At 40.0% G+C, this 72,089-nt stretch overlaps 1 protein-coding gene across 1 annotated transcript; it reads left to right on the top strand.

The window, feature by feature from the left end:
* The first annotated feature begins 28,689 nt into the window (after positions 1-28,689).
* ZMAT3 (zinc finger matrin-type 3) lies at positions 28,690-65,581 on the top strand. Its single transcript, XM_044667771.1, has 6 exons — positions 28,690-28,854; positions 35,428-35,757; positions 53,477-53,596; positions 59,125-59,291; positions 59,417-59,517; positions 64,459-65,581. The coding sequence occupies exons 2-6, from the start codon at positions 35,482-35,484 to the stop codon at positions 64,665-64,667; spliced, it is 873 nt and encodes a 290-aa protein (XP_044523706.1). The 5' UTR covers positions 28,690-28,854; positions 35,428-35,481; the 3' UTR covers positions 64,668-65,581.
* The last annotated feature ends 6,508 nt before the right edge of the window (positions 65,582-72,089 follow it).

The following is a 72,089-nucleotide window of genomic DNA, read 5'->3' as shown; positions in this document are numbered from 1 at the left end:
CTTTGCTGCCACAAAAAGAGAAACTATAAATATTTTTGTGCAAGTAGGTCCTTTCCCATTTAAAAAAAATTTCTTTGGAGACCCAACATTAAATTGGGGCTGCTAGGTAGTGAAGTATAGAGTGTTAGACTTGGATGCAGGAAGCCCCAAGTCCACATTGGACCTCAGATACTTACTAGCTAGCTGTGTGACTCTAGGCAAATCACTGAACTTCTGTTTGTTTCAGTTTCCTCATCATTAAAATGAGGGCAATGATAGCACCTACCCTCCCCCCAAGCTATTGTGAGAATAAAATGAGATAATAGACAAACCCCCTTTTTAAACTTTAATTAAGGCCTTATAGTATGTAAATATTAGCTATTATTCAATGACTTGCCTGACATTACACAGGTAATAAGAATCAGAGCCAGGATTTGAAACAAGGGAGGTTCCAGAGTCAATGTTTTTTTTCCTGCTGTATCACACTTATCTCCAGCTTTCTCCAGTATATTGTTCTGCTTCACTGTAGTATTCCTACTTCCTTCAACTAAAATCCTAGTATGTTTGGTTTCCAACCCTCTCTGTGTCCTAGTCATGTTCTGAACTGGCTCTAGCTTTTAAATATACTTGTGAAAGCATGACAACTTGAAACTAATACAATGCACAAGTATGGTCTAACCAGGGCAAAGTACACTGGGTTATAATCTTGTTTAGGATACCATGTTTCTATTCAGGGTCCTAAGATCTTATTATGTTTTGTTTTTGTTTTTTTACTTTTATATCATACCATTAACGAAAGTTTACTAAAACTGGCATTTTCTCCATGAACTATATTATTTTTGCCTCTGAACCTCTATCCTGTATTTGTGAATCATTGGCATAGGATCTGCCTTAAAGTACAGTGTCATAGGTCACAGAATCCATTCTTCTCCCTCTGGCCAGGATTCTATATAGAGGCAAATTATATCTATCTATCTATCTATCTATCTATCTATCTATCTGTCTGTCTGTCTTTTTTTTTTTTTTTTTTTTTTGAGACTAGATCTCCCTCTCTTGTTCCCTCTCTCAGTTCTGGAAGTTCTGCATGGGGTCAGAGATCAGAGCAGATCTCCACAGAAACCTTGACTTGTTCCTTTTCCAACCTAAGCTGGTTCATTCCTCTTAGGCAGCCTGATACCACTGGTCTATATTGGTCTCAGACTTAGTGAGGAAACTCAGTGAAGTTTAGCTTTATTGTAATTCAAAATTCCTGAGCTCAACAATTCATCGGTCTTAATACATCTAATATGAGGAATTATAGATTTGTCATTCCTAGAGTAAGTTTTCCCAAGACTTTTAATCTATCTCATAGACTCTCTTATAAACCTATACAAGTTTAAAATAATCTTTTTAAACAAATCTCAATGTCAGGAAATTTTCTTGTATCTAAGTTTCTCATGCTACAGTTCAAGGCATTTCCTCTGATTCTCTCTTTACTGGCTGTAGAAAAGAGCTGGTCGCCATCTTCTGAATACAAATGTTCAAAGAATGTTGTAAAATGTTGTGGGTTCTGCAGATTTTTGTTCAAGGTTTGCAACAGACAGTTGCCCTTATAAGCTATATCCTTTCTTAAAAATCAAGACAATTCTGTCACCCAGAAAAATGGCAGGCATATTTGTAAAAGAATATTTGAAAGAAATATATCTAGCAATTCCTGTGCTAGATAGATAAAGAGGAAAATGGTTATCTAGATACCATCAACCTCTATCTTCCAAAGCTTCATCTTGGTGTGGATGTAACTCTGGGTTCCCAAAGACAGTACCAATGAAAATCAGGTCTGACTGCTCCTAGTGAGGTGTTGTTATTTGTCCTTCATTTCAAAGAGGACAAATGACATCACAAGGGTAATGTCTTGACTTGTTAGTGAGTTGGATTAAAAAGAGACAGAGTCGAAACAAGTCTTCTACCTTATTCTCTCTTCCTGAGACAATGAAGTCCAGTGACAGGACAAAAGTTAGGCTGAGTGGCAATGGCTTGGGATGCAGTGGATGACCTTGGCATCTTCCATGTCTGACTAAATTCTAAGTGTCCCACAAAGCCTGCCTCACCTGCCTTTATGGTTGTTGAACATATTGTTTTCATATGTTCATTCTTTTGGAGGAAGTCTTCACATCCTTGGGGTAGACATCCTCCCTAACTCACCAACAGGTCTGAAGTCTGTTTGTTATCCTCAACCTGGTTGAGCCTACCTGCTGAGATGTCTTTTTCTGAGGTATAGCTGCTGCACAAGCTACAGCTTCTTGGAGACACCATAGAGAGTTGGCTCACCAAAGGTCTACGATGAGCAGCCCTGAAAAGGGCTCACACCAGAGGTGCTGATCCTCCCTGAACATCCCATAGAAGCTAGAAAGGATTCAAGTATGAGCTCAGCAATTGACCAGCTTAGCTAAATCTGGAGGCCCATTCCCAAGTTTGCTGTGGGGATAACACTTGATTAATCCTCAGGCAATAAGACCATTGAGATTTACACTGATGGAATTGTAGATCTTATTAGAGGAATATCGATCTGACAAGTTTTCTTTCTTTGGAGGGATAATTTAATGAATTTCTGCTTTTGTTCTCTATGACTAGAAGGACAAGAAAAGTGCTAACTCGGGAGTCAGGGGACTTCTAGGTTTGATCAATCAGTCAATAAACATCTATTAAACATTTGCTACATGGTAGGCACTGGGTTAAATTTGGGGATACCAAAAGCAGCAAAAGATAATACCTTCCCTCAAGGAGTTCACTTTCTAATGGGGGGGGGGGAGGAAAACAAAACAAACACATATGTCTAAATAAGCTATATCCAAGATAAATAGGAAATAATTAAAAGCGGGTAGACCCTAGTTAAGAAGGCTTTATAAAGGCTTCCTATAGAAGATGAGATTTCAGTTGGGATTTGAAAAAAGCCAAGGAAGCCAGGAGGAAGAATTAAAAAATAAGAGCATTCCAAGCTTGAAGGAGAGCTAGAGAAAATGTGCGGACATCAAGAGGTAGAATGTCCTATTTGTGGAGGATCCAGGAGGCCAGTGTTACAGGACTGAAAAGCTCATAGTGGGGAATAAAGTGTAAGAAGACCAGAAAGAAGGTGAGGACTGGTTATGAAAGGTTTTGGATACCAAAAAGAGGATTTTATATTTGATCTTGGAAGCAACAGGGAATCGCTGAAGTTTACTATTCAAATCCAACTTCTACTGCTTGTGAGTGACCTTGGGTAGGTCCCTTAACCTCACTGGTCCTCGTTTACTTCAATTTTAAAATGAGGGAGTTAAAATAGAGAGCCTCTTGGGGGTCCTCTAGTTCTAATTATATATTCCAATGATCCTAGGAAAATCAGGATAATATGAGGTTCTGTTTTAATTGGCATAAGTGAATAAAGAGTTAGATTTGGAGAAAGGAAGATCTGAGTTTTAATTCTTTCTCATACTTACTAGTTGTGTGATTCTGGGCAAATAATTCAACTTCTGTCTACTTCAGGTTCCTCATCTATAAAATGGAGATAATAACAGGACCTGCAATGACAGCAACAACAAATTTTCCAAGAGTTACTTTTTAGCAGTCAGAAGCATCCCTAATTTGGTCAACTGTGTACATACATTCCTTCTGCCCTATATAATCTGACTCCACCCTTTCCTCCTGGGTTTATTATATATTACTCCCCCTCCTAAGCCAATGTTCTGGTCAAACTGGCTCCCTCAGTATTTGCTGCTGACAGTGTTCCATCTCCTGCCTCCAGGCTTTTGCCTAGTCTGGTCCTCCTTGCTGGAATCTCTTTCTTCCTCATCTCAGGCTCTTGGAATCTCTTCCCTTCAAGAATCAGCTCAAATGTCATCTCCTACAGGGAGTCTTTCCAGATATCTGAGGTTATTAGAGTGCCCTCTGGTCCTTGAATAACTGTATAGAAGTTGCATTTACTTATGTAAAAAAATTTTCTCCCCTGCTCCCAGTTGAACATACCCTTAAGGACAGAAAGTCTTTAGAGTGGCAGCTAGGTGATATGGTAGATTGAACACTGGATTTGAAGTCAAAGGAAGACCTGAGTTTAAATGATGCTTTACTTTGTAAACCACTTAAATGTTTCCAACCCTCTGTTTCCTCATTTGTAAAATAGATGAGAATAACAATATTTATCTGGCCAAATTGTTACAAGGATCAAATGAGATAATATGTAAAGTGTTTTGCCAACCTTGAAGTGTTATATAAAGCTATTATTATTGCCAGATATTAGCACAGTGCTTGACCAGAGAATAGATATTCTAAAAATGTTTTTTGAATTCAGTTGAATATGTTGTTGACTATAGTATGATGAGAGCAAATGGGACTACATCACTATTCCTGGAAAGAGTGAATCAATTATCTGAATGTGGTACATTCAATGAAACTGCACCAATGACTGTGATCACTTTGTTTCTGAAAATGCAGCAATGATGATTGACAAGAACTTGATACCTTCTTTGGCAATGCATTCCCAATCTGAGGCGAGAGCTAGAGAGGAAAGTATTGTATCATGTGACGGAAAAAAAGAAATTTTGCAGATGTCCTCAAATTATAAGGAACAGCAGATATGTTGGATGATGGAACTAGGTTTCCAAAATTTTATTGATAAGCAAAAAATGATAAGCCACATCAATATGATGAAACTGAATAGAGACAATTATAAAATGTTTCCAGTTGAATTAAAAAATTTATTTCACATAGTTCATAGCTATATAATAATCTGAAAAAGATCTGAGGATTTTAATGAATAGCCAGGCAAATATGAGTTAATGGCACAGTACAAAAACTTCCCAAATAAGCCATACTCTGCTAATTCAAGAGGCATAATGTCTAGAAGGAGGGAGAAAATAGATTATGAGTCATTAGATTATGAGTTACTTGAGTGCAGAGACTATCTTTTGCCTTTGTATCCCCAGCACTCAGCACAAGGCCTGGTACATAACCAGTACTTAATAAATGTTTTTTGACTTTTTGACTTGATTCTGTTGTATTCTGCTCTGGTCAGAGCAAGTCTGGATTGTTGTTTTGAGTTCATTTTAGGAAAGACATAAACTGGAACAAGAAGATCAAGAAGAAGGTGACCCAGGAGGTCCTGGATTCAAATATGGCCTTAGTCACTTCTTAATTGTGTGATCTTGGGTGAGTCATTTAACCCCAGTTGCATAGCCCTTATTCTTCTGTCTTGGAATGGATACTTAGTATTGATTATAAGACAGAAGATAAGAGTTTAAAAAAGAAGGGGACCAATTTTACTCTCTAATACGAAGAGCAGATGAAGGAGGGAGCAATATCTGGGAACTTTAATGTAACAAACAAATAATTAAAAAATAAATCCAGAGAAAAAAGGGGATAGAATGAGAGAGGAGTAGGATTATAAGGAGTAAAGAAAATAGATTGGGGATATGATTTCTTTCTTTCCTTCCTTCCTTCCTTCCTTCTTTCCTTCTTCCATCCTTCCTTTCTCTCTGTTTCTCTGTTTCTCTCTTCCTTCCTTCCTTCCTTCCTTCCTTCCTTCCTTCCTTCCTTCCTTTCTTTCTTTCTTCCTTCCTTCCTTCCTTCCTTCCTTCCTTCCTTCGTTTGTTTGTTTGTTTCTTTCTCTTTCTTTCTTTCTTTCTTTCTTTCTTTCTTTCTTTCTTTCTTTCTTTCTTTCTTTCTTTCCTTCTTTCCTTCTTTCTTTCCTTCTTTCCTTCTTTCCTTCTTTCCTTCTTTCCCTTCCACCTTAGAATCAATATTGTGTATTGACTCCAAAGCAAAAGAGTGGTAAGGGCTAGGCAATGGGGATTAAGTGACTTGCCCAGGGTCACACAGCTGGGAAGTGTCTGAGGCCACATTTGAACCTAGGATTTCCCATCTCTAGGCTGGCTCTCAATCCACTGAGCCACCCAGCTGCCCTCTACCCCAGCTGCCTTGATCACTTTTCAAGTATTTGAAGGGCTCGCTCATGTGAAACATGGAATTAAAAATTTCTATATGGAAGGAATCTTAAAGGCCAGCCACCTCAACCCCTTTCTTTTATAGATAAAGAAATCGAGACTCAAAGAGGTTAAGTCCAAGATCACATAAATCACAAAGAGGCAGGTTTGAACCTAGGATCTTGGTCTTCAAACCTAATCTTGTTTCTATTCTACCATGCAATGTAAGAAGTATTAGATTTTTACTGCTTGGCCCCAGAGGACAGAATTAGAAAAAAATGGTGAAAGTTTCAGACAAACATTTGCACTTGAAAGAAGGAAAAAATTCCCAACAAACAGAGCTACTTAAAGGGTGAAATGAATTATATCATGAATAATGAGTTTATTCCCCTCCATTACAATTTTTCAAATATAAGCTGGATCAGAGATATGTGCTAGAGCAGTTCAAACTGGCTGCCAAAAGCTGATTGTTAAATTTTTGATGTGAACATTTACATCTCAGAAATTGGCAAAGACTCTAAATCAGAACTTACTTTGTTGATTGTTTAGCCTTAAGAAAGTAATAGAGGAAATGTTAGTAATTCAAATTAAACTTGTCTTGCTTACATTTTTCTTTTCTTTTCTTTTCTTTTCTTTTCTTTTCTTTTCTTTTCTTTTCTTTTCTTTTCTTTTCTTTTCCTTTCTTTCCTTTCCTTTCCTTTCCTTTCCTTTCCTTCCCTTTCCTTTCCTTTCCTTTCTTTCCTTTTCTTTTCCTTTCCTTTCTTTATTTTTTTTTTTTTGGAGAGTTGGTATTTACAATCAGCAAATTCCCAGGCTGGATGACCAATTTTTAGGGTAAATTTGTAGGAAGCCAGAGCTCAGTGGGAACTGTAATGTAAGGATGAGATTTCAAAATGGAAGCCCCCTCTCTTCTACTATGGTTGAGCTGGAAGATATATGAGTCCTGTCAGGATAGGAAAACTCTGGAATATTCTCTTTGTTGTATATGAACAAGTCCCATAGCAGAAGTAGTTTCTTTGGGAAAGAGTTAGCAGGGTATATGCTTCCTGACAGGAACCATGATGAACTGTAAAAAGAGCCATATCCTCTGAGGAAGGGTTGCTTATTGCTGATTTTTGTCATTTTTCATGAACTTTTCAGTGAATTTTGTTTTCATGAACCTATAAATAAGGCCATAAAGCCAGGGAATGTAACAACATGTTTACTTTTCATAATTATGTCCACCAGAAGCCTTTACACAACTAAACAGTTTTAGATATGCTCAATCAAAAAGGATGATGGAAATTTTGCCAGAGAAGGAGTAGGGAGACTCATGACAGTTGCTGTCCAGAGGAAAGCAGCTGGTGGCCAAGGGCAATGCTACAGGAAAAGTGGTCAAGGAGCAAGAAAAGAAACAGAGAGAGAGAGAGAGAGAGAGAGAGAGAGAGAGAGAGAGAGAGAGAGAGAGAGAGAGAGAGAGAGAGAGAGGTAGGGAGGGGGAGAGGGAAGGGGAGACGGCCAGGGAGAGGGACAGGGACAGGGACAGGGACAGGGAGAGAGGGAAGAAGGGGCATGGAACTGGCAAACAGGTAGGTAGTGAGGATTCAGAGCTGCAAAAAGCCTATTGCACCAGCTGTGAATGACTAATGTGTTCCCACTGTGTTGGAGACACTAAGGTGTTAATTGAAAGTGAGATTAGTACTCTTCTGAAGATAGGTGTGTGAGGATGGGACGTTTGGCAATGAAGACTGCCAGGAGGCTTTAAAATCTGATCTAATTCCATGTTACTATTCAGTTTCATTAAATGCCTTTGCTTTGAATTTACCGGCATCTGGTTTGGCTTAGTAAAAGGAATGTCAGTGGGGGCTCTTGACTAGTGGGTTTATAAATGACTGCTCCTAAATCAAGTACCTAGGGGGTAGATAATAAAGGGTCACAGTTGAGATGGGGCCCCATAAACGTTTTCTACTTTGAGATTTGTGAACTGAATGCTTTGAAAGGGAGTTTCAGTGACAACACACAAGGTAGTGTCACATAGGGAGTATCCCAGATATTCTGGGTGGAGTCACAAACCCTGAGAAGCATGAGATTCCTCAAAGTATATCCAAGTCTTTCTTGTTATGTGACAGTCTCTGAAACAGGGGTTGAATTTTTAAATTAGAAGAGTATAGTAGCAGTGTCTTCCTAATCAGTAAATGTGCTAAGCACTAGCTCATAATCACACACAAAAGCTTTGGCCTTTTAAATGAAAGGAAGATATAAACAAGTGATTCCCAAAGTGGGTGTTACCACCCCCTGGTGGGTGCTGCAGCGATCCAGGACAGCAGTGATGGCCACAGGTGCATTTATCTTTCCTATTAATTGCTATTAAAATAAAAAAAATTAATTTCCAGGGGCTAAGTAATATTTTTTCTGGAAAGGGGGCGGTAGGCCAAAAAAGTTTGGGAACTACTGATATAAACAAAGAAAGAAACTCCCTAAGATGGAAATATTGGCATACCATTTATTTCACTGTTCAAAAATATAATTCAATCCAATGATTAATAATTTGTAAGATTCTTAGGCACTAAAAAGAGAAACAACACATATGTACACAAATGTGTACATGTATGAGTATATGTGCATAGTACATATGTATGTATATTCCCAGACTTCATATAGTTTCTAGGTAAATAAACAGAAAGGACACATACACAAAAAGCTACAACATAAGGCAGAATGTGAGAACAGAGGAGAGGTCCAAATAACATGATATGGGAAATTTAAGGAGGGAGAAATTTTTTATCTGTGAGTTCTACAAAAGGCTCCATTCTGGAGGTGGCATCTGAATTGGGCCTGGAAATAGGGGAAAAGGTTCAACAGATGTAGACAGAGGATATCATAAATCAAGGTATAGAGCTGAGAGATAATAGGACAGGAAAGAAAAATGACGAGTACACTACCATGACTACTATTTGAAAACATTTCATTCCTAGGTACTAGATGGGCATTAAATGACCCCCATACTAGTTCTTGTTATGATTATAAATGTCTTATTCTTGGTTATATGGTTTTATAGGAAGTTACTTTAAAATAAAACCACCAGTAGGGAATTGCTGGGTAAGACTTCAGGATGGAAGACCTTATTCCCCAAAGTAAAAAATCAGATAACTGAAATTCTGTAAACTTTAATTTCCATAAATCTCAAGTATTATCATTAGGATAACTATACAATTGCAGGCTAGAAGACCTTGATTTCAGTACTGTTTTGATAAAAAAAATTCAAGTTTCTAGAACTATTGCTAGTGAATAGATGGGGTAGGGGGAATATGTATGTATGCTAATAAATGTACTCATATGTGTGTATAATTGTCATAGGGACTACAACACCCTCCTCGGGGGGATTGTATAATTTCCATAGGGATTGTATAATCTTTTGAGTAAGAAACATTTCAGGAAAGAGAATTCAATAACTCTTTGAATCTAGAAGATGAATTGCTTGAAGAATGCACTATGAAGATGCCTGAAGAAAACATCCACAGCATCAGAAGATCCAGCATGAACTTTGGAGCACAACTGATTGAACTTTGGGGGGGGGGGCAGTTGAACACAAGTATTTTGAAAATGTAAACTTGCATGCCACTGGGGATTGCCCTCCCAACTGGCTTATTGTCAGTGCACCTAGCAAACACTGGTTTGCTCTCTCTCTGTCTCTATCTCTTTTATTTCCCTCTTATCTCTAACTATTGAATATTCTGTATGCACCTTTAGCTAGAACAGGGGTCAGCAACCTTTTTGGCTGTGAGAGCCATAAATGCCACATTTTTTAAAAATGTAATTTCGTGAGAGCCATACAGTGCTCACAGTGCGTGCTCCTGTAACAGCGCCTGAAAAAAAATTGACTTTATGACTCTTGCAGAAAGAGCCATATCTGGCCCTCAAAAGAGCCAGATATGGCTCGAGAGCCATACGTTGCTGACCCCTGAGCTAGAAAATATTTAGAGATACAAGATAGTTATATAAAATGATTCACTGGGGGGACTAGTCTCCCAAAGAATCACAGGGGGGATTGTGAAAGGAAATTCTTGGTTCTCTTTGTCTATTCTGAGTTGATACTTAGAAAAAGGGAATCCTTTATTCTCTTTGCCTAGTTGTGATTAAAACTTTGGTTAACAATAACTTAAGTACTCTTACTTAGCACCTCACTAGATTGTGAGGACAGGATTAACTCTCCTTTGTGTGCCTTTTGATTGAATCAACACAAGCTTGAACTAGGTGGAGGAACTTGAAAACCACTTAGTGAATTCACACTGTACTTAGTGCTAGGTGAGAAGTCGGTAAGATACTTGGAGAGCTCCACCCTTTTTTCTAACTCAAACAGTCAGAAACTTTTGAATTCTTTTAAGAGTTCATACACTCAGAAATGTGTGAATCCAAAGTTGACAACTCAGAAACGTGTGAATCCTAGGAGGAGACTTAATACCTTTAGAGGTGAGAAGTCAATTCCACAGATGCTGCCCCTGGGCAGTGCTGGACAATTTGGGAACTGTGATTGGTCCCTATGAAAAGGGAAAGGGACAGGAAATCACCATAAAAGCCACAAAATCCTTTGGCTAAGTCAGTCTCGTGAAGTTGAGTCTCATGGAGAGTGTCTCCTGGAGATAGTCTTCAAGTGAACTTCACTGGAGACTTCAACTTGGATCATGGCTTCAACTTAGATTCTGACTCTTGGACTACTTTGTTGGGTGAGTGAAAAGGGCTGACTCCTTTCTTAGTTTTCCTAAGAGACTAGCTTCTATCTTGGGGGAGGCCTCATAGTTATTCACTCCTGGCCCTCCTGGCTGAAGACTAGTATAGGTATTTTCTCTAACCTCTCGAACATTTCTCTACTTTATTGTTTCCCCTCTAATTTGGTAAATTAACTTCTGACTTGAGATATAATAACTCTGGTTACCACATTATTAATGTAATTTAAGTCCAACCACTAAATTTAACCTTTACAATGTGGGATTATATTTTGACATACAGATGAAGCTAAATGGCATCTATGGCAGGTGGTAGGATGCTAAGGCCAAAGAAATTTAGGATTGTGTGTACCAAGTCATTGTGTGAGAACTATAGGTAAGGAGAAGATGAAAATGGATTAGAAATTTAGAGAGGGAGGGACTTGAGAGGCCATCTAATCCAACTACTTCATATTACAAATGAAGAAACTAAGATTCAGAGAGACTGAATGATTTACCCCAAGCTACACAGCTAAGTGTCTCAGGTGGGATTTGAACTGATGACTCTAGATCCTATCCTCTACCCAATAAACCACACTGCTTGTAGAATATGGCCTAGAGGGTACTTCAACCATTCAAATGAGGATGAAATTAATGAAAAAAACTTTTCAAATCCTACTGGAATGCCATTCCATCTTATTCTATCATACCTCAAACCATCATTTTTCCAAATGCCACATTGAGAGATGATCTGATGTCATGGGGACATTTGTTTTGTCACTTCTTCCACTTGAGTGTAAGTTTTTTTTAAACCCTTAACTTCTGTGTATTGGCTCCTTGGTGGAAGAGTGGTAAGGGTGGGCAATGGGGGTCAAGTGACTTGCCCAGGGTCACACAGCTGGGAAGTGTCTGAGGCCGGATTTGAACCTAGGACCTCCTGTCTCTAGGCCTGACTCTCAAACCACTGAGCTACCCAGCTGCCCCCTTGAGTGTTTAAACTCCCTGAGAGCAGGTATCCTTTCTTTCTGTGTGCTCATATCTTCACTACTTAGCACGGTCAGTACTTATTAAGCACCTACAATGCCAGGCACGATGCTAAAGATGATACACAGAAAGGCAAAAAGCAGTCCCAGCCTTCAAGGAGTTCATAGTCTATCAGGGAGACAAAATGCAAACAACCATGTAGGGAAAAGTTCCATTCAGGAGACAGAGATGATCAACAGAGGAAAAGCACATTACCAAGACAAATGGTGGCAGGATAGTCATCCATGAGGCTAAGTCTCATAGCTGCCACAGATAACTAAAAGCAGTCACACTAAATTATCTCTGAAGTCTCTTACAACTCTATGTATATAATAATAACATAGAGTTTACTATGTGCTAGGCACATTACAAATATGTCATTTTATCCTCACAACTCTGAGAGATAGGTGCTATTATCCCCATTTAACAGATGAGAAAACTGAGGCCAACAAAGGCTACATAACTTGCCCAAGACTCTTTAAGGCTGGATTTGAATGTGGGTCTTCCTGACTTCTTTGCCCAGCACTCTACAGACTGCCCTTATTCAATGAATGGATGAATGAAGAAGTAGTTATTCAGAGCTTAAAATGTTGGGCATTGTACTAAGCATTGTGGGGAACCAAGTGAAGAAGAGATACAGCTTACATTATAGTAGCAGGGTAGGAATACATGTAAGGGAATGGTAGTCAAGAAAAGGAGAAGTAGAACCCAAGGGCAATCATTTGTTTGTCCCTTCCAGAAGAAATCTGTTGGGAGGAAGTGGTTCTTGAAACTGGAGGTAGAAAGGATCAGAAAGGGAGGAGGAGGGGTACATGCCCTGTAGCTTGATAGGAAAATTGTGGGTTCTAGGGTTGGGGCAGACTAGATGTGGTGAGCTCTTCAAGGGATGTAACTGGAGCCATCTCATGGAGCCAGTTGGTAAAATGAGCACTTACACCTGTGGATTTTAAAACTAACATTCAATATCTCCAAAATATAATATTTATAAAGATTTATTAATATTTAACTAGGGAGCTAAAGAACACAGGGAACGTTCTTCCACTCAATTCACGTGGCAGAGCGAACCCAAACTATATACAGACCGCCTAACGATGAACATATATGAAAGGCAAAAGGAATTGTGGGTACTATAGAAAGGAATTTGGGGCAATATAGTTCCAGGGGTTCAAGATTTTCCAACTATACACACCTCAAAAATTGACAAATATTGTTTTACTGATGATCTTGATTTAAAGCGATGGGAAAAAATATTAATAAATTTAAAAATGTGTCTCTAGGCACTTCCACCTTTCCCCCAAAGTGGTGTCAAACATTTACTGGCACACTCCTGGGTCTTACCAACTCACCATGATTGATACTAGTATCAGACTTCACCCCCTGTTTCATCAGCCTAGACGACATGTCATTTTTAGTATCTAATGACAATACATCACAATGGCAATTCTAGAACCCTGCCAGTATACTGACACTGAAGATATGCTATGACTCAACACAGTTGAGCAATGCACCATGAGAGGCAGTATGGCCTATTTTATAGTGGACATAATTTTGATTGAGAAAAACCTGTGTTCTGATCCTACTAGTGGTATTTAATAGCTAGGTCTCTCTGAACCTCAGTATCCTCATCTATAAAATGGAATAATAATTCTTGTGAGCCCTACCTCAAAAGGGTTTTCTTAGGGAAGAAATGAGAAAATGTTTACTAAGTGCTTTGCCAATTTTCCATCCTTAAAGCTTTATATAAATCTTCGCAATGTCATCATCATTATTATAACTGCTGATATTTAATAGTTATTTAAACTTTGCAAAATGCTTTACATATGTCTTCCCTTAAGCCTCACAACTAATTTATGAAGTAGTTGTGAAGTTATTACTTTATTTTGTAAATGAAAAGGGAAGTTCAGAGAGATTAACTTGTCCAAAAACTAAACAATTAGCTTTCCCTAGAAAACCTTCCCTCTTCCAAACTTTCCTATTTTTGTTGAAGGCACCATTATCCTTTTCCTCTTTATTCTTACCCCTCCTTACCCCAAACATATAATCAGTTGCTCAATCTTTTCCTTTCTACCTCTTCAACATTTCTTGCATCTAGCCCTTCTCTCCACCTCTATAACTACCACTTTAGTTTAAGACTCTCATCACCTCTTTTCTACATTATTGCAGTAGCCTTCTAATTGGTGTTACTACCTACCTGCAGACATAGTTAGATGTTGTTTGGACAGTGCAGAGCCAAGGTGAAATGCAACATGCTTAATCGATCCTTCAAATGCCTGATGATGCTTGCGGTAGTCTCGAATGGATTCTAGCAGTAGTTATGTTACCAAATCCAGTGTTAAGGCACTCTTTTTTTTTTTCTCCAAACCTTACCTTACATCTTAGAGCAGGAGTCAGCAACCTTTTTGGCCGTGAGAGCCATAAATGCCACATTTTTTAAAATGTAATTTCGTGAGAGCCGTTCAGTGCTCCCAGTGCCGCTCCTGTAACAGCGCCTGAAAAAAAAAATAGACTTTATGGCTCCTGCAGAAAGAGACATATCTGGCCCTCAAAAGAGCCAGATATGGCTTGAGAGCCATATGTTGCTGACCCCTGGTCTTAGAGTCAATACTGTGTATTGGCTCCAAGGCAGAAGAGTGGTAAGGGTAGGCAATGGGGATCAAGTGACTTGCCCAGGGTCACACAGCTGGGAAGTGTCTGAAGCTAGATTTGAACCTAGGACCTCCCATCTTTAGGCCTGGCTCTCAATCCACTGAGCTACCCAGCTGCCCCCTTAAGTCACTCCTAATCATTAGTAATGCTTGCTGTAAGACTTTTATACTTATTCTTTATTTTGTTTTTAAATTCAGAGATATTTTATTTTCCCAATTGCACATAATAATATTTTTCAACATGCATTTTCCAAAATGATAAGATCCAAACTGTCTTCTTCCTTCCCTTCCCTCTTTCCACTTGGAGATGGTAAGCAATTTGATCTGGGATATGCATGTATTATCATGCAAATATGGCTAGTATTTCTAAACTGAGTGCAAAGGAATAAAAGCCTATTTCATGCCTGAATCACATTGTACTTTATGAATCAGGCAAGAAACCACATCCCTTTTGGGGAAATATGTATGAGTTATATGTGACATGAGCTATAAAACCCAAGATTTAAATAATCCCCCCACCCCAAATGGAGTTGGGATTTGATGAACAGAAAGGTATGATAATCCTCATTAGAAAATAGGATCCCTAGGACTGAAATCAGTCCAAAACACATGAGTATGTACCATATATATGTACCATATATATATATATATATGTATATATACCAGAATAGGGAGGAGATCATTGGACTTTGTAGTGAGACTCCTCACAAGCAGAGCTGTTTGCATCTTTAAACTCATTGAATTAGATAATCCACAAATTAAAACCATAAATAATTTGCAGCAAGATATGAGTGGTGTCTTCTGCTGTGTTTTGCTTTTTGTTCCCTTTGTGAGTACATAAAATTCTCAGTTATGACCAAGAAACTCCCCTGGCCCCAAGGATTTCCATTTATTTTATTCTTTTAGTGGCTTGCTGCCATCTCATACAGTTCTGCTAATACTATGTGACATTTATTTTAATAAGTAGATTTTTGGTGTTGTCGTATATCTTTTTTTTTTTTTTAATCTAGACCTGTGATTTTTACTGGCGTTGGGAACTCTCAATCGGGAATCTTTTCTACCAGTGCCGATTGGCACCTATTCTGTAATTTATCTTCTTAGAGAATTTCCTTGGGGGTACTAAAATGCTAAAATGACTTACCCAAGGTTACACAGTCACTGAATAGCAGCTGAAGGTTTAAACTCGAGTTTTAAACCTGATAAAGCTGACTATCTCCCATACCATACTGCCTCTGAAACCTTTATTAGGCAGCTGGATAACTAGAATAAATAATAAAAACCTTAGTCAAAACTGGGAGAACACTATGTGGATGATGCCATCCTATGTTGAACAATAGAAGGTGATTATTTCAATGTGGCATTCAACGAGGACCCACGTGTTTATGGAAGAAGCTGATGTAACATGGGGCAGATGATATGGCAGGGAAACATGACCATCAATATCATTTAGAATGAAATAACGGCTCCATGGAAGAGGAAAGGGAACGCTGGATTTAGAACCAGAACATCTGGGTTTGAATTCTAGGGAGGCCACTTGCTACTGGTGAGACCTGGGGAAAGTCACTTCTAGCCATGATCCTATCAACCTTCTCTGGGCCTTTGTATAAAATAAAGGGGTTAGATTAGATGACCTCTAAGATCACGTCTGGCTTTAAATCTAAGATCCTGTGTCTTGCTTCTTCTGGGAATAGGACACCATAGAGCTGCCTTTCAGGGTACTTTTAGAATCCTTAGATTGGTACTGAAGGAAATGCTAGCTGGGTAGGGCAGTTCTGACCTCATTCTGAGACTTTCAAGACAAATGTAAGAGTCAGTTGTTTTTAAAGCTAGAACTCACTGTGGCGGAAGAGACTCAGGAAGAAGGGCTTCCTGCCCATCCAAGGCTTGAGGCCCCTCAGAGCTTCCTCTGACAGAGGGCATGCTTCAGCTCCATTACAAAGTTCATTCTTATGATTTCCCCTTCCATGCTAAGCCTCTAATGCCCACATACAGTTCTTTACTGAAGGATATCGGTGATTGCTTTGTCGAAGGTCATTTTCCCCACCAGATCAGAGGGGAAAAGTCATTGCTTGAAATGGAATTAAAAAAAGGGAAATGGAATGGCGACTGTATGGTTTCATTTGGGGAAATAAGGGAGTAGCACGATTTCTGTAGGAGCATTGTCCCTGTGGGCGAAAAGTAACCGGAGAGTTTCTGATCTGCTCTCTCATCTTCCTTCCAGTCAAATATAGATCAGAGCTAAACTTGAAAGGGTATTTTTGTGAGGAAAGACAATGGCTGATATTGATATAATGCTTGAAAGTTTGCAAAATATATTACTGTCTGTGGCTTCATTTGAGACTCACTATCCCTGTGAGGTATGTACTCCTAGCATCGTCCCCTCCATTTTTACAGAGGAGGAGATGGGAAGCTCAGAGGAGTTTAACAATCTCCCTGTGGTCACACAGCCAAGTGTCAGAATCTGAACTTGGATTTTTCTTTTTCCTGGTCCAGCATTTTAAATACTGTGCCAGGTTAAATGGATGTGATGTCTCCTACTAAAGAGAAGGATTATCCCTAAAGTTCACAATACCTACTTCAACCTTGGGGAATTTAAAGATTAATCAACATGGATTCATGAAAGTACAAACTATTCCTCCCTCTCCTCTCCTTGCCCCCAGCTGCTGAGGCTATGTGATATCATTCAAAGAATGCCTAGAGAGTCTCGAGTTCATATTCTACCTCTGCACTTATGTGACCATAGATGAATTGCTTAACCTGTCTGTCTAAGCCCCAATGTCTTCATCTGCAAATATGCAAATTCTCAAATGAAAATTGAGGCAGGCATTTCTGCCAGAGACATAGCTGGCAGTCCATCCTGGTTTACCCACCTAACTTTTTTTTTTTTAATAACTTATTTCACTCTGCATCATTTCATGGAGGTCTTTCCAGCTCTTTCGGAAATCATCCTGTTCATCATTCCTTATAGCATAATAGTATTCCTTCACCATCATGTACCACAATTTGTTCAGCCAATCCCTCTATTGAGGGATATCCCTTTAATTTCTGATTCTTTGACACCACAAAAAATGCAGCTATAAATATTTTTGTATAATTTTTTAAAATCTCTTTAGGATACAGACCCAGCAGACCACCTATCCTTTTGTTGACCATCACTACCCGTATATCCCTATCCTTAGGGCCTTCTTTGTTTTTCCTTATTATAGCAGGGTACCAGTGGAGTTCTAGGGCAGTGCAGCAGTTATCTGGCATTCTTGCCACCTGACCAAAACATCTTGTTTTTCACTGATATTTATATCTTCACTTGCACTTATATTTTCTTTTTTTCTCCCTTTTTTTCTTTTTCTTTTTTTAAAAAATTAAACCCTTACCTTCCATCTTGTAATCAATACCATGTATTGGTTCCAAGGCAGAAGAGTGGTAAGAGCTAGGCAATGGGGGTCAAGTGACTTGCCCAGGGTCGTACAGCTGGGAAGTGTTTGAAGCTAGATTTGAACCTAGGACCTCCCATCTCTAGGCCTGGCTCTCAATCTACTGAGCCACCCAGCTGTCCCCCACACTTATATTTTCTTGATGACATCCTTTTTCATTTCATAATTCTTATAGCCTGCTGAAGGCCACCACACTTGTTTTCCATTGTCTTTTGAATGGGCAAGACTTGATTTCAATTCTTTGGGGGCTGCAGTACTCCAAGACTCATGAGAATCCAACATTATCAAAAGCATATTGAGGGGCAGCTGGGTAGCTCAGTGGATTGAGAGCCAAGCCTAGAGACGGGAGGTCCTAGGTTCAAATCCGGCCTCAGACACTTCCCAGCTGTGTGACTCTGGGCAAGTCACTTGACCCCCATTGCCTACCCTTACCACGCTTCCACCTATAAGTCAATACACAGAAGTTAAGGGTTTAAAATAAAAAAAAAAAAATTAAAAAAAAAAAAAGCATATTGATACACTATTGGGAGTATGTTCTCATTTGTTCTCAGTAAATATTTTTAGCAGTTCTTTATTAAAAGGCTTATAGCAAAAAAAAAAGCATATTGATATTATTAAAAAAAAAAGATGGATCTTTGCTTCAAGAAGATTGGGGCCATTAGAAACTCTTCCAAATTTTATAAAGTTAATCCTGATTCTTTATCCTGATAGACTCTGGGTTGATCTCATTGTTCATTTGCTGTGTCTGTGTGATATATGGATGTTCATATATATGTACACACATATATGTATCCATATCCACATACATGTGTGTACATGAAGATTTATTCTAGATATACACTAATTGGTTTTTCATTCAATTAAAACTCCTTTAATCCTTTAATTAATTATATAAAATAATAATTTAATTAATTAAACCAATTTAATTCTAAATCTGCTGATTTCTAATTGTTCCTGTCTGTAGCTTGTTTGTACATAGTAATTTTGCATGTTGTCTTCTCTGTTTTGGTTTCTTGAGAGTTCAGACTGACTTTTACCTCACTTTTTATCCCCTAGTTCAGGGGTCGACAACCTTTTTGGCTGTGAGAGCCATAAACGCCACATTTTTTAAAATGTAATTTCATGAGAGCCGTACAGTGCTCCCAGTGCCGCTCCTGTAACAGCGCCTGAAAAAAAATGGACTTTATGGCTCCTGCAGAAAGAGCCATACGTTGCCGACCCCTGTGCCCAGCACCTAGCATAGGTCCTGCTACATAGTAGGCATTTAATTAATTTTTTTCTTTCTTTTTTTTTTTTTAAACCCTTAACTTCTGTGTATTGGCTCTTGGTGGAAGAGTGGTAAGGGTGGGCAATGGGGGTCAAGTGACTTGCCCAGGGTCACACAGCTGGGAAGTGTCTGAGGCCGGATTTGAACCTAGGACCTCCTGTCTCTAGGCCTGACTCTCAATTTACTGAGCTACCCAGCTGCCCCCATTTAATTCATTTTTATTGTCTAACTGCCATAAATGCATGCATGGACACCTAAATGCATGCCACACATCTTGATGGGCAAACAATACAAAATATGCATTGTTTCCTATCAAAGTCCAGAGAGTCATTATTTTTTATCCACTGGGTTTTTTTTTTAAGTTTTGCTTCCATATTTTATTAAAAAAAGACTAAAACTGGTAAAATGCTAGTTTTCAGCAGTTTATCTTGTTTTTATTGGTTATCATAGTTAATAACATAAAGCCTAAGACTGTAAAAAAAAATGAAGGCCATTATGAGATTTCATGTAGAAAATCATGATTGCAGATAACATGTTTTTGTATTAAAATAATTGAAATCTAAAGGAAAGCTACACAATTGAAAAAAATCTTGTTCATAATTACTTTTGGATTTTGTGAGGAAATTTTGTGATTGGTCGATATATATATCCACTGGGTTTTAAAACTTTAGTTCGTGGTTGCTGGTTGAACCCCTCTTTTATAGTGATTTTTGATCTCTTTTAGGAGGCTTTGCTACATCCTAGGACAGCATTGGTGAAGATGTGGCACGTGTGCAGTTGGCACTTGGGAAGCTGCTCTGTTCCCCCTCTTCCCAGCACCTGAGGACATTTTTTTGCATGCTCCACCCCTCTGTACAGCTGCCCAAAGTAAGCACTTTCTCACCCAGTTCTCTCTGGTATTGTGGGGCCTCACAGACAGCTTGAATTTGCCCTCTGGGCCCTCGAATGGAAAAGGTTCACCAATGCTATTAGGGCTTGATGCAATTAACACAATGCCATCCATAATCAGTGGCATCTAAAGGTCTTTGCTATCTGTAGGGAATCCCTCCAGCTTCCTCTGCACAATGGAGATAATCCTGGCATTATTAGGAAAGCACTTTGTAAAGTTTGAAGCGCCATAGAAATGTGAAATCATAATGGATAAAGAATGTTCTACTTTGTCTCTGCTGGGTTGGACTACTGACCAGCTGGAAGGGCTCAGTTGCATTGGCTGGGAAAACCAGCACTGGTTATTATTAGATGGTGGGAGATTTTTAAATGTGGCTTACTGAAACCAGTCTAGTTCCTTTATAGTCATAGCCTATAGGTGAGAATAAACTGACTTACCAAATTCCTATGATAGTCAAAAGAGAAATTTATTTTAGAAGGCAAATAAGAAATTGCATTAAAAAAAAGGGAAGAAGAAAGCTGTCACTGCTTGTGGCCACCAGAAACCCTACAAGGTAAGACAAGGTTATACAATCATAGAGTCTCATGACTGGAGGGGTCACCCAGAGGTACCTAGTCCAAGCCATACCTGAAACATGCAATATCCTCACAAGTAGCCATCCATCTTCTACCTGAAGACCTCTAATGGAGGAGAACCCTCTTTTTAACCCAGAGAGAGTCCAATCTCCTTTTGGCTAGCTTTCGTCATTAAGTTATTGTTCCTTCATTCAAAACTCAAATCTACTGTACCTTTATGAGGCACACTTCTTTATATGTTTACGTGTGTGCATGTATGTTTATACAAAATATATACTTTTGGGGAGGGCAAAATATGTACATATATACAAAATACTACATATAAACATGTTTATGTTATATGTACATATAACACACACATATATATACACACACAAGGTAATTTTTTGGTGGGGGGGGGAGGGATAAGAGAAATTCATTAAAATCAGGTCTGGCAAGGGCCCCAGTGGTCATTTCAGTTTTACACATCCTTCTGTGTCCAAAGTGATAATGATTGTTATCAAAGGTATTCATCAATGAGTTTTAGTTTTACCTTTGAGGGCAATGATCTCAGGATAATGATGTGCACAGCTGACAGCCTATGAATGAAACAACATTTATGTAGTGCCTTAAAATTTGTTATCTTTGAACGTGCTATCTGGTACCCCTGCCACAGAGCTTCAGGCATGAGTATGACTGGAAGCTTGTTTGTGTGAGTAGCAGAGATGAATTGGGACTGAGAGGATTTTTTTTTTAAAGCAGTTTGATTTTGAACATAAGGATAAAGTTTAGGGAAGTGATGCCCTGCTCCTGACAGCTTGTGCGTGCCTCTTCTTCATCTGTTTTGGTGGGACAACGATGCCCAAACAGCTTTAACATCCTTTCTGGAAACTGCCTCAGACTTGTCTGGTTTTTGTATTTTGTTTTCTTTTTTTTAGAGACTTGTTCTTCTTTTCCCAGGAAGATGGGGACCTGGAGGTATGGGTTGGGAGGGGTTCACTCTATTGGTGCCAGATAGTTCAGATCCCCACCTGAACAGCCTTGCCCACTGCAGGCTTGAATTCTCTAATCTAAGAGATCCACCAGCCTCCATCTCCCTGGTAGTGTGGCTCAGTGGCTTGGGCTACCAGCATCCCCAAACCTGCTCATTATTAACAGGATAGAGATTTAGTTAAATGCTTAAACCCGATAATGGAGAAAGAGAGCTAGAGAGCTAGAGAGTGGGGAGAAGTCCAAGCACCTGAAAGTGAAACTACAGCTTGCTCAACATCTGATTCCATCTGGATAGGAACCAACAAAGTGGTCCTGAGTTCCTACATTGCATTGATAGAAGTTGATTACTGTGTCCAGTGTGAGTGTGAGAGAAAAGTTCTGAGTGAAGCCTGGCCCACATCTGCATTTGAGTGACTAGGAAGAACTATGAGACTTCCCCTGCCTGTCTCTTTTCAGGTTGATAACAGAGAAATTGAAAGGCTTACAGGCTGCTAATTCATCTTGAGGGTGTAACGCTTTGAATCTAACTTATTTCTACTATTCTGATTGAAGTTCTTTTCCACCATGTTTTTTGTCAACAATCTTCATTGAAACTCAGCAGGTGAGGGACAAATTGAAGGAGTCAGTGGAATTGGGTTTCAAGCTGGCCTTTTTGATTGGACGATGTCCTTACAATTCCTAAACTGGCATAAGATACCACTTGTGAGATGAACCTGAGAGAAGCACAAGGAGAGTGACTGATGTGTGCGGGCCCCCTCTGCTGCTGGAAAGTGTGCACTGCATTTAGGGCTTCCCAGGGAAATATTTTTATGGATATTCTTTTTAGAGATATTTCTTATCTTGAGATATTTTCTTTGGTTGGGATTTTACCTTAAGGATTTTGGGGGGTTATTTTTTCATTCCTACTGGGATTCCCTTCTGGTCAGACCCACTTTTTTCATTGTACATTTACTTTTATGCTATCTATGTTGTTTTGCATCATTCTTCATAGCTTTATGCCAAATACTGCTATCTGTTGCTTGGTGGTGTCAATTGTCACTTTAATTAACCAAACACAACTCCTCCCCTTCCAATCCCCCCCACCCCAGGGTTTTCTGTTAATTTTTTTTTCATTTTTATTTTTATTTTGAATATTTTCCCATAGTTACAAATTTCATGTTCTTTCCCTCTCCCCCAAACCTCCTTAACCTCCCTTAGCCGAAGCACAGTTCCACTGGGGTTTACATGTATCATTGATTAAGCCCTAATTTCATATTATTGATAGTTGGACTAGAGTTATCGTTTAGTGTCTACATCCCCAATAATATCCCCATCAGCCCATGTGTTCAAGCAGTTGTTTTTCTTCTGTGTTTCTCCTCCCACAGTTCTTCCTCTGAATGTGGCTAGTTTTCTTTCTCATAAGCCCCCCAGCCTTACTCTGGATTCTTGCATTGCTGCTAGTAGAGAAGTCTGTTATGTTGGACTGTACCTCTCTGTTAAATTTTTGAAGCATTAGTGAGAAGCTTTAGAACTGAACCACCATATGGGATTTTTGATACTAAGAATGCTACCTGGTACTGAGAACAAGAACCTTGAGGGTAATTCATGGTGTAACAAATTATTTGGGGAGATGCAACATACTTATTGAACCCAATAAGGAAAGACAAAGTCATGTCTCTGGTTTTTAATTTAGCTGAAACAGTCTTTTACCATCTGTGGAGAGGCAGAAGTTAGGGAAAATACCAAGAAATTGGTCACTAGACTTCCTACAAACAAGAAAGATCTAGAAATCAAGCTCAGAACTCTCCTGAAGAGGAATGACTTGTCTGAAGATGTTATGAAATGCCTACATGTGGGGTGGGGAAGGTGATTTGATAACTAGCAAGAGAAGATTGGATACAAACCAGAAGTCATGTTACAAAACTTCTCAGGAGAGATGTCAGCCCCATTTAGAAAGGAAATATTCAAGATCTAGATATGACATGCCACTAAACAATATAACATCAAGGGCATACCAATGATGTGGAGAATTGGTACTAATGGGAAATCTTTAAAGACTAACTTTTGATCTCGGTTGTGGTCCCAAATCTGAAGACCCTGATGTCAAAGGGTCTGAATGCCTAGATAGGTTAGGGAAGCAATGTGGCAGCATAGAATTTACACTTATTATATTCAGTTTCTCTCTACCTTCTGTCATGAAGTACAGATTATTCCAGAGGTTAGGGTAGAGGGAGCAATGAAGCCAGAAGAACTAGATGCTGTTAGGCTGTCTTGAGTAAGAGCTGTTAGATGGCACCTCTGGACTTGGAGTCAAGAAGATCTGAGTTCAAATTCTGCCTTAGACACTTACTAGCTATGTGACCCTGAGGAAGCCATTCAATATTTTTCATTTTTAGTTTCTTCATCTGTAAAAGGGGGGTAATAAGAGTACTTGCCTCCCAGGGTTGTTGTAAGGATCAAATGAGATTATCCATGAAAAGTGCTTTGCAAACCTTAAAGTTATATACATGCTGAACCAGTATTACTATTACGATTTTTGTTAATCTGAGTTGCTAGATGTCAGGGAAGTTACAAATGTACCTGATTGGACTTGAAAGAAGGAAACTGAAGATGAGATATGATAAGCTTCTGAAGTCAGTAAAGTTATTTCAGGGAGAACTTCATCATATAGAGAGCAGGCTGGGAGAGAAGAAAATGCCTTCTTAAACATCTTAAGAATGGATTAGCCAATCACCCTAGTTCAATTGTCAATAATATGGAAATAGGTCTTGATCAATGATACATGTAAAACCCAGTGGAACTGCATGTTGGCCATGCGGGGGTTGGCGGGGAGGGAAAGAACATGTAACCATGAAAAAATATTCTAAATTAATTAATTAAAAAAATTTCAATTAAAAAAATGGACTAGGAAAGCAAGCTGAGGACATCCTCTTCTCCCTTGGATTCATAGACTTGAAGGCAGATGCTCATGTATAAAGGATCATAGATTTAGAACTGTAAGGGAAAGAAGTCATCTAATTTAATACCTTCATCTTATAGAAGAGGAAATTGAGACTCAGAGAGGCCTCAGTAATCCAATCCTAGAGAGGTTAGATTAATTGTCCAAAGTCATATATGTAGTAATTAACAGGGACAAGATTTGAACCTAAGGCCTCCAAAGCTAGAGCTTTTCCCATTGTATCATGGTTACTGAAAAGTAGGAGAATGGGCAGAACTTCTTTTCTGAAAGATTCTTGGGAATCGAATTTACAGCAACATGATATATGAACACCAATAGTACCACGTCACAGATACATGTCTATATTTATTACAGCTATTGACCAATTGGACCCAAGTGCACTCAAGAGCAGAATGTGGAGTTTGTGTGTTTGACATTTGATGAGATAACATAGATACAAACCTCAGACTAACATCCAAACATCATTCCCACCCATTAAGGGGCCAGAGCTGTTCTGAAAGCCCAAGATGCTCACAGCATAAAATTAGATGGGTATTTCATAGATGGTGCTGGGTGGTATGCCTAACATTAATAAAAATTAAAAGAGTTTTAATTGCTAAATAGAAAATAAAACTTCCTCTTTCAAAATGAAGCAGGATGATGAAAAGAAGACACTGTTGGGAATATTCTGAAACCAGTCTAGTTACTTTATATGGAGTTCTTAGGAAGGAACTGAAGGCATAGGTAAAAAGAAGTCCTAAACACTAGACTAAAACCCTGAAACATTACACTTTGTGTGTCAAAAATGATAGTGAAAATGCATTGCTGGTAGAATTGTGAATTATCCAACCATTCTGGAAGGCAATTTGGAATTATGCCCAGAGGGTTTTAAAAGAATGCCTGCCCTTTGGTCGAGCAATACCACTACTAGGTTTGTATGCCAAAGAGATTTTAAAAAATTAGGATAGACCTATTTGTACAAAAATATTTATAGCTGTGCTTTTTGTAGTGGCAAAAAATTTGAAAATAAGGGAATGTCCCTTAATTGGGGAATGGCTGAACAAATTGTAGTATATGATGGTGATGGAACACTATTGTGCTATAAGGAATGATGAACTGCTTGATTTCTAGAAGAACTAGAAAGATCTCCATGACCTGGATGAGGAGTGAAATAAGCAGAACCAGGAGAACATTCTACACAGTAACTGAAACATTGTGGGATGATCAAATGTAATAGACTTTGCTACCATTAACAATGCAATGATCCAGGACAATCCCAATGGACTTATGAGAAAGAATGCTATCCACATCGAGAGAAAGAATTGTGGGAGTAGAAATGCAGAAGAAAACATTTGATTTATCACTTGTTTATATGGGTATGTGAGTTGGGGTTTTAAAAGATTACTTTATTATAAAAAAGAATAATATGAAAATAGGATTTGAGTGATAATATATGTTGTATAACCCAGTGGAATTGCTTGTCAGCTCTGGGATGGGGGAAGGAAGAGGGGAGGGAGACATTATGAATCATGTATCCATGGATAAAAAAGTTATAAAAAGAAACCTGATAGTGAAGAATTCTCACTTGGATAGGACTTAGGAGAAACAACTAAAACTAGTGAAAGGTTTTGGAAATAAGTCTAGTAAGAGTAAGATTCGAGAAACAACATGGTTGTAGAAGTTTGGCCTTGGAAAGAAGAATATCTGATCCAGGTCCTGTCTCTGATATGTTAGCTAAGTAGTTCAAAAAAGACTAAGCCATAGAGAAGGCTAAGAAAACTTGCTTGAGATAATGAGGGAGTTAACTGTTGTCTTTGAGAAAAACTGAAGAGACATTTCTTGATAGAACTCTGTTTGCTTCCTGCTGCAGAGAAAATCAGAGAACTTTCTGAGGAATTGTTAAAAGACTGACTACTATCCTCAGAACTGAAGGGTGGGATTGGGTTTCCATAAGTGGGTAGAAGTCAGCAGTTAAAGTTAGTGCTTAGAGGTAAATCTGTTGGTGATTTTTTGCATTGTGATACATTGTTGAACTAATTAAATGTTTTAGTATTATTTGTTACACTATTATATTTTATAACCAATAACATTGATGGTTATTTAATTTTATGAGATTAGAGGGTTTGAGAAAGTGAGAGGAGAGAAGGTTTATGGGAAAAGAGATTTCTCCAGTTTATTTAATAAATTCATGGTGGGGCCCAGGGTGCTAAAGACCAACTTCTATTAAGTATGAGGGATTTCCCTTTATTTCCTTTGACCCAAATATGTCTTTAACCTTGTCTTACCATTTGGGAGAAAGTAAAGGAAAATGGGAGAATGAGTTCTTGAGCCTTAGGAACCCATGGGCAAGCATAGATGGTTTGTGATTAGTAGCACTGGCAGAAGTAGCCACATTAGTGAGATCATGGATGCCTCAAAGTATCAAGGAGATAATTTGTATTTGTCCAATGGTAATGAATTAATTGAACTGCCATAATCAATACTATGAACTGATTGACTATCTCAGCCTATAAAAACTCAGTTTGACTATTGCATCCATCTCCTTTCTTATTAAACATAAACTATTTTCTATTTGAACCAGCCAAACAACACTGACTATTCTTTATAATTTAGAAGCAGAGTGTAAGGTCCTCAAAGAAAGGGACTAACTCATTTTTGCCTTACCTGGTGCCTTCCATATGTATCTTTGTTGAATGGAATAGAAAGTTGTTGTGAAGGGATAGCAAATCCATTAAATATTTCATAGAAAATATCAATATGTCTATACTATACCATGATGCGTTAAATATCTTAATTTCTTTCTAGTTCTAAGGATAAGTGCCCGTGATTCTTTGTAAGAAAAATGCCAGCAAAGATACTCTACACCCTTTTTCTTTTAAAGTATAATTAGACAACTAGAGGTATCTTTCTACCTCTAGTTAGTTATATAACTATATATAGTTAGTCATATAAAGAAAATTTCAGTTACTATGGGGAATGTCAAGCAGGATCAGGTGGGGTTGTTGGGCTTTAATAGAAATCTCATGCTAGCACTTTAGCCCAGAAATAAGTCCACAGATAGCAGGGAACTTTGTAAGCATTTGCTACAATCATGTAAAATTCAACCCTTTGATTATCATTGTAAAAAAACTTTTGAGGACCTTACACCCCAAATTGAGTTATCACAAAGGTACACATGTTGAACATCTTCAAATTATATGACATGTCAGGCTCATAAGAAAAGCTGAAAGTGTTAGATCTGGAGTCAGAAGAAAACTGGGCTCTAGTCCAGTTAACTCATAGCAGTTGTATGACAAATCATTTCACCTCTTTGAGTAGCCTCAGTTTTCTTACCTGTAAAATGGGGATAATATAAAAGGGGAATTATTGCACAGTAGTTGCCAGTCTTTGTTCCACAGCAGGAATCTCTGACATAATCTGTCACAAATCTAAAATATGTGCCAGACATGGTGCTGGGGATAGGCTAGACAGGCCCATAAGTCGGGATGCAATCACAGGATTGTCCCGAGTTGAACATGGAACTGTTTACATAAAGTTTTTTCAAGCTTTCATAAAGTTATAGAAACGTCTGTAATTATAAAGGTTTTTGTTGGAGGGTCTTTTACATTTTATTTTTACAGCACTGGACCTGGAGTCGGAAGGACTTGAGTTCAAATCCAACCTCAAGACGCTTACTAGTTGTGTGATCCTGGGCATGTCATTTAACCTGTCAGCATCCTTTCTCCTACTTATAAAATGAGGATATTAAGAACACCTACTTGCCAGGGTGGTTGTGAGGATAAAGTGACAAAATGAATATTTGTAAAGTGCTCTGCAAACTTTAAAGGGCTCTATAAAAGCTGGTTGCTATTTTTCACTCCCCACCCGAGCATTTGGGGTGCGGTTTTCCCCCCGGGAATGAAATCCATCCCCCCCCCCCCCCCCATGGCAGGCACAGTGCTAGATCCGGGGCGAAGCCGAGAAAGGAAGCGGTTCTTGCCCTCTAGGAGCTTACGCTCCGTCGTCTCAGAATAGCTGCCAGGCTGGCCCCAAACGGCTCAGTTCTGGACTCGGGATTGGGGTCACCGTCACCGACACGGTCTCGGCCAGCAGAGAGGCCTCAGCCTTCCCTTCTCGGGTGTGGAGGCTCGGGCTCCTCCTCCATTTCCCCCTTTGCCTCCTCTTCTTTCTCGTTTTCTCTCCCTCCCCCGCCCCTTCCCTCCGGCCTCTGACGCTTCAGCCCAGCCTTCACTCTCCCCCTCCCTCTTCCGCGCTGTGCGCCGCCGCGCCGCTGCTCGCCCCCTCCCCAGTCAGCCGGTCGGAGTCTCCTCCTCTGTCTCCTCCTCCCCGGCTCCTCTGCAGTCACTTCCTGCAGCTGTTTCCATCCGTGTCCGGTGGCGCTGACTTCCCCGAGCGCTGCCGGAGCCCGAGCCGGGAGCCTCGGGCGTCCGGGGGAGGGCGCGGAGGCGGCCCGAGCGCATCGCCTCGCCTGGCCCGGGATGTGCGGGGCGGACCGGCTCGGGGCGCACGGAGATCCCCAGCTCCGCCGCCGTGCCAGCGCCCCAGTAAGTGCGATGCGGTCGGGGCTCGTTGGCTTGGGGCTGGGCGCCCGGCACCGCTCCGCCGAGGAGCTGGACCGTGGGGGTGGGCGCTCGGGCCGCCGTCTGGGGGCTGGGGCTGCTCTCGGGCGCTCCACGTGACTTTTGTTTGGTCTCGGGCGGCTGGCGCGCGCTCTGGCTTGCAATTCCCCGCAGGTGAGGTGGTGGTGCTGGGCTTCCCCCTCCCAGCCGGCTGGGTGGCTGCCTCATCCGATTCAGGTGTGTGTTTGGGCAGCCCCCCAGGACACCCTGGAGATTTAAACCGCCGTCCCACTCGGAGCCGTGTTCGCCTTTGACACTGCCAGGCTGGAAGAAGGCAGCCTTCCCTCTGCTGCTTGTGGGTCGGCGCCGCCCGGGCTCTCTCCAAGAGCTGTCCTTGGGAGGACCCCGGCCCCCCACTTTCGGATGCCTCTGGCGACCTCTGAGTAACGCCCCCCTTCCTCCCTTCTTATCTCGGCATCCTTCCGACCTGCACCCCTTGGGGGAGGGACCAGCATTTTCTTTAACTCACCCTTTGAGAATCCCCCTGGATTGAAGGGGGGGAAGCCCCTCGTCTCAGGCCAAAATATAATCGTGTGTGTGTGTGTGGGGGGGGCGCTGAGGCCAGTTTTGGAAGCCTGGAGGCTAACCGTGGGTGCTTCCATTTACTCTGGGCAGCTGAGATTTTCCCACCCGGGACTCGAGTCACCCCTCTGGGCCTCAGTTCTTGTAGCTCAGTAAAATGGGGGCGGGGGGGAGGCGGTGTAAAGGGAGGTTGGAGGTAGCTGAATTCTAAGTTTCTTTCCCAGGTCTGCATCTGTGAATCTTTCTCGGTCGTCGTCTTTAAGAGCTGATGAAAACTTACCTAAGTTACCATGCCTGGCTCCTTGGCCCTGCATACACTATTTGTACCGAAATGGTTACTATGTGCTGAATGCCCTCCTCTGTTTTTCATTTCCCCTGCATCCTTTTCAGATATTTTCTGTTTTAACCTTATTCGACGTTATTAAAACTCTCCAACCTTGGATATAGTTGTTCCCTGTGTGTATATTTTTAGAAGTGATGCCAATATGCCAGATGAAATCCTTTTTTTTTTTCTTTTTAAAAAACAGCTATATAGCAAATGTTAAAAATAAATCTGGAATTGGGCAAATCCTTATTCTGGCAGGGCAGCTTTGGATTAGGGTGACTGCTTCTTCTTAAGGCAGACGGGCACCGTTTTACCTCTGATGCCCAAGAGGAACCCCCTTTGAAGAGCAGCTGACCACACTGGGAGACACATCCTAGAATTTGCCCTTGTTCTCCTAAACAGGAATGAGTTAAGAAAAAAAAAAAAATGAAGGCATGTGCCAAACTTTCTCTTTAGCAATTCAGTTTGTTTCTTTTTTGGAAATTTCCCACAGACCCTGCCTTTGTTTTGACCTCTCTTGCTAGCCTGGCTTTGTATTATAGTTGTTGCTGACTAGCCATCGAGACAGCTTTCCTGATGACATAATATTTGGGCATTCACTGGCAACTTGTTTTCTTAATATCATGTGTTGGCATTGGTTCACTGTTACTGGATTGTTAAACTTTCTTTCCTTCTTAACCAACCTTTTTTGTTCTGATGTCCATTGGGGAAAAAAAAAATCCTTTTCTGCTTCTCCCTTCCAGGGTGATGGTTCTCCATCTGCTCAATTAAGTTTCTGCCTGATTTAATTGAGGGGATTAACCTGATTGGGGAGGGGTGGTGGGGATCATCTGACATGTTTTAAATCTATGTCTTCAGTGCATATAAAAATGCATATATATATATATTTATACATACACACACACTAATGGACATGTAACATATATGTGCATATATTAGACCTTGCCATTAAAACAAGTCTTGTTATAAATAGTAGGATTGTGGGGGCAGCTGGGTTGAGAGCCAGGCCTAGAGATGGGAGGTCCTGGGTTCAATTTTGACCTCAGACACTTCCTAGCTGTGTAACCCTGAGAAAGTTCCCCCCACACACACACACATTTTTTATTGGGAATGTCTCTTAACCCTCATTGCCATAGCCCTTACTGCTCTTCGGCCTTAGAACCATTACATGGTATTTTTTCTGAGACAGACAGTAAGGGTTTAAAATAGTAGGATTGAGAACCAGAAGAGATCTTAAGAGACCACATAGGCCAATGCTCTCATTTTGAAGGTGTAGAAAGTGAGGCACAGGAGACAAATCCAGAGTCACAAAGGTTAGAAAGCAGCAGTCCTGGAGTTCATAACTCCCTTCCTCCCCCATTTCTAAGATTGGCCATTTCATTAATTTTTTTTTCTCCTATTGAAATTTTTTTGAGAATAGTACATTTAGATCTGGAAGGACTCTCACAGGTCATCTAGTCTGACCTCTTTGTTTCACAGGTGAGGGCAGGAAGGGCCACAGAAGTTAGAGGACTTGCCCAAGGTCACTTTGGCTTTGAGAACCTATTAGGTGGTGAGTTTTTGGTATTTCGGAATTGTATCTTCATTTACAAAGTCTGTCTGAATTAAAACATGCCCACATTTGCAATACAGATGGAAATTTCAACATTGTGTTTCAGATGCTTAAAATAGCCAGACTTGGTGACTGAGGAAGGAGGTTTTAAGGTTAAGGATGGTTAAAGAGTGGAGTAAACAGAGGGTCCCAAGATTGTGTTTTGAGGAAACTCTAAAAGGTAATCTATGGTTCATGCTAGACTTATAGGAGAGATTATGGCAGAGATAAGAATGAAAGGGCTAGAAGTGAGAGTATAGGTGACATTTATATAGCACTTGAAGATTTTCAAAACACTCTATGTACATTATCTTATTTGATCCCCAAAACAATCTCATGAGACAGGCAGCCTAAATATTTTTTTTAAACCCTTACCTTCCATCTTAGAATCAATACTATGTATTGGTTCTAAGGCAGCAGTAAAGGCTATGCAATGGGGTTTAAGTGACTTGCCTAGGGTCACCCAGCTAGGAAGTGTCTGAGGCCAGATTTGAACCTAGGACCTCCCATTTCTCAATCCCTTGAGCCACTTAACTGCCCTTCAGTCCAAATATTCTCTCCATTTTGCAGATGAGGCAGTTGAGCACAGAGGCAGAATTTGAGTCTCTGCACTCCAAGTGTTGCTTCTTAAAGAATCTTAGGGTCACATGATGGGGGGGGGAAGATATTTGACTAAGCAGTTACTTAGTGAAGAAGGGGAAAGATTAAGAGTGAAGACTGTGCAATGGACCCTAGGTGTGAATCCAGACTTTGCTATTCAACTAGCTGTATGAACTTTGGTGAATCACCTAGCCTCTCTTAAATTTGGTATCCTCAGCTGTAAAATGGGGATAGTAATAACAACTACTCACAAGGCTGTAGTAAAATTCAATGGAGATGATATATGTAAAATGCTTTGTAAACCAAAAAGTGGTATATAAATAGGATTCTTAATTATTTTTGTTATTATCATTGTATAGAGAGGTTTCTTGTTAAGGTGCTAGTTGGAAGTGATGGTCCAGATCTACTTATCTGATTTTAACATGATCTCCAGTTTCCCATCTTCTTTTAGACATCTTAAACTGCCTATTAGGTCTCTTAAATTCAATGTGTCCAAAACTGAACTCATTCCCTTTCCCTCCAAATCCTTTATTCTTCTAATTTCCCTATTATTGTAGAATGTACTCAGTCACTGTGGCTTGAAACCTAGAAATCATCCTGGACTTCTCAGTCTTCCTTATCCCTAATATCCAGTTTTTTCCCCAATTCCTGTTCACTTTACCTTTGTAACATCTGTCTTCTGTGCCCCCTTCTTGCCATCTACCCAGTACAAGCCCTTATCACCTCATGCCTGTATTATTGCAATAGTCATCTGGTTGGTCTCTGCTTCAAGTTTCTTCCCCATCCCAGTTGATCTCATACTCAGCTGTTAAAGGGATCTTCCATAAGTGTCCCTCTCCTTCCCATCTCAGTAAACTCAAGAGGCTCTCTGTTACCTCCAGGCTGAAATATAAAATCTTCTATTTGGCATTCAAAGCCTTTCTTAACCTGATTCCCCTCACAAGCTTTCCATTCTTCTACCTTACTTACTTCCATGTATTCTACCATCCAGGGATGCTGGCTTCCTTGTTGTTTCTTGCACAAAATACCTTATCTCTGAACTTCAAGCATTTTTAGTGACTCTCCTGCATCGCTGAAATTTTCATCTTCCTTGCTTTGCCCCTGAGTTTCCCTAGCTTCCTTCATTTGACTTTATATAGGAAGCCCTTCCCAATCCCCTTTCTTGAAGTATGATATAAGAAGCCCTTCCTGATGTCCCTTTACTTAAGTGCCTTCCCTCTGTTGACAGTCTTCAATTTATTCTGTATATGTCTGCTTACGTGTATTTGTTGGCATGTCTTCTCTATTAGACTGAACGACTTGAGGTCAGGGACTGTTTTCTGTCATTCTTTGTAACCCCAGAACTTAGCATATTCCTGATAGATACTGCTTTGACTAACTAATGGCCTCTAAAAACATTTTTAACTCTTAAATTCTATACAACTGTGAAATTATCGAGGTTGTAACCCCTGGAGGAAGGGGGAAAAAAAAGAGATCCTGCAAGGGAAGAAGATTCTATAAAAATATATTCTTTAAAAAAAAAGACCCTTGGGGGCAGCTGGGTAGCTCAGTGGAGTGAGAGTCAGGCCTAGAGACAGGAGGTCCTAGGTTCAAACCCGGCCTCAGCCACTTCCCAGCTGTGTGACCCTGGGCAAGTCACTTGACCCCCCATTGCTCACCCTTACCAATCTTCCACCTATGAGACAATACACCGAAGCACAGGGGTTTAAAAAAAAAAAAAAGACCCTTACCTTTTGTCTTAGAATCAATAGTATGGATTGGTTCTAGGGCAGAAGATCAGTAAGGGCTAGGCAATAGGGGTTGTCCAGGGTTACACAGCTAGGAAGTATCTGATGTCAAATTTGAACCCAGAACCTCCTTTCTCTAGTCCTGGCTCTCTATCCACTAAGTCACCTAGCTGCCCCTTATGGAATATATTCTTAAACAATAAGGTGTTAGTGACTATATTGATTAGGAATCATTGGCTTAGTAAAGGGAGTAAGTTTCATTTTGTCTTGCCACAGGCTGACTCTAGGCAAGGTCTTTTATTCCCCCTTATGTGACCTCTAAGAAAGAGATAGTAACCACCCAACTTGGAAGGGCCCCACTATGGAGGTCATGAGAAACATATTAACTTTCTTGACAAGTTAATTCTAACCATATTGCCAAGGTCATCTGGTAGGGATTCATAATTGCCTTTATGGTCATTAGGGTGATGATTAGAATGGTTTTTGGGTTTTGTGGTGCCTGGGGGAGGGGGGAGGTCTAGATGAAGTGACCTCTATTGTCCCTTTCAGCTCCATGATTTGTAGATTTAATTAGCCATGGATGAAGCACCATTAATATGTTGGCGGGCCAGTAGGGCAGCTGATGGAACTGGTGGACTGAAATCAAACCTTATTTATGCTCAAGTGGGTTAAAAGTAGGAGGGTAATCATACCCCAGTAAAGTGGAAAGTTCCACAAAGAGCTGAATCTTGAGGATTTTTATTAGGAAAGAATGAAAGAATTAGAATTTTTCCCGACATATGAAAAAGCAAGAGTCTAGCCCAGATGCTGGTTTGTTAATTCAGAAAAAAATAATAATACAGAAATGCTGGGTTGTCATATGGCATCATAGGCCTCATAATGGAGAGCTGGAAAGGACCTCAGAGGATATCTAATTCCATCTTTTTTACAAATGAGGAAACTGAGGCCCAGAGACATCAAATAATTTTCTCAGAGTCACAAGCTGGTGTTATAAGTTCAAGTCCCTCATTTCATGAGGAATGGAAGTGATAAGTGTCAAAGGTGGGACTTGAACCTTGGTCGTCCTCTGACTCAAGGGGCAGCTAGGTAGTATAGGGAACGGAGTGCTGGGCCTGGAGTCAGGAAGACCTGAGTTCAAATCTGGCCTCAGACACTTAAGAGCTGTGACTCTGGGCAAATCATTTCATTCCATGCCTCAGTTTCCTCATCTGTCAAGTGATCTGGAGAAGAAAATGGCAAACCATTCTAATATCTTTGCCAGGAAAAGTCCAAATAGGTCATTCATGAAAAGTTGGATGCAACCAAACAAGGACTGAACAACTTCTGACTGCAGAATTGGTAGCTTTTCTACAATACCAGGCAGACTTTTCTTTGGTGGTTATTCAAACCTCATGATCCATCTAATCCATTCCTTTTCTTGGAAGTGCTGGAATGCTCTTCCTTTTGCTCTCTGTTTCCTGGTTCCCTTCAATGCTTAGCTCAAAGATCACTTCCTTTAAAAGACTCTCCTAATTCCTTTCACTGGAATTCTTGGTGTGGCTTGGACCCTGTATTTATTTATGTGTGGCTATTTTCCATCAGTAGAATGGAGGCTCCTTGAGGGCTGGTGCTGTTTTGTTCTTGTTTATGTATCTGTAAAGTATTTGTTTTAAGTCCGTAGCACATATGCCCAAACATTTAAGTGTCTTTTCTGTTGTTAATGCCACTGTCTCCTCTCTTTTTCCTTGATTCAGATCTGAAGATCAGGCTCTCTCCTGGCCCCTGGAGCATGCCCACCCTCCTGCCCAATGATCCTCTTGCAGCATACCGGACTTCCTTCCCCTGAGCAGCTTTCACCCTCTTCTCCTATGTCAGTGGCCACCAGGTCAAGAGCCACCTTTTTGCTGTCCTCGCAGAGACCTCTGGGGCTGGAGGCCACTTTGCCCCTGACCAGGGCACAGGAGCTTACTCGAGCTGGGGCCGTGGAGCCAGATTTTGCCCTGGAGGAGCTATGTAGGCCCCTGTACTGTAAACTCTGTAATGTCACCTTGAACTCGGCCCAGCAAGCTCAAGCTCATTATCAGGTAAGTATGGCACAGAAACCTCGAGATGCGGTTCATTAATAACCTCTTTTAGGGCAGAGGCTGTATTGGAGGCAAAGACATCTGAAGATATTTGGGCTTTTCACCAGGCAGCATCTAGTCCAAGGCTGGGGTTCATGTTCTTGTTTAAAAAAATTTATTTGATAACTGTATTTCAGTAAAATGGGTAGCCTTTGTATTCTATTGTATTTTATTTTATGTATTTCAAAACATTATTCTGAGAAGGGCTCCCTCCTTGGGCTTTACTAGACTAAAGAGGGTCCCTGACACAAGAAAGCTTAGCTCGTGTCCAAGAACAATAAGAATTATTATAACTACTCTGAGTAAGGTGTGAGACCCTAAGGTTGAAATTTCTCTTGTTTTCTAAAGAGATATCCTTTATCTGTTTTATAGGAATCTTTCCATCCCACATTCCCCTACCTGTAGATAAGAACATATTCTTGTAGATGGCTCTGCACCCATGTGGGGATTTGAACCTGTGGTTCCAGTAGGGCAGATGTCTGATACTTGATTTACAGAACTTGGCCTGGTCTGGCAGCTTTCCAAACCAGGAGCTTTCTTTTTAAAAGGGGAAGTTGCAGCGACATATAGGTGCTATCTTTCTCTAGTGAAGGGAGTAGGATTGGAATAATGCAGGAGTTAAGATAAATGTCATGGCAGTTGACACAAATAACATTTATGAACTACAAGGAAGGAAAAAGGAGAGGGGAGAGCCCTGAAAACATCAGCTCCACCACTGACTTTCATTAGACCTGTCCTAATTTCATTTCTCTTCTCACACTGGGCATCAACCACTTCTGATTTTTCAGAAAGGAAACTTGCTTTGTGCCAAGTACTGTGCTCTATACTGGAAATACAAAGGCAAAAAAAATCCCCCATCCATCCCCAAGGAAGTCTCATTCTAATGGGGGAGACAACATGCAAGCAACTCTGTATGTACAAGCTATTTAGAGTCCCTGAGAGAAAGGGCAGTTTTTGAAGCGTGTAGGGTGGGATATTGGAGCAGCAGTGTGGGAGAGGGGGTTGAATACTGGACTTGGACCAAGGCAGACCTCAACTAACTTGGGACCATGCTGCTGACCATATCACTCTCCTTATGAGTAAAAATGAAAACCATAGGATCATAGATTTAGATTCTCTAGACCAAGTCCCTTATTTTACAGATGAAGAAACTGAGGCTCAGAAATTGACTGGACTAGGATTCCACATCTAGTAAGTGTCTGAGACAGAATTTGGATTCACTTCTTTGTGATTCCAAATATCTACTATTCCCGGTTACCTCCTATTCTTTAGATATCAAAGGTCTTTTGGAATTTCTGAAAACCCAATTTTATATTTACCTGAGGCAAACATGTAGTAGATAGAGAGCTAACTTTGAAACCAAGGAGACTTAGGTTCAAGCCTGTCTCTTGTGACTCTGGGTCAGTCATTTCACATCTTGGTGCTCTAGGCAACTTTCTGTGACTAGAAATTGTAGAGAAGTTTATTTTATTATATTATATTAGAAGTTTACTCAATTGGTAAAATCATAAGTCCAATTCTTCCTGTTCTTTTGTCTTTACAATTACCCCCTTGTATCTTTAATTTTCATATCTGCGATTTAGAGCTTGAAGGGATCTTCAAGGTCATCTAATCTAACCTTTCTAATTTAAGGGGGAGCAAGTGGAATGTCTAGGGTAAGGCCACACAGGTAATAAGTAATAAAGTCAGGATTCAAATCCCAACCCTTCTCCCCCTGTGATACATTTCTGTCTCTTGATTCTGATGGCCCCTACAAATGGTCCTTCAAATGGAATCAATTTCCCCCTATTCTTTTTTTTATTAAAAATTTTAAATGATAGTTTTCCTTTCCACATTACATGTAGATGCAATTTTAATAATTGTTTTGACATTTTGTCATCCATATTCTCTCCCTTCTTCCCTCTCCTCTCTCCCTGAGACAGTATAGAGGATATGCATGTGCTATCATTTAATATAGATTTCCATGTTCATCACCTTCTTCAAGAAGACATATGTCACTTATACAAATCCCTAGCCCCCCAACAGCTCATTGTAAGAGTTAAAAATGGTTTTGGTCAAATTAAGAGTTATAAAAAGTGGTTATGGTCACCGTTTATAAAAATTAACGAGGCTTGTTAGTAGCTTTAGTATGTTTATTATAGCAAAGTAGTGATAGTAAAGAGAGGGAAATGTAGGAAGGAAGTAGGAAATATTGCCTAGCTAAATATCCTAAATCCGGATCCAAGTGCCTCCAGACTGCAGAGTGCAAATTCCACCAGCCCACAAGCATTTCTCCAGCCAAGCATTTCACCAACCAAAAGACCAAAGCCAAAGAGGTGAGCTGCAAAAAGCAGTCTCTAATGCCAAGGAGGCAAGAGTCTCACCAGAGTAAGGGTGCCTCTTCAGCCAGAGTCACCAAGGCAGAATCCGAATCTGAATGTCTGCCATAATCCAAAGTCCTAATCAGGAAACTGAAATCCGAAGCTGAATCCGAAATGGGAATGTCCGACTTCCTGTTGGATCTCACCTTATAAGCACTTTTCTCCACCCAGCAGTCACCAAACCAGACAGTTCCTTAATTTGTCTAGCACTGCCCAGGGTTGGGGTGGAGGTAGGGCGGCAGTAGCTTGTGGGATCCACTTCTGGTCTTTGAGGGTATGAACTTCTTTTCTAGTAAAAGATTCTTCAAGTGCCTTACTAAGTGGGAAAGGAGGGGCACTCCAAGTTCTTGCTTGATTAAGTTACAATAAACAAAGAGTTAATTCCCTTTCATACCATGAAAGAAATAAAGTAAAGATCGGCATGCTTCAATCTTCTATCAGACTCTACCAGTTCCTTCTTTGGCAGTGGAAAGCCTTCTTTATCATCATGAGGTCCTTGGAGTTGTCTTGGATCCCTTGCATTGCTGATAATAGTGGTTATTCACTGTTGATCATTGTACATTACTGCAGTTAACTATGTATAGCATTCTCCTGCTTCATCCCCTGTTCTTTAAAAAAAGGAAAGGAAAGATAGCTGAAAAACTTTCCCCTTTAAGCTACCATTTTCTTCTTTTTTCCTATTTAAAAACATCTAGAAAGAACAATCTACCCTTCTGGCTTTCTCTTGCTTATCTTTCACTCCTTAGTCTGTCTGCCCTGCTACAACTAACTATTCTTCTCCTCCTTGATCTTCTGTCTCTGTTTCCTTGGCCTCTACAATACTGTGTTCCCAGATTTCTCTTGTTTCTCTTATTCCTTCTGTCTCCTGCTTATTCCTGTCAACTAAATGCCTAAGTATTTAGTATGCCCTAGACATTCTCCAAATTGCTGCCTTTGACCTTCATTTCTCTCTGCACACTTTTCTTGACAATCTCCTCTCCTCCCAGATCTTAAACGATCACCTTTGTGCTAGTACCTCCAGTCCTGTCACATAATATGTGAATTAGACCTGTTGTACTTTTGGGGACAGACATTGAAATTGGGGTTACAGGTTTCAAATTCGAATTTTGATTTAAGGAAAACACTTCCTACCCAGTGGAATAGACCACTTGGGAGGTAGTGGATTCCTGGTTCATGGAGATCTTAAAGGACTGAAGGATGATTTCTCAGAAATGTAGTTGAGGAGATTCTTGGCCAGAGGTAGGTTGTATTAGATGGATCAAGGATTTAGAATTGGAAGGAGCCTTTGGAGATCATTGAGTCTAATTCCATCATTGTTCAGATGAGGAAACTCAAGTATGGGGATCGTGTTTATGAGTTACCTAAATGACTTACCTTGGGTCTCACATGTTGACTTCATAAGGGATCTACAAACATGCTAGGAGCTTAAGAGGATGGAGAATTTAAGTTTTCTAATCCTTTGCTTTTAAGACTCGTGAAGTTCTTTCCAACTGTCTGTGAAATTACTTCTAAATCTACATATCTGATCCCTCATCTCCAATTCTCTAGTGGACATTTCTTTTTGGAAGCCCAATAGACCTCTTAAATTTATGTCCAAATCAGAATCCATCATCTTTCTCTTTGAACTCGACCCTCATTCTGACTCCCTGTTCCTGTCCAGGGTACTACCATTCTACTAGCCACCTATCCTATCCAATGAGATCCACTTCCTAGCATCTATCTTCTTCCCTCCAGAAACACCATAGCCACCCTAAATGATGCCCTCATCACTTCTCACCTAGACTATTGTGATAACCTTCTAATTGTTTCTTTATGCCCAGGCTTCCCTTCAAATTCCATAACTGCAAAATTGATATTTCTAAAGCACAGTTCTGAGCATGTTACTTCCTTGCTCCAGAACCTTCAATGACTCCCTATTTCTTTAGGATAAAATATAAACTATTGGACAGTTAAAGTCCTTTACCATCTGGGTGGGCTTCAGTCTATCTTTCCATGTGGATTGTACATAACAAGCCCTCACACACAGTATGTTGCTTCTGAACCGGTCCACTTGTTATTCCTTGATCTCTTGACCATTACAGTTTATCTCTCACCTCTCTGCCTTTCCATAGGCTCTCTCTACCTCCTTAGAATTTCATCCCTTCTCCTTCCTTCCCTTGGAGTTCTTAGAGCCCTTCAAGGCGTGGCTCAAATGCCATTTCCTCCAAGAAGTCTTTTTTGATTTCTCTAGCTTTTAATATTCTAGTCTTCCCAAAATTAATTTGTATTTATCTCCCTGTGTAGGTGTTTTATCCAGCAGTAGAATGAGAACTTTTTGAGGTCAGAGCAGGAACTATTTTTGTCTTTGCTTTCCTGGTGCCTTGCCCATAGATGGCTTAATAAATGTTGGATGAGTGGAATTTACACCTAGGTTGCCTCCCTTTCCTCCATCTCTCTCCCCATTGAAATCTTATCCATCCTTCCAAGTTTAGCTCGATTAAGACCACCCCTATAGAATAGCCTTTCTCATTGTGTCTATTCTTATCCTTCCTGCCTGAAGTTGAAATGATCTCTCATTTCTCTGGATTCTCATAGCATAATATTTGCACTTTCCTCAGGAAAGTATTGTTGTGTCTTGGAAAATACACTGCCTCTTAGCAGTTGGGTGGCTCACTGGATTGACAAATAGGAGGTCCTGGGTTCAAATCTGAACTCAGACACTTCCTAGCTGTGTGACCCTGGGCAAGTCACTTAACCCCCATCACCTAGCTCTTACCACTCTTCTGCCTTGGAACCAATACATAGTATTGATTCTAAGATGGAAGGTGAGGATTTAAGAAAAAAAGAAATGAAAATACACTGCCTTTGGAGGCCAAAGAACTGAGTTTCAATGAACTTGGCCAATTATCTCCCCTCTCTGAACCTCAGTTTCCCCATTTTAAAAATGAAGGGTTGGATTCAATGACCCCCAAAGTCCCTTCTAGGTTTAACTTCCTGATTCTCTGGTCCTCTGATTTTATTTATGCTGCTGAGGACTCTAATTCTACACATGTGGGTCATATCACCCGAAAGCCAGGAGGCAATGGGGCGTACTTGGAAGCAGATTTGATTTGGAGCCTGTGTTTCTGGGTTGAAATCCTGGCTCTGACATTTGTTACTTATGTGACCTTGGACAAGTCATTTAACATTTCCAGGATTTGACTGGCTTTCCCGTTTACATGAGCTGCAAAGCTGTAGTTCCCAGATTCTCTGGCCCTTGAAGGCCAGAGCCTCCACTCAGCGTGGAATCTAGTGTTTAGTGCATAAGAGGTGCTCAGGAAATGTGCGAATGATTTTTTTTTTTTAACATTCAGAAACCAGACCAAATGTCTCTTACTTGTTGCCCATCAGAGGACTCCCAGCGACATCTTTAGGTGGAGGATGGGGGGAGCAGTGGTATGTCACTGAGTGGTCACCATTCCAGCTCAGCGTGCTCAGATGACACATGTTAAAGCTAAGGCTTCCTCTGTTGGGAGTCCACAGGAGCCAAGTGAAGGAGTGGCATCATCCCTCATCGCCTTACTCACAGCTCTTAGCAACTGCCTTGAAATAATTAAGCCCAGGAAAAGATATTTTGAGCCAGGTTTGGCTTCAGATAATTCTGTTTTTCAAAAGCTGAGAGCTAGCAAAGGGCATAAAGAATGTTACAACTTAAAGAACAAGAGGGGGAAACTGAGCACCATGTATAGAAATGGGGGAGGCAAGTCTGTCTTGTGGGTTTTTTTGGGGGGGAGTGGTGGTGGTTGAGATGTGATTTTCTGGGTGTAGGGAAAATAAGCCAATTGTTGGGGGAGTTTTAAATCTCTGAAATTTAGGCTTTTTTTTTTTATATGAACTTAAACACTAAAATAAATGGCCACTTTCCATATACCAATCCTTGTTTTTTGGAAAATAATCTTCTAGTGGAATCAGGAGAAATTAGAAGCCTGTTGACTACTTTATTGTAGCAAATCTGCTTTGTAACCAAGTTGCTGAATGGATCAAATGAGAGTTTTTGTTCTTGAGGAAAAGGATCTTGGGTAGGACTGTGTTCACTCTTGGATATACAAAAGAGTGTGGCCAGGGGCGCAGAGCACTGATGTTGACCTCTTTAGACCTGAACTTGAATTCCAGCTTCTATTTCTGTGACCCACAGAAAGCAGTGACCTTCATGGATACAGTCCTGCAGTGTGTTTAATTTATAATTTAATAAAGTTGCCCAGTGAGTTGCCTGTGTTTATATAGTTATGTGTCAGATGCAAGATTTGAACATGAGTCTGACCATTTCTCAGGCTGGCCCTTTATCTCCTCCATCATTTCTGTCTCTTGACTGTAGTGTTAGTTGTTGGTGTCTTACATCACCTTCAAATAGAAATGGGGTCCACTAAACTATGCAGGAGGATCCCCAAGATCTTCCTGTTGACTTAGGGTACAACACATTTTTTGTTTTATTGATTTTGTTAAATATTTCTCATTTATGTTTTATTCTGGTTCAGGTTATTCTTGGGAGTGTTGTTCACCACATATGGCTCACAGGCCATGTGTGTGACACCTTTGGTGTAGAGTACATGAAAGAGAGCAGGAGGAGGTCAGGTCAGGGAGGAGAGGCTGAATCTCTTCTTTGGCAATGGGAAGCCATGGAGAGTTTTGGGTAGGGGAAAGCTTTGAATCATCATGCTTCTCAGTTGGTCAAAAATTATTGATAAGGCACCTATTATATATCAGCCACTATAACAGGTGCTGGGGATACAAAAACAAGACGAACAGCCCCTGCTTTCAAGGAGTTTATATTCTGTCTCTGCAACAAGAAGACTCGTGTGGTTGAGGCATAGTTTAGTTTGGGGTGGAAATGACCAAATGGCAAGATGGCCAGGTAGGCAGCCATGGAAATGGTCCAGATGAGAGCTGAGAAGGGCCTAAATGGGCATGGACTTATTGGGAGTCTCTAGTCTCTTAAAAGTCAAAAGGAAGGCAAAAACATTGGCATGCACATATGGTATGTCCAACTTTCACCAGAGGCTGGATGACCAGTTGGGTACGTCATCATTGGGCTTTCTTTACTTTGTATGAGTTGGACTAGATGGCCACTGAGGGTTCTTCTGGCTCTAAAATTCTTTGTCTACCTTTTAAAGGAAATTTTGAAGTCATTTACTTTCATAGGAGAAAACTTCAGTTGTTTTTTTTTTTTCTCTTCATGTATTAATAGTGATAACAACTGGCATCTCCCATAGTGAAGTAGCCAGCAAGGTGGTGCAATATATAGAGTGCTGGGCCTGGAGCTAGAAAGATTCCACATCTGGCCTTAGACATTTACTAGCTATGTGACCCTGGGCAAGTCACTTAACTCTTGTTGCCTCCGTTCCTCCTTTATAAAATGAGCCAGAGAATGAAATAGCAAATCATTCTGTTATCTTTGCCAAGAAAACCCCAAATGGGGTCATGAAGAGTTGTCCACAACTGAAAAATGACTGAACTCATATAGGAACTTAAGAATAGCCAGGCATTTTACATCTGTTATCTCCTTTGAGCCTCACAATATAGATGGCCTCTACAGATAGCATCACCCTCCTTTTACCAGTGAGAAAATGGAGACTTAGAGATCAAGTGATTTGCCTTGAGTCACTGTTAAATGTCAGAGGTAGAATTCAGACCTTGGTCTCTCTGAATTCAAGTTTCCAGTTTTTCCCCACTCTCTATTTGCCAAGATGCTCTTATGTATATATATTTATATTCTCTTTAATAGTTTGGACAGACAATCAGGGATGTTGCTGGTCATGCATGGGGGAAATTCAGTGTACTTCATGCGCTATTGTGTTGAGCTGTAAGCCCAAAATAGACAGCAATGAAAATGGGCTCCATTTCAGTTTTTCACTTTGATTTATTATGCCCTAGGATTTTGATTGTGTGTCTGCTGTTCAATGAGTACTAAAATTGGCTGGTGATCAGATTAATGATAGCACTGGTCCCTAGCTATTTCAAGTCTGATATAATTAGTTAATTAAGTTTGGAGGGGAAAAAACAAACAGGAAGCAAATTATTGGGTAAATGTCTCAATCAGGGTGTTCTTTAGTATTTCTAAATTAGAGAGTGACAGGAGTAGGGCAGCATGTTCTATGGAGGCAGTAGAGAGAGTGGTACCATGGACAGAGCCCCAGATTTCTAGTCCTAGTATCTGGGTTCAGTTCCCAGATCTTTCACTCAGTACTTGTGTGACCTTGGGTGAGTCATTTAACCTCTAGGTGTCTCGTTTGCCTCATCCGTAACATAAAAGGGTTAGATCAGATGATCTTTAAGGTCCCTTCCAGCTCTTGCTCTATAATATTACCTTTGCCTGTAGGAGTTGTAGTCACAGGGAGACTATACAGTATTAATAATATCTATAGAATTGGAGTCCTTAACCTGGAGTTAATAGGCTTCTAAGGGGTCAGTGGATAGATTTCAGGAGGTCTCTGGGCTTGGATGGTAACAAACAAACATCTTTATTTGCATTAACCTCTAGCTGAAATTTAGCATTTGCTTCAATTGGGAATGTAGGAAACAAAACATTTCTCTGAAGAAGGGATCCTTGGGATGCACCAAATTGACAAAGGGGTCCATGACCCAAAAACATGGTTAGAACCTGACCCAGAGCCTTGAGCTTCGCCAAATACTCTACATATATTGCTGTATTTGATCCCCAGGAGAGCATTGCAGGGTAAGTAATACAGGTGTTATCTTGGTTTTATAGATGAAGAAACAGGGTCAGGGAGATAAAGGCTTTGGTGTGGCCTCATAAGCAGCAAACATCAACGACAGGCTAGGGTTCAAGGCCTGCTGGCTGCAGAGCCACAGGGAGGGTGGTGAGAGGGACGAGGAAAGGATAGGACTGGGCTGGAGTGACCAGGCTGAGAAATGTGAAGGATAACTGGGCTAGAGACTAATAAAAGAGAACCAAAGCCCGAGGCATATCTGGAGCTGCTGGAAGAGATAAGAGCTCACATGGATGGAGTGCTTTGAGTTTTGAAAAGTCATTTTCTGTTGTCTTATTGAATCCTCTACAGCTCTGTGAAGTGGGTGCTGCTATTATTCCTTTTTTATAGATTTGAGAAAATGGAGGCAGAGAGTATTTAATCACTTGCACAGACAAGTATCTTAATCTAGATTTGAACTCAGGTCTTCTTGATTCCAAGTCATTCCCTGCTGCCTCCCATTCTTTAGAAAGCAGAGATCTTTCAGAGTTTCTGAAAACTGTTTTCTCTAAGACCGGATATGGTTTTGTTCTTTGTCCTAGGCACGCTCGAGTGATCTTCCATGGAGGGAATTTCTCCCACTATTTCAGATGACAGTCCCTCCATGACCTAATAATGAAGGCTTAGGGAATGGTCTGAGTTCTAGTTGTCCTGACTCCAAGTCCAGCACCTTTTTTTAATGGGATGCTATTAAAAATCTGGCCTCTATCTTTTTTCCAATAGGACACAAAGAGCTAACTTTCTGGGACTTGTTGAGAGGGCTTAGAAGAGTGATCTCTAAAGGACGGAAAGCTCCCCGTCTCTCTGGAGTTCAACAGCTTTTCTGTAACTTGTCATTTGAGGATCCTAGATCTTTGCCAGAAGGGACCCTAGAGGCTGCTGGGCGCAGTACTTTAGTTTTACAAAGAAGGAAATCAAGGGCTGAGAGAATCGCGCAGGCTACAGAGAAATTGGGTGACTTTTCTAGGGTTGCCCAGCCAGGATGTATCGGAGAATCCTTGACCCCAGTTCTTTCTCACTTCCAAGGCTGGCTTTCCAGACGCCATATTGTGCCTTGTGGCACAATGTATGTTTGTTTCAAGCTATGCATGTATTTCCCAGGATAATGAGTTTTCCCTCAGCAATCTTAGCTCATTGATTCTTTTTTTTTGAACCCTTACCTTTCATCTTAGAATCAATATTGTGTATTGGTTCCTGGGCAGAAGAGTGAGAAGGCTAGGCCAATGGAGGTTAAGTGACTTGTCCAGGTTCACACCATCAGGAAGTATCTGGAGTCAGATTTGAACCCAGGACCTCTGTCTCCATCCTATCCCTTGAGCCACCTAGCTTCCCCCTATTTCATTAATTCTAATGTGGAAATCACAAGCCATAGGTGTTTAATAAATGCACATTAGCAGGCAATGAATGTTTATTGATTAATTGAAATGTTTGTTGCTGCGTGGCAGCCATTTGTCCAATTGGAACCATATCTTGCTAGCATCTTAACATATCCAATTTCCATAGTCTGGGGCATTTAATAAACATGTCTGGAACATTTTCTAGTTTGCTAGGGTAGGCCAGATTTGGGGCTACTCTGGAGTTTGCAGAGTTAGGAGCAGCTTTTGCCGTGTTCTAGGGATTCTTATAGTGGTCAGCCAGCCCCTAAATGCTTCCAGGCTGTTTTATTTTTTAATGAGGTCATTTATATTTATAGCCTCAAAATCATGGCTTTGGTTGTAACTTAATTTAAAAATCAAATCACTGGAGACAAACCATGCCTTCGTTTTTATTAGCATCTATCTGCAGGCTGCTGGCTCCTTAGGGGCAAGTCTGGTGTGCAGTACAGGCTCACGGTCTCATCTGCAAAAATGTCCAGAGAGGAGATGGATTGAGAAAGGAATTTATGAACCCCAAATTGAGGAAAACTTCAAGAAGCATGGGTTTGTTTTGTTGAGAATCTCACATTTCTGATATTGGATTGTAGATTTAGATTTGGAATGGCTTCAACAAGTTTAGGTAATCTCTCCTTTTTTTAAAAAAGATAATAAAACCAATGCCCAGAGTTGTTAAGTGGTATCATTATCATATAGCAACTAAGTGTTGGGCAGGATTTGAACCCAGGTGTAGGCACTGTGCCATAATGATTATAACTTATCATAGATTTAGGGTTGTAAAAGTCATCAGGGATTACTGAGTCCTACCTCCTAATTTTATAGATGATGAAACAGGTCCAAAAAAGGTGGATTGATTTGTTCAAAGTTGCACAACTAGTAAGTGGTAGGATTTGAATCCAGGTCTTATGACTCCACAGTTAGTGCTCTTGTCTTATTTGTGACTGTCGAGAGCAAGTTGAGGTATTGACATCATACTGTTTTTCATATCAAGTTAGAGAGGACTTGATCCCTATAAAAAATATCTTCTGGGGGGCAGCTGGGTGGCTCAGTGGATTGAGAGCTAGGCCTAGAGACGGGAGGGCCTAGGTTCAAATCTGACCTCAGATACTTCCTAGCTGTGTGACCCTGGGCAAGTCACTTAACCCCCATTGCCTAGCCCTTACCACTCTTCTGCCTTAGAACCAATCAATACACAGTATTGATTCTAAGATGGAAGGTAAGGGTTTTTTTTTTTTTTAAAGTATATCTTCAGCTTTCTTAGAAATAGATTAGTATTTATTTTCATTTCTAAATTTTATTTTATTTTTGCCCAATTACCTGTAAATACAGTTCCCAACATTTTTCAAAGAACATCAGGTCTCTAATTCTGTCCTCTCTTCCCCTCCCCCCATTGAGATGGTAAGCAATGTCATATAGATTTTACGTGTGCAATCCCATAAAACATTTTTCCATATTAGTTCTTTTATGGAAGGCAACTCAAATAGAAAAAATTAAAAAGAAAGTTAAAAAGTTTTCTTTTGTTTGGATTTAGATTCTATCAATTCTTTTCTCTGGAAGCAGATGACTTTTTTTTTTCTTTTTCTTTTCCTTTTTCTTTTCCTTTTTCTTTTTAAGTCATGAGTTCTTTGAGAAAGCCTTGGATCATTGTATTGTTGAGAATACTTAAGTTATTCACAGTTGTTCATTGTATGGTGTTCCGGTCACTGTGTGCAATGTTCTCCTGGTTCTGCTTATTTCAGTTGGCTTCAGTTCCTGTAAATCTTTCCAGATTTTTCTGACCTCCTTTTGCTTATCATTTCTTACAGCACAATAGTTTTCCATTACAATCATATACTATAACTTACTCAGCCATTCCCCAGTTGATGGGTATCCTCTCACTTTCCAGTCCTTTATTCCTCCACAAAAAGAGCTGCTTAAATATTTGTGTACATAGAGGTCTTTCTCCTTTTTGTTTTTTTATCTCTTTGGGATGCAAACCTAGTTATGGTATTGCTGGGACAAAGTTTCTTTACTGTTTTATGGCTCTTTGGGCAAAGGTTCAAATTCTTTCCAGAATGGTTGAATTCTTTCACAACTCTCCCAGTAGTGCGTTAGTGTCTCAGTTTTCCCATATCCCTTCAAGTTCTGTCATTTTTCTTTTCTGTCATAGTAGCCAGTCTGATAGGTGTGAAATGGTACCTCAGAATTATTTTAATTTGCATTTCTCTAATAGCGACTTAGGGCATTTTTTTGCTGTTCATATCCTTTGACCATTTCTCAATTGGGGAATGACTTGTATTCTTACATATTTGACTCATTTCTCTATGTATTTGAGAAATAAGGCCTTTATTAGAACTGTAAAAAATTTTGCACCATTATGATTGCAGTGTATTATTCTCTATCCTGTTTAGTTTCTGACCACCACCTCCCCCAATTCACTCTCTTTTCTATCAGCACCACCCACTATTCTCTTATCCTCTTCCCCTCCTACTATCCTATAAGGTAAGATAACTTTCTTTTCCCAATTGATTGTGTATGCTTTTCCTTCCTTGAATCAGTTCTGATGAGAGTAAGGTTCACATGCTCCCCTCCGTATTTCTCTCCTCTTACCCTCCACTGTAAAATCTCTTTCATGCCTTCTTTTATGTGAGGTAATTTACCTCATTCTGTTTTTCCCTTCCCCCTTCCTCTTAAAGCATTCCTCTTTCTCGTGCCTTAAATTTCATTTTTTAAGATATCGTTCCATCATATTCAACTTATACCCTTGCTCTCTGTCTACGTATAGTTCTTCTAGCTGCTCTAATAACAATAAAGTTCTTTGAAGTCAAAAGAATCATTTCCCTATATAGGGAAATACATACAGTTTGACCTTATTGAGTGTCTTGATTTTTTTTTCCTGTTTACCTTTTTATGCTTCTCTTGAGTCTTATATTTGAGAGTCAGATTTTCCATTTAGCTCTGGTCTTTTCACCAGGAATGTTTGAAAGTCCTCTTTTTCATTGAATATCAATTTTTTCTCCTGAAGGATTATGCTCAGTTTCACTGGGTAAGTGATTCTTCTTTGAAGTCCTAGCTCTTTTGCCCTATGGAATATTATTCCAAGCCTTCTTATCCTTTAATGTAGAAGCTGCTTAAATTTTGTGTTATCCTCCCTGGGGCTCCACGATATTTGAATTCTTTTTGGCTGATTGTAATGTTTTCTCCTTGACCTGAGAGTTCTGGGAATTATTCTTTTGGGATCTATTTCAGGAGGTGATCAATGGATTCCTTCAATTTCTTCTTCTTCTTCTTCTTCTTCTTCTTTTTTTTTTAAATCCTCACCTTCTGTCTTGGAGCCAAGGCAGAAGAGTGGTAAGGGCTAGGCAAAAGGGGATTAAGTGACTTGCCCAGGGTCACACAGCTAGGAAGTGTCTGAGGCCAGATTTGAACCTAGAACCTCCCGTCTCTAGGCCTGGCTCTCAATCCACTGAGCCACCCAGCTACCCCTGATTCCTTCAATTTCTGTTTCATCCTCTGGTTCTAGAATATCTAGATTAGTATTTATGATGTTTGATAATTATATAAGAACTCACCATTTCTGTTATCTGATATTCAAGGGAAGGATGAAAAGGAAAGCGAATATTCAGGGAGAAAAATAGGCAATTTTAGAAGGAATGTTATTTAATATTACAAACTTATTTTATGTTGTGCTTATCAGAGAGGGCAACTAGGTACTATGCCAAGGTTAAAAATTCTGCTTTAAAAGTAAAATCACAGGGGGCAGCTGGGCAGCTCAGTGGAGTGAGAGTCAGGCCTAGAGACGGGAGGTCCTAGGTTCAAACCCGGCCTCAGCCACTTCCCAGCTGTGTGACCCTGGGCAAGTCACTTGACCCCCATTGCCCACCCTTACCAATCTTCCACCTAGGAGACAATACACCGAAGTACAAGGGTTTAAAAAAAAAAAGTAAAATCACACTTTGGCATTTGCTTTTTAAAATCAAATCATCAAAATTTGGAAAGCATGGGCTCTAAACAGGTGGGAGCAAGGCAGGATGCTGGGGAGGGGATCCAAAAATAGGTGAAAAAAGAAAGCAATCTCTGGGGAAAAAAAAAAAAAACAAACCAACATAGAGCTGCAGTGGAAGTGGCAGAGGTCAAAGTCTTGGCTATGATTATGCTTTATATTGGAGCAGCCAGATGGCAAAATGACTAGGGCTCTGGGTCTGGAGTCAGGGGGACCAAGAGTTCAAATTTGGTCTCAGACACAGTCTCTGTGACCACCGGTGTGACCATAGGCAAGTCACTTAATCCTCTTTGCCTCAGTTTCCCCATCTTTAAAATAAGTTGGGGAAGGAAATGGCAAAACACTCTAGTGATCTTTGCCAAGAAAACCCCTAATGGAGTCATTAAGAACTGAAGAAATACTGAACATCAACATGCTTTATATCCAAGTCATTGAATGCCTAAAATCAGAGTTTGGATCACTGAATGCTCGTTTTGGCCTTTCAAAGAATGTGATTTTGAATTCCAGCTCTGGCACCCACTACTTATGTGGCCCTTGGCTAGTCAGAGCAGCTCCATGACTGTTTCCCAATTCAAAAGAATGGAAGAAGCTCTTTGAGGGCAAGGACTGCTTTCTCTGTCTTTGTATTCCCAGAGTCTAAGACAGTAGGTGTGCTTATGCTTGTCAATAGATTGGTTTGGGTGAGAAAGGGGAAGGGTGGTGGAGAGGGAGGGAAATTCTCATGTTCCAACCTTTACTAGGTGGTTGTAGAAGTGCTTTGGAAACCTTAAGACACTAGAAATTGAGCTAATATAAGATCATTGTATAGTGAGAAGGACACATCTTTGGAGTCCAGAGATTTGCTGGCTAAGTCAAGAACTCAGAAATGTTGTGTAGATGGGTTAATAAGCTCTCTTGCTCCTGTTGCTAATAGCTTGAAAGCTCAATAACAGTGCTGTGAGGCATAGGGAAAAGAAATCTCCCTCTCTGATTTCATTGATAGGAGGAAGCTCCTGGCATGTAAACTTCCTCTGTCAGTGCTAATCTATGATGTATCTCTAACTTAGTCTTTTTTTTTTTTTAAACCCTTCTGTGTATTGACTTATAGGTGGAAGAGTGGTAAGGGTAGGCAATGGGGGTCAAGTGACTTGCCCAGGGTCACACAGCTGGGAAGTGTCTGAGGCCGGATTTGAACCTAGGACCTCCCGTCTCTAGGCCTGACTCTCAATCCACTGAGCTACCCAGCTGCCCCCTCTAACTTAGATTTAAAGGGATACTTGCTGGTACTTGTGGAAGGCACACACACAATCAATCAGTAAGTGTGAGAGAGTCTTCCTGACTGCAAGACCAGCCCTCTGACCCTGTACTGCCTCTTTGGGGGTGGGTGGGGTGGAGTAGATATTTCAGGGATTATCACTCCTGTTTTACTAATGAGGAAACAGGCTCAGAGATGTTAAGCAATTTGCTCAGGGTCACACAGCTGGCTAAGTCCTAGAGCCAATCAATTCCTCGGAGTTTGGGACTTTTTCTTTTGTTTTTGTCTTTCTAGCATGGAGCAGAGTGCCTGGTACACAGAAAGAATTTAATAAATGCTTGTGGAATGGATAAATGAAATATCATTCTCAAATCTAGCATCTTCACTATATGCACTACTAGAGAAGAATGAATTTTTAAAGAGTTATTAAATATTATTATTAACTATATAACTATAAAATAAATATAACATTAGAAATAATTAAAAAATAAAAATAAAAGCTCATTGAAATAGTGGACTCCTTCATCTTGCTATCTAGAATTTCAATCAGCTTGAACTCTTGAAACTAAACCTCTTAGTCATTCTTAGATTTCAAAAATTTAAATATGTAAGTTGGGGGGAATCGTGTGCCTCCCTTGTTTTTTCACATCTGAAACAATGAAAAACCAAAGGCTACCTCTATTTTCTTCCTCCTACTCAACATCTCTGTACCCTTGTCTTATGTTAGCATAGGAGCATGTATTAGAGGAGCACTGACACATTTGGGTAGTAGCATAAGCAAAACACAGTCAGGAAGTCGGGTGCCTTTATACTCTGACCAAATAAAAATTACTTTTGCTTTTCTGGCCTGATAATAGCATGGTATGAGGTCAGAAGCAGTCAGTCTGGAATAGGAGGACCTAGGAACAAATCCCACCCCTTGTGTGTTCTTGGGCAAGTTATTTAACATCGCTGGGCCTCAGTTTCCTCATCTGTAAAATGAGAAGGGAGGTTAGATTAGATGGCCTCTGACACTAGCTACGTGATCCTGGGCAAGTTACCCATGCTTCTCTCAGTTTCCTCATTTGTAAAATGAGCTGGAAAAAGAAATAGCTAATAGTTCTGATATCTCTGCCAAGAAAATCCCCAAATGGGGCCACAAAGAGTGAGACATGACTCGGAAATAGTCCAAAAACAAATGTATCAGAGGCCTCTTTGGCAGTCAGCCTGGTGGCCCCTTTTCAGAACAATGGTTTTAAATTCATAAAATACATAAAAATGAACAATCACAAAATACACAAAAGTTAATGTCTCAAAATTAAAAAGAATAAACGTGGCTCAAAGGAACAGATATGGGAAGATTTTTCCAACTCGTTCCTCTGCATAAGTCTTGTACATTGCACATATTTTCAGTCTTTTCCCATGTATTACTCAATTATGTTGATTCTCCCCCCTTTTTTATTTTCTTTAAAAAAATACTTTTTTTGTGATATGGGATAGCTCTCTGAGAGGGGAGTGGAAAGATCCTGGAGGAAATCATAGTGACGTGGGGGGAAAAAAGCTCATTTAAAAACATAAATAAAATAAAATATATGACAAGATGATATCTAAAGTTCCTTCCTCTTGTTACATAATACTCTGTCTTTCCTGAATGAAATTACTTTGTATATTTTTGTAGATATTACATTTTATACTTATTTATTTTTTTATCTTATGTTCATATAAATTATATTTCCTTAGTAGATTGAAAAGTATTTGTTTTTTGAAATATACTTGTGGGAGCAGCTAGGTGGATTAGTGGATTGAGAGCTGGTCCTAGGGACTGGAGGTTCTGGGTTCAAATCCAGACTCAGATACTTTCTAGCTGTGTGACCCTGGACCATTGCCTAGTCTTTACTGTTCTTCTGCCTTAGAACCAGTGCACAGTATTGATTCCAGGATAGAGGGTAAAGGTCAAAAAAAGAAAAAAAACCTCACATGATTGAAAACTTTCCTGGTGACAATGACTTTTGCCACTTTATTTCTAGGGTAAAAATCATAGTAAGAAACTCCGGAATTACTATGCGGCGAGTACCTGTCCAGCTTCTACCAGAATGAGCAATATAGTGGAGCCTGTACCCCCTCCTGTTGTGCCAGCTCCCCCCCAGGTAAGGTGGGAAGAGATATTGGTTAGAAAGTTCTCACTTTTCTTGGAAACAAAATCTTGTCTTAGTCAATGAGAACAGTCCTGTCAGATGTTTTGTGGCAGAGACTAATGGATATTCAGGAAGGAGATCTGTCCAGTATTTCCCAGACCAGTGGCCAAATGCTCCTGAAATGTGCTCCTGCCACTCCCATGTCATTCAGGGGCCTGGCTTTGGATGCACATGAAGTTCTGTTAGCCTTAGTAGTGGTGATTTTACATTAAGTGTGGCCTAGATGTGATAAAAACATAGTTAATGGAGTCTTTTGCTCTGCACTTCTTCTTCCTAGGCTAAATGAATCTAGTCTGCCCGACTGAGAGGAAGGAGTGGTTTTTAGGCTGTTCCTGAATGTGCAATCAGAAGACCTCATTCCATCACAAATAGTCCCTCTTCTGGGCTACCTAGTAGGGAGCCTAATTTAAGCTCTTTATGGACTCCAGTATCAAAATGAAACACTTGAATAAAAATCCAACTTCACCTCTGCCCTCAGATTCAGAGATCTTTGGGTTGTAAATTTGAAACTTGATCAAGACAGAAGTTCCTTCATCTACCTTAGACTTATCATTTAGTCTATTGGATAAATATCCATCAGCCGATCGATCAGCAGGCATTTATTAAATGCTTCCTTTGTGCCAAACACTACACCATGATCTGGGGTACAAGAATGAGTGAAATAGCTCCTGTGTTCAGGGAGCTTCCTGTTCTTTTTTTGGGGGGGGTGGCAAACTCAATTTGTTTCCATTTCAGTTTGTAGGATATAAAGTAGTAATAATACTAGTCATCTACACTGTTTTCCTTTTCCTGGCTCCCTAAAATGAAACAGCACCCCCCAAACCAAATAGTCTCATAAAAATAGTTTTTATGAAAACAAATGGCTAAGTTTCATAGGAAATATCAATGCAGAATCATGAGTCAAGAGAGGACCTTTTAGAAATTGGCTGGTTGAGTTGTGTGATTTCTTCTTTAGGGATGTCTCAGGTACACTGTAGCTTCATCCAGAATGTTAGAACATCTGCACATTGCTCAGCTTACACAGCATACAGACTTGAGCACTTGCCACTTGGTCTAGTTGGGATCTCTTTGGGGGAATGGTGGCAGCTGAGGATCCCTTTAACTCAGATTGTGTGAAGAACGTGTCTATATGCTAAGTCAAACATGGTTGAATCTTAGATATGAATGGAGTTGTTTATGACTTTGGATAGTTCTTCTCAAATGATAAAAGGAGATGATTGTGGTACAAAGGAGTCTCGGTAGAGTTTAAGGTATCATCCTTACTGCCCTCGACCTCCCTCCCAAGCTCAGACTATTCTTCCTGACTTTAGGTTAATTGTAACGCCATTCTCCAAGTCACCTAGGTTTGAAATCCCAGGGCCACATTTGATGTCTTTGACTCCCCTTGGCAGTTAGTTCCAAGGCTCATCAGTTTTCCAGAAATGTATCAACAGCCCCTTTTGTATCCTCATTGCTACACCCTGACTCCGGATGAATGAGAGAAACAGTTAAGCACTTCCTAAATACAGTATAGAGATGGTACCCCACCCTGAAGTCTGTTTAATGGGTATTTCCATTTTATTGGAGGACATTTAGGCTGAAATGTTCAAGTCACTTGGCCAAGATCCTATAGCTCCAAGTAGAAAAGCAAGACTGGGGAACTCTCCTGACTTCCATGGCTAAGGCTTGCTCTGCTCATACTTCAGCCACCTCACCTGTCTCCTCATCTAAATTCCTCTCCTTTTCCCTCTAGTCCTTTCTATTAGATGCCTCATGATGGATCCACAAGACATTGATTTCGGTACTCCACTCCTCTCTGCCCTCTACACCTTTGAATCCTGTGGATTTCTTGTCCGTGTCTAGAGGTCTTCTGCTTTTTTTTCCTCTTTCTTCCATCTCTTTCTTTTTCCCCTCTTCCATCTCTCTCCTTCTCCTTGAAGAGACACTCAGGATGGACATTGGTGGATTTTTATTCTTACCATCTGACTGGCTCATTTATTTTTCTACTCATTCATAAGTAATGGATTTGGAGCTTAAAGGGATCCTCTGGGCCATTTTGTCCAACTTCCTCATTTTACAGATGAGGAAATGGAGGCCCAGAGGAATAAGAGATGTATGCATATATACATATCACTGACATCACTGGCAAAGCTGAGAATTGAACCCAGGTCTTTTGAATAAGGAACCTTCTATTTATTCACTAAAGTATTAGACTGTCTGGGGCAGCCAGATGGCTCAGTGGACATAGAGCCAGGCCTGGAGATGGGAAGTCCTGGGTTCAAATTGGGCCTCAGATACTTCCATGCTATGTGATCCTGGGTAAGTCACTTAACTCCAATTGCCCAACTCTTGGAACGGATACTTGGAGTCAGTTTTAAGGCAAAAGGTAAGGGTTTTAAAAAAAAATTAGACTGTATTATAACTCTAGAATGAAGAATGATACTTAGGTTGTGAGCCTGGGAGATTGAAAGGATGATGGTACCCTAAATAGTAATAGGAGAATTGGAGGAGGGGAGTGGTGGAATGGAGAAGATAATTAGTTGAGATTTGGAAATGTGTTTACTATCTATCAGATATTCTGTTTGAGTTGTCCAGTCATCAGTTGGAGATACAAGACTAAAGGTTGGTAGAGAGAATAGTGTGGATAAATAGAACTGGGATGCACATGCATAGAGATTATAGTTGAAACAGCTGATGAGATCACCATTAAAAAAATATAGTGGGAGAAGAGAAGCAGGTCCAGGGCAGAGCCTTGTGGGGTCCTCATGGTTAGTGGGACTGACCTTAATGAAGAACCAGCAAAGGAGATGGAGAAGGAAGAATTAGAGAGGCAGGAGAGGAGCCAGGAAAGATAGTGGCACAGTACCTAGAGAAGAGAGGATTCAATAGATCAACAGTGTCAAAGGCTGCAGAGATGACGAAGGATGAGGATGGCGAAAGGCCCATTGGAATTGGTAACTAAAAGACCATAAAAGTTTTTGGAGAGAGCAGTTTCAGTGGAAGGATGAGAGCAGAAGCCAGCTTCCAGCGAGGTAAAAGTGAGATGAAAGGTCACGGAGGCACGGATAGCCTTCTTGGAGAGTTTAGCTACAAAATGGGGGCAAGAACAAGGATAACAACCAGGGTTTTTTGAGGGTGTGAGAGACCTGGACACGTTTGGCGGCAATTGGGAAGCAGCCCATAGACAGAGGTTGATGCTAAATGAGAGACAAGTGGGAGTGATAAAGGAGACAATCTACTGGAGAAAACAGAATGAAAGGGGATCTCTTGTGCATGGATTGGGATTTGCCTTGGAAAAGAGAAGGATGACCTCTTCGTATGAGCAGGGTACAGGAGGAGAGAGTTGGCAGGAGGTATTGCAATAGTGTGAGCTGAAGAAAAGGACAGAAGAGACAGCTCTCAACCTGGCCTCAGTCTTTTCAGTGAAATCCAAGCCATTTTCTCATCTGAGAGGGTGGGGAAGGGGAGAACCAAGAGAAGTTTGAGGAGGGAGGAAGATGTTTGGAAGAGCCAGTATTGTGAGTGGGATAATGAATTGTTCAAGAAGGTGACAAAAGATTGCCTTGCCAAAGTTAGAGCCCAGCTGAGATTACATGACATTTGTGGGGGCTCCATCAGTATGGTTTCATGATTTTGGTGTTCTTTTCATTTATATTTTTTAGTCATGTATATATGTGTGTGTTTAAAATTCTAATCATTCTCTATCCACTTTATTTCACTTTTCATCAGTTCATGTGACTTTTCAGACTTCCTTGTGTTCACCAGTTTTGTTGTTTCTTACAACCAATAAGATTTGGGGATATTTGTGGACCACAATTGGTTTAGCTTTCCCTTTAGTGGTTGGGCATCCACTTTATTTGCAGCTCTTAGCTACCATAAATATTTCTTCTGACATTTTAGTCTATATGAGTTTTTTCTTTTTGGCAGTAACCTCTTTGAGGTATGGATTATGGAGTTGCATGTAGTAGGTATTCAGAAAATATTTTTTGACAAGTCACTAATAGTGAGAGACAACATGATGTTGTGGATAGGGGGGCCATCTTTGGAGTGGCTTCAGGTGCCTCTTTTACCTATTGTTGTGTGACCTTAGAGCAGTTATTTCACCCTTCTGTGTCCCCAGGCAAGTTTGTAAGATGATGAGTTATAGGTAAGTTACTGACCCTCATTGGTAGAGGGTATTGCAGCGTTGGCAGTTGATGAAAGCTTAGGTTTAGACCCCACTTATTCTACCTTCATGTTTGCTTACCCCTAACTAATCCTCAAGCATTTCTGGGAGGAGATTTATTTCATTTTTTTCCTGGTAAGGTTCCTTGAGCCTTATTTTCAAAATTTTTCAAAGCTATGACTGATATCTGACTTCAATTTTTACTTCACCAATTTTAATTCTTTTTCGTATTTCCATAGTAAGGAGAGTAACCAACCACTCACATTTTTTAAATGTAGGTGAAGGGTTCTTGTAACACAAAAGCATGATGTGAAAATTATCTTCTTTCTTTAAAAAGCCAAGACCTCATGGTGGTGAGAATAAAAGGTTCTTATTCCTTTTTTTTTTTTTTTTTTGTAAACCTTACCTTCTGTCTTAAAATCTATACTAAATATTGATTCCAAAGCAAAAGATTGGTAAGGGCTAGGCATTTGGAATTAAATGACTTGTCCAGGGTCCCACAGCTAGGAAGTCTGTCATTTGAACCCAGGACCTCCCTTCTTCAGGCCTGGCATTCTATTCACTGAGACACCTAGCTGCCTCTTCCTTTTGTCATAAAGTAGATTATGCTAAACAGTCTTGCTTCTCCAGATTTCCCATGATAGGAATAAAGAATTCTGTGTGGCTCCATAGGAGACAAATAGAGATTTTTAATGGGAGGGTGCTACATTTGCACTTGGAGGATCTGGTTTCAAATCAAGAAGCTTTGCCACTTAGGATTTAAGATCATAGATCTGTTTTTATAAGGGACATCAGATACCATCTAGACTAGGCCCTTCATTTTAGAGATGAGGAGCTGAGGTCTAGAGAGATTAAATGTCTTGCCCAGGGTTATACAGGTGTGTGAGAGGTTGGGATTTGAATCTAGGTCTTGCTACCTCTAAATATAACCCTTTATCTACTGTGCCATGTTGCTTCTTCACCTGTGTGATCTTTAGGTCACATTACCCCTCTTGGCCCCCAAATCATCATCTGTAAAATAAAGGTATATAAAATTATAATATAATATATTACATATATTATATAAATATGTGTTTATATGTGAATATATAAATATATAAAACTATAATAAAATATTATAAAATAAATATAATAATATAAATAAAAATAAAAAGCTATATAAAATAAAATCTGTAAAATAAAGGGTTTTTTTAGCCCTAAATCTATGATATTGTATTCACGGGGATTGTTTTTCTTAGCACTAAAGAGGGCCTTTGAGAGGGGCCAAAGAACCCAGCATCCTTGGGAGTTCTACGTGAGATAACGCCAGTTTCCCCTGTGGCTTCTCTGTTGTCAGGTGGATGTCTCTAAGCCGGGAAGCAGAGTGATCAGGGCCACAGAGAATGATTACTGTAAGCTCTGTGATGCTTCATTTAGTTCTCTAGCTGTGGCCCAGGCTCACTATAAAGGGAAGAATCATGCCAAGAGGACACGACTCGTGGAGGCCCAGAACAACCTGTCCTTGTAGGTATTCTCCTCCTTTCTCTGAGACTGTCTGTGTGCTGGCTGCGGCTTATAAACAGATGCGTTGCTTTTTGTGGGCTTCTACTCCCATCTTTCTCTTCCCTTTCCCCATTTTTCTTCTTCAGGGATTCATCAGAGGTGAGTCAACGGAGGACCCGGAAAGAAGGGAATGAATATAAAATGATGCAGAACAGGAGGAATGCATATGCTCTTCAGAATAACACAGGTACTTCAGAATTCTCCTCCTCATTTGCCTATAGCCAGAGTAGAGAAATCATCTGAAAACATTTTTTCTTATCCCATGCCATATTTGTGTATGTGTGTATATATAGATGTATGTGAGTGTATGTGTGTGTATATATACATATACATATATATATATGTATGTATGTATGTATATATATAATTCATTCCTAGGCCAAGCAAAAAAATCATGTGGCATTTTGTAGATGTGTGTATGTGTGTATATACACACATATATGTATACATATACAGTGAAAGTAAATATTTAATGACAGTTAAGATTAAATTCTTATTGTATTCATTTCTTTTGTAACTTTATAGTAGATTGTATTTTGGAAGATATTTGAAATGCTGTGATTTCTGAATAAATTGTTTTCTATAAATAAGTTGTTTCACAAATTATAGATTTCATTGTGAATAACAAAGCCAGTCTAAAAAAAGGGAAAAATATATATATATGGGAGAGGGAGAGAGAGAGAGATATTGAGAAAATTGGCCTTTCAGTTCACTTTTCAGAACCTAGACAGCTTTCTGAGCTATATCGATGGGAGGAAATTCCAAGTCAGTAAGCATTTATTAAATGTCTGCTATGTGCCAGGCTCTCTCATGCACTAGAGTTAAAAAAGTAAATAAAAAAATAATATTATTATTGTAAGTTATTGTATATAATAATAGCTAGCATTTATATGATGCTTTAAGGTTCATAGAGCACTTAACAAATATTTCATTTTATCTACTCAAAACCCAGTCCCTGCTCTCAAGTTGCTCATGCTTTTTATGCAAGTGAAATGACTTTGGGACCAAAAAGTTCCTGAAGGAAATTGCAACCTTTGACTCGAGCTTGGGTGAGAAGCAGAATGTGGTTTGCTTTTTTAGGATTCTGACTCCTTTCATTATATTATAACCATTCACATTTGTGGTTTCCTTATCAGTTTCCTTATTGATTTCCTCTAATATTTGCCAATGAGATGGTTTGAGCTTGGCTATACAAATAGGTTGAATCTGCCTATTTCAGGATTAGGGTTTTGTTTTTAACCTCTATGAGCATATTCTGATATATTCTTCTCCCCAACAGCATATGTTCTTGTTACAAAGTAAAAACAATGAAACAAAACTGATTTATGAAGCAGCCAAACCTGCCTGTGTGCACCACGTTCTTTTCCCATCATCTCCCAGCTCCCCAAAGAAAAGGGAGAAGTATACTGTATTTTGTTACCTGCTCAGGATTGCTTCTTATTCTCAGACTCTTACCTCTTGCATGCAAGTCCCTCCTGAACTTCTTGCTGGGGACATGGGGTCAGTGGCTCCTGGTGTCATCAGAGAGTCATTAAAAACCAGTTCGGGTCCTCCGGAACAAAGATGGCTTTTACATTTCTATGGTCGTGATTTAATTTTTTGAGTCTAGTTTTATGATCTGAGCTCCTCTCTCTGCACTGAGGGAGGCAGCCTTGGGTCCTGGATAGATGTTGGCTTTGGAGTCTAGAGAACACGATGTTAAGTCCTGTATTTGACACATGTTGCCTGTCTGGTCTTGGGTAATTCACTTCTCCTTTGTCCCAGGTAACTCTTGAAGCCTCTAAGTTGCCTTCTAGTTGGTCAAATGCGTTGTTTAAGAGATTTTTCCATGTGACTGGTTGTCAATGCCGGGGAAATCTCCAGGATAGACTCACACCACTCTGTGTATATTGATGGACTTGGAGAGAACCAGGGACTGCTGGATTTTCTATTTTCCTGACTTTTTGACTAGGAGAGGTAGAAGGCTAGGTTAGTGATAATAGGGATTAAGAGATTCAGGAGGAGGTGAGACTGTCCAAGTAACCTTATCTTTATGATTAAAACAACCATCTCCTAGCAGCCCTTAAGGTCTTCTTAGAAACCTTAAGGTTTCTAGAGCCTTATCTTCCATCTCTCTTCCTTCTTTGTGTCCTCACCCTCACTGAAGCTTTTCCTTGGAGCTCCCGTCCATTTCATTTTGAAGGGTAAGGGCTAGGCAATGGGGGTTAAGTGACTTGCCCAGGGTCACTGAGTTAGGAAGTGTCTGAGGCCAGATTTGAATCCAGGACTTCCCATGTCTAGGCTTGGCTCTCTATCCACTGAGCCACCTAGCATCCTCTAGACTGCAAGCATTATTAAGCATTCACTGTGTGCCAGGCTCTGTCTTAAGAACTGAGAATTCAAAGAAAAGCAAAAATGTAGCCCCCACCCTCATGGAGCTCACAATCTAATGGGGGAGGGAGACAACATGTAAATAACTATATGTAGTATTTACAGATTAAGCGGAATAGTGGAAGGTGATTTTAGACTTGGTTTAGAAATATAAAGATTAAAGTTGGAGATATAGCTAGAAAAGCTGATAGAAAGTGGATCTCTAGATTAGAGGTATAATTCCAGACTGTGTGATATGGAAAAATAGAATTAGGTTAGATATTTATGGAAATCATGAATAACCTAGGAGAGAGCTGTTTTGATTGCATTGGTTTGAGAAGTGAGTGGGAGGTGAGGAAATAGGGGCAATGAGCAGAGGAATCAGTCACCTTTTGTCTCAGAAATTATTTTCTTAGCTGTAAAATGAAGGGGAGTGGGACTCCTTTTTTTTTTTTTTTTAACCCTTACCTTTTGTCTTTGAATCAATACTAAGTATTAATTCTAAGGCAGTAGATCAGGAAGTGTCTGAGGCCAGATTTGAACCCAAGGATTTGAATCTAAGAAAGCCTTAGAATTCAGTTATGTTGCTTTATAGTGATTTCTCACTGCTCTTGATTTCCAATGAGGGTGTCTTTATAAGGACGATGAGGAGTGAGGACAGTGATTAGGAAGGAGGTGAAAAAAAATTAAGGGATGAAGAAGGAAAAGAGGCAATGTTGTGCAATGGATAGATATCTAGTCTGGATGCCAGGAAGGCCCGTGTTCAAAGTGGCTAGAGCATTGGACATGGGAATTAGATCTGAGTTTCAAGCTTGCCTCAGACATTTATTAGCTGTGTGACCCTGCGCAAGTCACTTAATATCTCTCAGCTTCAGTTTCCTTATCTGTAAAATGAAAGGGGTTGGACTTTAAGGTCTCTCAGCTCAAAATCTCTGATCCTATGTTCAGTGAACCTATAAGTCTTGCCTCTGATACTTAATGATTTTGTGACTCCATAAGGCACAGAACCAAACCCAGTCTCAATTTCTTTATCTGTAAAATGACCCAATAAGTCTCAGCCTTATTATGCAGGTACTGCCTGCATAAGCCCCTTGCACTGTCAGTGTTCTCAGGAACTCTGATGGAATTGCAGGTCTATTCCTTATCCTCATTCTTATGAAGAAGACAGTGTGTGGACTTGTTGGAAGAAGAATGAGATAAGCCAATCCTTGGTCTGGTGGCTTGTGAAGATAAGACCTGCTGGCTAAATCTAAGATGGTAGAGTTGAACTTTAACATTTCAAGGTTTGATTCCTCTGAGGGAGTGTAGAGAGGAGCAGATATTTGGGTAGGCTGCAGTTGCCATCTTAGGAACTGGGTGATTGGTTTGACTTGGCAACTTGCTGTTTCTGTTGTTACAGGAAAGTGCTTCTGAAAGCCATGGTAAGCAGCTGGTGATGCTAAGAGCTGTGCTCTTCTCCCTCTTTGACCTGCCCCTTCTTTGGGGTGCCTGTCAGCTCTCTTGTAAGTCTGGGCTTCCTGCTTTGCAAAATCATTTTTGCCACCTGGAAGGCTCTTTGCCACCATCTATTTTCTTGATGAGAGACTCTATCTTCTGCGTCGTATAGTTTATCACCTGATCTTGCTTATGGGTTTGCTTAATTGGGAAGAAGAAATTCATGACTCCCAGAGTCCATCTGTTCAGAAATTCAGGTCATTAGGTATTTTTCATATTAATGTGAAGCATTTATTTCACAGGGGAGATGGAGGAGCAGATCTTACAAGAATTAAAAGGAACTCTCTGTGACTTGGATTTTGAAAGGGGTCCTTGCTTAGTCCTCTAGTATTTTTCCCAGCATCTTAAGCTTTTCTTTGTGTTTTTTTTTAGTGTCCTAAAACAGCTTAGACATTTGGGGACTGGTTGAAAATGTAGCCTTTTAAGGAAGAAGTTAAATACTTCTGTCCTGTGCAAGGACCAAGTTTGGTGTCATGGTGTGAGCTCCAGACTTGGAGTCAGGAAACTTGAGTTTTGAGTCCTGATTTTTCTGATTGAATAATTGTGTGACTATAACTGCTCTAATTTTGTTCACTTGGCTAGAGAAAAGGGATATTAATACTTGTACTACCTCCTGTGAATCCATGACTCAGGGATTATTGTCAAGGATATACTTTGCAAATGGTAGAGAGCTCATGTTTATAGAGCAATTAAAATGTAGGCTATTTGCTTCCTGGATCACCATGGCTAGAGGCTTCATCATTCAGAGGCTAGATTGACCCATGGGTAGGAGAAACTTGACTAGGACTATACTTGAAGCTTTGGTAGCTCCATAGGACCAAAAGGAACTTGTTCTTCACTGACATAGATATCAGTAGACTGAGGGCACCTTCATACAACAGCAAGGCATGGAATCACTGAGTTCTTTTGGTTTTTGATCAACTAGATGGTGTGGTGAATAAAGTGTTAGATTTGGAGTCTGGAAGACACCTGAATTCAAATTCTGCCCAAGATCCTTAATGGTTATGTGACTCTGAATAAAACATTTCAACTCTTCTAATCTCAATTTCCTTAATTTCAGCAGGTGGTTGTGCAGATTAAAGGAAATATATTTCCTTTGCATCACACTCCCTTTTTTACACTACATGAATGCTAGCTGTTATAATTCACTATACATTTTGTCTAGTTTAAAGTCAAACTTAGAAACGTATGGTTTGTGTCTTTATTTATTGACTGTGTACTTCTGAAACCTTGCCCAACGCTCTCATTTGTGTTACCCTTAATCCCTTTGTGTCTGCTTCTACAGGGCCTTACTTCAATCCCCGATCTCGACAGTGGATTCCCCGTGACCTTGCCATGTGCGTCACCCCCAGCGGCCAGTTTTACTGCTCCATGTGTAATGCTGGGGCTGGTGAAGAGATGGAATTTCGGCAGCACTTAGAAAGTAAACAACACAAGAGCAAGGTGTCCGAGCAGCGGTACAGGAACGAGATGGAGAATCTGGGATACTTATAGTGATGCTCATTGCTCTGATTGTAGTTTTCAGATAAAGCAGTTTGTCTTGCCTGCTTCTTTTGCCTTCTGTCAACCTGTCCTGCTTTGTGGCCATTTCTAACACGCCTCTGCTTCGATGTAGATATGTGTAAACCTAATGGTACCTAGAGGCATTAAAATCTGATTAAAAAAGAATGAGCTTTTTGGGTCATGATGGGTTTTCAGGTTAGTTCTGTTCGGCTAATCTTCAGAAGGCATGTGGCCTTACCATATGGGAAAGTAGCTTTGGAAAATGACGATGCAGGGAAGTATATGTTTCAGTTCTCCATGCCTTTATATGGGCTACCATCTTGGTGCAGTATGAGTAGGATGATTGGTACAAATGGCTTTAGAGTCTTTCCTGACACTTTAATTCCTATTATAATGTGATCTCTTCATAGAATTACAAGGTTCTTCCATTGTGTGAATTTCATTGAACCCCAACATATTGAATACACCCTCCTTTTGGCCAAGCTTCATTTCTAGTTTCTGATCTTTGCCTGCCTTCCACTTCTTTACCACTACCATCTGCTTCATAGATGGACACTTTTCAACTTTAATCAGCTTGATTTTATGTAGTTCTCAGCTATGCTGCGAGTGTCATGAGTCTATACAACTTTAACCTCTGAGCTTTTTAAAAATGGTAGCGTGGATGTGTGTATGATTATTTCAGAAAATGGGCAAAATTTTGGCCAGTTTTCAATCCAAGGATTGTATTATGTTGTGTAATAATATGCACTTGTGTGGGAGTTTCTGGCCATAAGATTTGGACTGCTTCATGGACGTTATGAATAATTTCATGCTCACCCATTATATTTGCTAGGCTGGACCTACTCAATGTATCTAAGGGGTACCTGCTATGTTTTGTTCTGTAAATAAAGCAGGAAAAAAATGTATTTTAGTTTTCACCATTTCTGCGTTGAAGTACACAGCATTTGGCCACTTTTCTTTTTATACTTTATCTTCTCTGGAATGACTACAATCATTCTAGAATATTATGCATGTCTAGTCATTGAATTAGGCATCTCCTCACAACTCTTCTTTCCCCTCTGACTGCCCTGTTCCTGCCTTCTCCTGCTCTTCTATTGGTATTGGGTAACTGATGTAGTGCTTCTTGGTGTTGATAGAAACATTTACTTCATTTCTCAGAAAGACTGCACCTTTACTGCTTTTTTTTTTTTTTAACCTTTTTCTCCTTTTAAAATAAAAAGGACCATGGCTAAAAGTTCCCTTAAGCGACTATTTCTCTGAGCTTAGATTGCATCATTTTGCTAATTCTCACCTTTTGTTGCTCATTTGATTAAATATGCCCCTCAGCTTTTCTTAAAATTTTTCTCATCCTTCTCCATTTACCTTCAGGTAGAATATGAGATCAATTTCAGAGTACTGTAGTTTCTTCATTTTTATACTTGAACTTGGGGACAATTAGATGATATCCAATGGGCCTACTTTCTATGAAGAATGGTAGAGGCATCAAGAGATAGTTTTTTTCTAGAGACAGAAGGGTGATCAATTTTGTGACTTCTTAGAAGTCCATCTCTCCAGTCCCTTTGTTTTAAGGAAAATCGGCTTTATAGATTTGTCTCAAATGAGAAATCGAGGGATATTTTGGGTCTTTCCCATTGACCAGTAAGTTTTTTCTTTTGCTGCTAAAGGTCTGTCTGTCTGTGTGATATTCTTGTGCCAGCCATTTAATTCTGTGAATCTTAGTTCTATCTTTTATTTTATTAAAGGATGTTTAGTTTTTATGCTAGATCCCAGAGAACTGGTTGATTTCAGAGCACTGTGGAAAAAAATGCTGGATGCCGATTTTATTTTACAGAAGTTAGATTGCACTTTTATTTAGTTATGCTCTTGCAAATAAAATAGAATTGAGTTTTTTGTCTCTAACCTTCCAGCTGCTCCACACACTGGAAATATACTTACTTATTATTTACTTATAGTTTTCTTTCTACTTGTGTGACTTTAAGCAAGCAACCTCCCCTCTGGACCTGTTTTTCTCATCTGTAAATGAAAGGATGAGCCTAGATGGTTTAAGGAATGTACATTCCCAGTGGTATTAATGCCCGTTAGGAGCACAGAAATGTGGTTCATTTGTCCCTCTCCTGCCTTGTTTTAAAAAAATTTTTTAAGAAGAAAGTTGGATGAAGGACATTACCTTTTGCTAACTAGAATTTTTTCCCAGCTATAATTTCTTTGCACTAAAGAAGAGCCAGTAGTTTGGGCATGTTCTTGCCTGTAACAATTCAGTCTTACTCTTTTAGGCTCGAGTCTTTCTGCCAAGCACTGCTCATTATCATTCATAGTGGTTCCATTCCATGCCCATTGGAAGAAACCCAAAGATAGATTCCAGTTGGGAGCCTGTTTTTGCAATGAAATTACACATGCATGATATTTTAAAAGCAGAATGACTAAAGTTACTAGGTAGCATATCTTGGAATTAATACAAGTCTGCACAATAGTTGTAAATTCTCATGCTTATGCCCCTCCTTTCCAGGGACTACATTCTCTTAAGTCAAGCAGATTCCTGGTGGTACTTTGAGCAATGGGATGAGAGGTTTGCTAGGCCATCCTTCCTTTCTCCTTCTCTTCCTCTTTCAGCCCTGTTGCCCCGCAGACTCATATTAGTATTTGTGGGGGGGTGTGTATGTGTGCATGTATGGTGCCACTTATCTGTTCTTTGGGAAAAACATTGTGGGCCTAAAGTCCTGGAAATGTTTAGTATGTGCTCACCTTAGCCTGGAGTCTGTGAGCTTGTTTTTTGAACAAAAATATTTTGATTCTTCTATTTCAATACAATTGATTTCCTTGTAATCCTATGTAGTTTGTATTATACATTTAAAGCAAAAATTATTATTTTTAGAAAGGGTCCAAAGGTTTCACCAGAAAGCCAAAAGTGTCCATGCCAACAAAAAAGCTTAAAGATCCCTGGTTTATTCAAAGGAAGTCAGTAGATTTCAAGGGTCATCTAAAAGAATGGAAAACCTTTTGGAACAAAAATTCTTGTTCAAAAACTGGCCTCAAGATGTGATATTTTGGCTTCTCTGCTACTGTTTCTTGATAAGCTGCAAAGGTCTCCCAGTTGTCAAAATGAACTGGCCTGTTTAAACAACTCAATCACTGATGTTTTTAAAATGGAAAGAAAATCACATGTGTGATATAATGTGGTCACTTTTCTCAAAGACAGGCAGTAACTTGAGTATGTCCTTCTTTTAGCTATCATGTGCTATATCCAACAGGTGTAATGTCCATATTTCACAGGTCCGTGCTCCTTCGTTTCCTTGTCCTTTCTGATTTCAGTGGATTCTGTGAGGTGGCAGGAAGCTTTCTGAATCCTGTGCTGTTTGGGGCAACTCGGTAGCATAGGAGATAGAGCACCAGGCTTGGAGCTGGGAGGATCTGGGCTCAAATCTGGCCTCAGATACTACCTAGTTGTGTGACTTTGGGCAAGTCACTAAATCCTGATTGCCTAGCCCTTGCCATTCTTCTGACTTAGAATTGGTACTGAGACAGAAGCTTAAAGTGTAAAAAAGTTTTTAAAAAATCCTATATTTACTTAGGAAAAATAGTTTTGTTTTTGGTTTTTCCTTTTAACTTTAGCGTAAAGCTATATAAGATTTTTGGAAAGATAGTGGCCACAGGGAAGGGTTATGGGTATTGCAATTCATTTCTACCCTGTGCAAGTTAAATAGCTAAAGTTTTCAGGTCTTTCTATGCCATGGAACCTTCCTATAGATCAGTTAGTCAACAAGCATTTACTAAAGTTCCAGGCACTGTGCTAAACTCTGGGGATACAAAGACAAAAAAATCCCTGTCCCAGCAAGCTTAAATTCAAGACTGGAGGCTTCAAATCTGCTTAAATGAGCATAGAAGACTGCACACATAGATAAATAGCCCTGAAGAGGCTTCTGTAAAGCAGGCAGCACTACTGCCAGTTTATTTCTTGGAAGGCACATCAAAGTATCCCTTATTCCTAGATTTATGTCTGTTCTTAGATGAGCAGCCAGGGAATTTTAGTCATTTGCTTCCTCAGATTTTAACATTGGACATCTGAAAGTAACATTTGAGAGGCCAGGTTGGAGGACCTTGGCCAAGACAATGTAACTCTATTAATATTACTGATTTCATGGGTATAAACTGATTAATTAGAGGAGTTGTTATACTGATTAGTGTAAGATGTTTAATGGAAACTTGCACATGGAAATTGAAAAATGACTAAGCTGAATGCTTAAATTTGCTTATGCTTAAAATTATTATTTTTAAAAGTAGTCTAATTTTTCTTCCTGAAATTTGCAGATAATAAAAATATCTATTTTAAAAAAATTTATCATTGAAAGGCAACATGGTAGGGTAAATAGAGGACTGGCCTCGATGTCAAAAGAACCTTGATTCAAGTCCTATTTCTGCTTGTTTTGGCTCTGTGCCCCTGTACCAAAGATTTAGGGGGCCTCTTTGGCCTAAACAAATCTTTAAGATTACAAATCATCAGTCTGAATTAACAGAGTTTGTTTCCACACCAAAGGTTCCATACACAGATGAAATCGGAGGTTTGGGGATCCCCTACCCCCTCTCCAAATGGCACAGGCTATTCATTTTGATGTTGAATTTCTTCTTTCCAGTTCCCAGAATGTAGAGTTAAATGTTTTTGCTAATGGCCCCTGGATGGACTCTTTCTCCTCATTTTTGAGGCTCATCGAGGACCCCTCTGCCACATAGGAGAGGGATGTGGATTGAATCGGTGATTTCACTGGGATAGAGAATCTAGGTGAAGAAGCCAAGGAAGTGGTCCCTTCTCCTCATCTTTGTAGTTTTAGCAGTTGTCACAAAGAAATGTGGTGTCAGAGGCAGCAGCATTCTGCACCCCAACCCTCCCAGCTTCCAGGCTCGCTCTCTTACCACTCTGTGTGTGCCTTTGCCCTCATCCCCACTTCCCCTTGGCGGTAGTAGTGGGTACAAGAAACTTGCTTTAAGCCCAGACTACAAGTGCCTTTAGCAAGTGCTCACAAACCTTGAGAAAGAAGAACTTGATGAAGCCTGTGCCAGTCCTGGGCTGGTTTCAGTTCTGATTCAGAGATTGGCAACCTGGAGCTAAGTAGGTTTGTGTAATCCTTTATGTCAACATCATTGCATGCGATCTTAGTTTGACCAATAATACATAGACTCTTGACTACAGATGGATCAGACAAAGCGACTCCTGACAGTTAACTCAGTTTTCCCACAGTGACCATGATAGTGTCCCCTTTACCCTATTATCTTATATGTTTTTCATTCATCTTTAAATATAATTTGGGGTCAGGGGAATTTTTTTTCTTCCTTTTCTTAAAAAAAAAGTTTGTCTTGTAATCAATATTGTGTTTTGGTTCCTCGGCAGAAGAGTGGTAAAGGACTAGGCAATAGGGGTTATGTGACAGGGTCAAAGAGCTAGGAAGTGTCTGCGGTCAAATTTGAACCCAGGATTCCCCATCTCTAGCCCAGGTTCTATCTCCTGGGCCGCCTAGCTGCTCCTCGCCCCATCATTTTATTTTTAGTTCTTATTTGTCCACTTTCAGGTGTAAGCCCATATTGTGAACCTACTTTTACCTTTGAAGCATTAACATTTTTTTTTAAAGGTTCTATGTCATCTTGATGAGTAAGAAGTTAATGAATCCTCTTTTGGATTGTGATTTTACAAGCTTTTGCTTTGTGTCTGTGGGATATAGGGAGACAAATTCCCACCAAATCAAGAAGTTCCTTGGTTGTGATCATTTTAAGAATGCTATCAGAAGTTTTCCTACAACTCTTTTAAAAATTGAAAATAAGAATTAATTTCCCTTATTCTGAGAGATTTTTTTTTTTTTTACTGACCTTTGGGAATCAACTTATGGTCCTGCCCATCTCTTGGTCATTTAGGGTTGATTATCCAATTCTGAGCTTCATCCAATCCATTTTTATTCCTCCCATTTGTTAGCCTTCTTTAGGGTGCTTAGCTGCTTTGAAATTTTCTTCTGCCTGAGAACAAAAGAGAATAGAGAGATGAGGTGAAACACTGACCCTTTTAGTTGAACAAGTTTTAGCTGTTTGAAGTCTGGGACATTGGAAGATTGACACCATTGACTCCAGTAGAGTGTTTGGATTGACCAAGGACTGTCATTGTCAAAAATCCTTTGGCAGAGGTTAGGGTGGATAATTGAATGTTGTTCATGCTGTATTCCAAGTCATGAGCCTTATTAATGATACATAGAGCATTTCTCTAGGGCTTTTCAGACATTAATGAGTTCCATGGCACATCCCTGTATTTTATTATTTATGTCTACTTGGTGGGCAAAGCCTGACTGATTTGGCCTAGGGTTTAGTGCGTGAGGGAGAAACAGAGCCAGAATTCAATCTTAGAAATTCCTAACGTGTACTCCTTGACTCGGTTTCAAAGCCACTGAACACTGCCCACAAAAAGATGATGAGAAAATGTGTTTTACTTATTGGAATTTTATTATTTATTGGAAAATTGTTTTTACAAAAATTTTTTTAAACCTTGAAAGATTAATATAGTTACTTCAGAGTGGCACAATGTTATCATAGATAACAACCAGAGTCTTAACCACAGTGGGCAACATGTTATCATAGATAACACACCCCAAGACTCAGCCTGGGTTCAAGCCAATCTCTGAAACATACTGGCTGTGCGATCCTAGGCTATACTAGTGACTTCACAGGTCTGGACCAAATAAAGGTACTTTGAGCCCTCCGTAGGGGAAGAAGCCACTGGCCACCATATTCATTCCTCCTTTCTCTAAGAGCTAGAAGCCATAGTGTCAACAGTTGCCTTTTCAAAGATGTTCTTATTTTGCATTCCAAATAGCCCTCTTACTCCCTTCCTTCCTCTTTCTCTGTAAGTGTGCGTTAGTGACCCCCTCACTAGTGAAAATCAATGTATCTCACTGCGTGTATATTTATTCTTTATATGATGTATTTTTATAGAAAACAAAATCACAAAGCCTCAAGTATTGTGATGGATGGTACCATCTGAGAACAAATCCCATCTGGAGCCCAGCTTATGGTGGTTGACTGTGAATCTGGATGGGAAACATCTTATTTATTTTAGGTTTTCCTATGGACAGAAATCCCATTGTAATTTGGGAGGTCATTTGTCATCTTATTGCTTTAAAACACATGAGTCTTCTCTGTTTCTGTGACTCAGGGTGCCATTTTGCAAGAATGAAACGATAATTCTGCATTTGCTGATGTTTACCTTTGTGTAAAGAGGGGTATCCCCCCCATGCATCATGGCAGTTGGATCTGCGTCTGCTACATCTGCTTTGTAATGCCTTATCCAGACTAGGTCAGAGTATGGTAGACAGCGTACCACGTGCCCCTAGTTTTACTCTTTCCCCAAAGCATTGTCAGTGAATGTATATCCTAGATCCCAAA

This window comes from Gracilinanus agilis, chromosome 3, assembly GCF_016433145.1.
Source record: "Gracilinanus agilis isolate LMUSP501 chromosome 3, AgileGrace, whole genome shotgun sequence".
NCBI lineage: Eukaryota > Metazoa > Chordata > Mammalia > Didelphimorphia > Didelphidae > Gracilinanus > Gracilinanus agilis.
The sequence above is the reverse complement of the archived record's forward strand: the minus strand, read 5'-3'. Positions and strand labels throughout refer to the sequence as shown.

Bases quoted from the DNA above. Each gene is read 5' to 3' on its own strand.
- ZMAT3 (XM_044667771.1), top strand. From the start codon at position 35,482: ATGATCCTCTTGCAGCATACCGGACTTCCTTCCCCTGAGCAGCTTTCA. The intron at 53,597-59,124 runs GTAAGGTGGGAA...CTCTGTTGTCAG, and splicing joins TTGTGCCAGCTCCCCCCCAG to GTGGATGTCTCTAAGCCGGG. The intron at 59,518-64,458 runs GTACTTCAGAAT...CTGCTTCTACAG, and splicing joins TGCTCTTCAGAATAACACAG to GGCCTTACTTCAATCCCCGA.